Source organism: Glycine max, chromosome 19, assembly GCF_000004515.6.
Source record: "Glycine max cultivar Williams 82 chromosome 19, Glycine_max_v4.0, whole genome shotgun sequence".
Classification (NCBI taxonomy): Eukaryota; Viridiplantae; Streptophyta; class Magnoliopsida; order Fabales; family Fabaceae; genus Glycine; species Glycine max.
The window spans coordinates 36,848,124-36,907,946 of NC_038255.2; the positions used below are offsets into that span (position 1 = coordinate 36,848,124).

Below are 59,823 nucleotides of genomic sequence, written 5' to 3' on the forward strand. Positions count from 1 at the left end.
TTTAACTCTAGTGATCATGAGCACGAAAAATTAAAAAGGCAAATCAAGGAAAGCAAGAACAATGCCATACTGGCTGCACGTTTTGATATCGTGCCATGTTGATAACATGGTTAAAGTTAATGAAACTCATATCTATGGTTATCTGCCTAAATTTATCTCGATTTTAATAAAAAATATTTAAATTGATCGGATACGAGTTTAGATGTGGAGATTATTCGATTTTTTTAGTCGGGTCGGGTCTAGGATGGGGATGTCACTACCCGTCTCATACCTATTTTCGTACTCCGATGATGAAATTATTAAAATTTTATTAATTACTTGTTAATTTTTTTATAATTTTTACATTAAGATTTTTTTTTTTTGATGATTTTTGTAGACAAATACTCTGCAAATACAAGTAGTTAAAAATAAATGTGTAACAATCAATTTTTTTTTAAATCAAATTTTCAATATAATTTTTTTTACAAATCTAAATCGGGGATGGGACGAGAACGGGGATACCCGATACCTGATGGGTAGGGGGATGGGGTAACAAATTATAACCCATCGGGTATCGGAAACAGGTACGAGTATATGTTGAAAAGTCAGGATTGGGGATTGGGAAGACAATACCCATCTCCACCCCGTCCCGTTGTCATGTCTAGTTAAAGTGATTTAACCGAGCTTTCAATGATCCTATGGCTTATTAGATTTATTTCCGATAGGAGATAATGAGAATGGAGCTTGTTCATGATTAGATGAAGATATATGAGGTATGTATAAAAGCATGCTCAAGTTAGTGAAGGATCTAATAGAGCAATAGTATATTCAAAAGTGTATCTATATGATGGATTTTCAAGTATTAAATTTATAAGTTTCAAATATGGGTGAGTCATGGTTAGGCTATCTTAGTGTAACTACAAAGTAGGCATGACAATTGTACCCGTATCTACGTGGATGTACTTAGAACCACCTTGTCTTTAACGGAAAAAATTGAGTTGATCGGGATCAGATTTTCTCCAACTGAGAAAGTTCAGGGATGGAGTCGGGTATGCTAGTCCCCGACCTCGCCGTCTCCACCCCACTACTATTTTAATATAATAAATATTTTAAATTACTATTATAACCTCATAATTTTAATGGATTAATGTTTGTTCTATGCATGAAATTATTGTGTTCCTTATAATTGTATAACATTAAATTAATATTAAAAATACTAATATTATTAATATATTACATTCGTATATTATTAAATTAATATTTTAATAAATTTTACTTATATAAAATTATAATAATATACAATTTAATATCATACAACAATTTTTTAAAATGTGAAAAAACTAAATTAATATTATTATTTAATATTATGTTATATTAACCTTTGAATCATATTATATTAAATTATAATGTTATGTTAATAATAAATTAATACTAACTAATTATAATAATTATTATATTATATTAATATATTTTAGTAAAATAACTATTATTAATAATAAATTAGTTTTAAAAAATTTAAATAACTTAAAAATAATAATTTAATTTTTTTTACTTATATAATTTTATAAATGATTTATAATGTTTTTATCCAAAATTATAATGTTATTAATATTAATATTTTTAATTTAATAAAAATTTAATGACATCATTAGTTCGATCAATTTAGACAATAGACTAAATTGATTCGTTTTTAAAAATATTTAAATATATTTTTAATTCTTTTAATTTAGCATTTTTGTTTTTTCTCACAAAATTATTTTTTTAACTTTTAATCGTTACAAATTATGTTTGTATTATTTTTCATCCTTATAATGTTTTAGATAATATTTTTTTTTGTTCAAAACACTATCTAAAGTACTTTAAGGATGAAAAACAAATAAACATAATTTGTAATGACTAAAAATAAAACAATAATTTAGCAAGAACGAAAAGAAAAAAAATAAATTGCAAAAAACTAAAAAGATATTTAAACCTTTTAAAAATTAAAGGACTAAATTAAACCATTTAAAAATTTGAGGAATCAAATCAAACTTGTAAAACAAATTAGACGACAAAATAGTAATTTAGCCTAAAATTTTTGCCTCAAGTTTGCATCCATGAAAAAATGTATATGCAAAGTGTAAGATTAATTAGATGGATACATCTAGGTTAGAATACTTGGAACCAAACTTGAACTTTATGGCTTTCTTAATAGTTTGAGAGCAAATATTTTGAAGCTCACCAGATTTTGACGTGGTATCACTGCTTACATTTTTGTTTAACCATAAGATGTCCTATTACCAATTTTCAAGTCAATCAAAAGAGTATAGAATAAACTAGACCCTTTAGTGTCTTTTATAGGTTCAAAGACACTAAATGTAAGAAGTGAAGATCCCTTGTAGGTTTTAAAAGGAGTGTATTAAGTTTATCCAAACAAAACTTTAGAAGCAGAATCAAGAGACAAATACAGATGGAGTTTGAGAATACTATTTGAAAAACGTGCAGAGGTCGAGAATACTGAGTTAAAAATCTACAGAGGTGAGAATATTAACTTGGAGAGATGAAAATACTCAGTGTAAACCTAGAAGGACCTAATTAACAGAGTTAACGACAATCAATCACATAAACCTAATTAAAAAAGAAATAAAATTTAAGGACTCAATTGAAAAAAAAAATTGAAGAACCTATTTAAAATTTTCAAATAGTGCAGAGACATATAGATTAATTTAACCTTTACTATTTAGAAATGATTGATTTTAAAAAAAATCATCTCATCATATATTGATATATCCTCGCATATATTTAACTTCAAAGCATGTATCGTTACATTTTTCTAATAATTTGATTATGCACTATTGTATAATAAAATTTTCTCTAATTAAAAATGGAAAATTAACTAATTGTTTCATATAACTTATTTTATAATCAATTTTGTTGATATTGCTTAATCATTGCATAAATAAAAAATGTTAATAACATACTTTTCTTTATCATTAATTCACTTTTAAAATTCAATTTAGTTATTCCGTGAATCAAACTAAACATTTCTTTTGAGGAGTATGTTAACTTTTTAAACAAGAAAGTAATAACAAAGGATATGTAACATGTCTATTTCACAATACATAAATATATAACTCTTCAAGGTACTAGTTAACTCCTATAGAACCCATGTCCAATAAAGTATACATCACCCATTATTTTTAGAAAAATTCGTTGACACGTTTTTTAAATATATTGTTTATTCTCATTAATTGAAGATCATGTTAAACCTATTACTTTGATAGTAAAGCCCCAAAATAAGAAATAAAAAATACCTCATTTTATAAATCTCGTGTGAATTTTAATGATAACAATTGTATTTAATTAAAACTGAAATGTTTTACCTATATAATACAAATAAAATAAAGATTTATCCAAATAATACAAGTGAAAAAAAATTACATAAATGATAAAAACACTGGAAAAGGTGAGAAATTAGTTTTCCCAAACCAATTTATCATTTGCATAGTTTTATTTTTTAAAAACAAAACTTAAGGAGCCGATTTCTAATATACGTTTTTTTTAACTCAGTTTAGAAATCATTTTTTTAATTGAGTTTTTCTTCTATATTTTTTTGTTATTTCTTTTAAGTTTTTGTTTATCAAAATTTTTTTCTATTTTTTTTCCTTACATTTTTTTTTAAAAATAACTGTTTTTTGTTTTAATTTTTTTATTTTACTAATTTATATATATTAATTTATAAAAAATATAATTTATCTAGAATAGTATTTAAAAAAATAGTTAATCCTTAAATGAAACTCAACATAGCTAAAAAAAATTATATGGATTATCATATGATTTACATTTTATTTAAATTTAGTTAAATATTTTCCTTGTTATGATTAATAACTATCGATCATATGAAAAAATATTTTTGTTTAACTAATGTTTAAGAAAAAAACTCAATATAAATATCTAAATACTCATAAAATACAAAAAAAAAAATGTAGTTTAATATCTTACCTATTAAAAAAAATCCTTATAAAAAAGCAAACACAGTCAATGAAATAAAAAAGAATCATTTTAAATTTTCTTACATCATATTTTTATTAATTTTCTATACTAGTTCATGATTCATCCTTCTTCGGTGCAATTGCTTGCTACTATCTATTTTGGATAAATATTGTTGGATTGAATTTGATTTATTATCTGGTATAGATTTTATTTTTAGGTTTCATTTAATTTATTTAAAAATTTAATTTGGTCTATTAATTTATTTAAAGATCTATTTTATATTAAAGTTTTTATATAAGTCTATTTTTTTCTTTATATGGGACAATAAATTCATAAATCATTGAGAAAAATCTATGTAAAATAAACTATAATTTATAAAAATCAAAATTATTATTACCCAAAATATGATAAAGATGAAAATACAAAGGAATAAAAACATATCTTCATGGTGGTTTCCTAAATAAACAATAAAATAATATAGTAGTATCATAAAATTATTTTTTAACACTTTCTTTTAAATCAATTTTATTTCATTTTAAGATACAAATAAAATTAAAAGAAATAACAAAAATAATACAAAGTGTTCTCAAATTATAAATTATTTTGGTTTAAATAATTTAAACATAAATATAAATAATTAAAAATAAAATATCAAAAGAAATAAAAAGAATCATGTTATCAAATCGATTTCCTAACAACCGATTTTGCAACTCGTTAAAAAAACAGCACATTGATTCCCGAGGAACCGATTTCTAAACCACTGTAAATAAAATAAACAAGTGGGGAATTAGGGAGAATCCATTTCTCACTTGCTAAAGTGTTTTATATCATTATTTGAATAAATGTTTATTTTTTATTTTTTAGGTAAAAAATTCTTTAAAATTGTGTCAGCAAGTAATTTACTAACATTTTTATTATTTTCCATCATCATCTTAAATAAGTCCTACGAACTAATCCCATGGTTAAAGAATATAAAGGGTATTAAAATCATATTTAGTTTTTTTATTACAATATTTTTCCTTTCATTTTCACTTTGATATAGGAACTATATCTTATTGAAACAACTTCACTCTCTTGAGTCTACGTGCTTTCTGCGTATCATCTTTCAACATCTTTATTTTTCTAGCCTCGCTGGGACTACTTAAGTCTAGCTAAGTAAATAAAGCAAACATATGCCAGTCAAATACCATCAAACTCAATTATTTAATCATAGTCCAACACCCCACATATATAACTCGAGAACCTTTCTATCCACCAAGACTCAAAGGTGCAAAGCATGGAATCATAAACTGAGATTCGCCTTAGAGACATCTCCTATGCATTATCACAGAAGAGACAATATCTTGCATCAACAAGAGCTATATAAATAAGCCTTACAAGTCTCATCTCAGGTAAAGGATTCTCTAACTATACATACACTTACACTTTGTGCATGTTTGGTTTTTCTTCACGTCAAAGTTGATCCATATTCTAAGAAGAAAAATATCTTTACAACGCTTTTTGTGTCAGTAAGCAAGTTTTGACGTGGTTTTTTCCTATTAATGTATATCCTGAATGGGATATCAAACATATTATTTATCTCTCCTACAAACACTAACTTGAATATTAGAGTTCTCGCAAATATTACTGTAAGAGATCTTCTCAAACTATTTAGTCACATAACTGATATTTTTTCAAAAGCAACATAAGAGCTATACTTCTACTTTTGGTGCTTCCAAATGCATAGATGACCTCTCTAGTGTTAATCCAAACACACCCAAATCTACCTTGAATATTCTTCACCTTGATTGAACTGATGTTAATATTAATAAAAATAAAGAAAAAAGGTCCAAAGTTTGCATAAGTTCGCATTCTATTCAGGTAATTCATTGACTTAATTCATTCTTTTCTCTTAATCATGATGAAACCATTTTTTCCTAATAAAACTAATTATAGAAAAAGCATTCTTAACCTGTGAATCCCACATTTGAGCATTAATGAAATTCGGGTAGATCGAAATAAGAATTCTAACCTCAAATAGTTTGTTTTTTCAAATGGATTTAATAGGGGAATATCACATGAGATACGAGTATATATAAAGTTATGAAATATAAGTCTCATCTTACAAACTTGTTTTGTTTAATCAATAGATGCTGAAAATATGGTTACTTCAAATTAAAATTAATCAAGCAGCTAAGTCAGAGTAAATCATTTAATAAAGTATTAAAATTAATAGATTGAGTGATGTCAGATACATTAAATTTGACTTTATATTGGAAATTTAAATAAACGATGGCAACTCTTTACGATAACAAAATTTCAGAACTTAAGCGAAGAAAGATAGCATTAGTCTAAATTGCATGTAGCATATGCCACTTCCCTAATTAACCAAAAATACTGTAGCTAGCATCTCAAGAGTCAATTTATGATTTAACATTACTAACTAACATCTGGTGTAGTAAAGGAAAAAAGAAAGCAAGATTCTTATAAATTTTAATGGAACCAACTTGTATAATAATTAATCACGTCGCATACTTACTTTACAGGGCTGTAACCCGTGTATATGCACCGATCGTCTGATTATTTATTTAGTAAGTATCGAATTGTTTTTTTTAAGGTAGGAATAAAAAATATATTTTTTGTTCTGTTTTTTTTTTCTAAGTTTTCAAAATTCTCATTTTGCACTTATTTAAACAATGTGTCAACAATAAAAAATGCATTATGTGCATACCTGATATGAAACTGCAGAATGAGCGAGAGAGAGAGACTGAGAGAGCGGGAGAGGGTGAGAGAGAGAGTGAGAATGGATGGACCACAGTGGTTAGAGGGAAAGGAAAACAGAGGGAAGGGGAGAGATCGAGAGTGGATCCCAAAACGTACTACGGCAACAACAATCTTGGACATTTTCACAGGCATCACCATCACAATTGGAGGGATAAGGATGCTATCACAACGCTTTATTTTACGCGGTTCCAAGAACACATAACAGAAGCGGATCTCTGGGCACAGTTCAAGAGATGGGGGGATGTAAAGGAGGTTTTTATCCCCAAAAATAGAAACAAAGGAGGAAGAAGATATGGTTTCGTAAGGTTTAAAGGGGTAGCCGACGAACATAAACTTGAAAAGCAGCTCGATAACATCATCCTAGATGGACTCAAGTTGTACGTAAACGTCCCAAAATACGGGAGAGGAAAGACTAGGAAGGAGGAGCGTATCATCAAACCTAGCATTCTGAAGAAAGGGCAAAGCAAAGAAACCATACCTGCGCGACACGGAGCAACACAGTACAGGAACCCACAGAAATCATATGCCAAGGTGGTGTCCTCCACTCAAATGGATAATGGTCATGTGAAGCACCTTAGACCTCCACAACTGAACCACCTAGAGTCACATTCATCAGTCCATCTACAACCAGAAGCGGGGCGGATGAAATGGCTCACAGAAGCATGGGTGGGTAGGATCAAGAAACTGCAACATTTTGAAAGGCTCGAGGACGACTTACCCTGGGAGTTAGGTGTGGACGTCGTGCCGAAATACATAGGCGACGACATGATTCTTCTCCTCGGTCTGTCGGATGCCAAAGCTGAGGAAATTATCACCGCAGAAACCCAACATGGTACATCTCCGTTTCGCTCACTAGAAAGATGGAACCCCACGTTGAGGCCGGGATACAAACTTGTGTGGGCGCAATGCTGGGGTATTCCTCTTGAAGTATGGGACATGGAGAACATCCGCAAAATCGTGGCGGCCATTGGAGACCTCGTTGAGGTTGACGACGATGTTGAAGAAAATAGAAGGATGGATAGGGCTAGAATACTCATCAGAACTCCATGGAAACCGCTCTTTAACCACACCGTTTCAGTCACTATCAGCGATGCGACTCACCGAGTGTACATAGTCGAGGAGGGGGCGAGCGACATAGGGGTGCGAAATCTTCTGGGACGAAGAACCTTTGAATCATCGGAAGAGCTAGACTCCGATGATGCTGAAGGAGTGTCCGATGATGACTCGTACCCGCCACCGTACGAGCTCCTTCGGTGCAAACCAAAAAACCCAGAAGATGACCCGAAAGCTGTCGTCGACAGCAATGGTGGAGCCCGCCCAGTCAATGGTAGCTATGGAGGGAGATCGGCGGATCCAACGGCAGCCAACCACTCCGGTGACATCGCCGGTGACCCAATGACCTCAGCGCAGTCACAAGGGAACACGAGCCTATGGAAGACGAGCACCTCCGACGAAGAACAGCCTCCGGTCGTCGCCAGCAAGCCTCGGCCCCCTTTACCCAAAGGTCCTTCACCAACTCAAAACACAACGGTCATTGCTCAAGGCAGCTGGGTAAAATCCCCTAACTTCGAAAACGGGGAGCATTTAATGCCTGAAATGGCTACGGAGCAGGAGAATGACGGCAAGGGATCAGAGACAGGGATCACAAATGGGAAAATATGCGTAGGGGAGACTCAAACAAGGAAAGAACAGGGGGAAGGACTTCCACTAATAGCTACAGCAGCACCGCCAGGTGACATGCAAGAGGAAAGAGCTGTTATGGACCCCCAAATTCAAATGAAAGATGTCTCTGAAACTCTCAAGGGGCCACCTCACTCTCTTTTGACACATCAAACCCACAATATGGAAATTGAGTCAAATGATAAAGTGGGTCAATCCCAACATTTTATATCCAGCCCACCATACCAAGCCACGGACAAGGAGCCTCTAACACCACTAATAGGAACATGGGACTTTAAAACATATGCGGTTGGATCACTTAACGGACTGGATCTTTCTAAATGCACCACTACAAATAACCCTCAACAAAACACTGGTGGCCCATCGTACCAATCAGTTGAGGGCAAAACGGAATGGAAGGTGTTTGTTAGGAGAAAGGGGTGTAAACAGCAAGTGGCCAAAGATGAACCTAACAAAGGAAAGGTCTCAAAGCCTCTATTTTTAGGATATAATTCTCTCACAGATTCCACTGAAAGAGCCACATTAAAACAGTCCATACAAGCCATATCAAAACCGCATGCACCACTTATCGAACCTGTTGATGGGCAATATGAAGAGGCATCTTTCCAATGGGAGATAGCAAAATTGTTGGGGGTGACCACAGAATCAGAACAGGCAGCAATCATCCACAAACTCAAGGACATGGAAACCAGAGACAAAACTGAGGCAGAGGAATTGGGTGGCAACATACCTCCATCATGAACATCATCTCCTACAATGTCAGGGGGCTTGGCAGAGGGGTCAAATGGGGTGCAATAAGGAGGCTCGTAAGGAATCACAAAGTAGACATTTTGTGCATTTAAGAAACTAAGAAGGAACACATTGATAAATCTATGTGTCAGGCCCTGTGGGGAGACTCGAACGTGAGTTGGGAATTCCAGCTAGCAATAAACACAGCAGGAAGGCTACTGTGTATATGGAACGATCTGGCTTTCAAAGTGGAAAGAAGCATCAAGGGCAGAGGATTCATTCTACTGGAGGGTGTATGGACGCAGGAAAACAAGAAGACAGCTATAATTGACATATACTCCCCCTGTGATAGCCATAATAAGAGAGAATTATGGGAATCTCTCAAGCAATTGAGGTGTTAGGACCCTGAAGGATTGTGGTGCCTCCTGGGTGACCTAAACAGTATTAGACATCCCTCAGAAAGAGAAGGAGTGTCTCAAAGGGGAGCGGAAGCAAGTAGCATCAATGAGTTCAACGAATGGATTTCTGAGTTGGAGCTCGTTGAAATACCTAGTGTGGGGAGGAAATTCACTTGGTTCAAACCAAACGGGGCATCCAGAAGTAAATTAGATAGATTCCTTGTATCCCATGAGTGGCTTCTAAAATGGCCAGACTGTTCCACCCTCATATTGGACAGGAACTTCTCAGACCACTGTCCCATCCTCCTTAGAGCCACCAACATTGATTGGGGGCCAAAACCATTTAGGGTGTTTGACTGCTGGCTGAAGAATAAATCCTTTGATAGGACCATCAGAGATTGCTGGAGAAATACTCAACCTAGGGGGTGGGGCGGATATGCAATCAAAGAAAAATAAAAGGACTCAAGGAGACATTGAAGATTTGGAATAAGGTGCAATATGGAGATACTCTCAAGACTGTACGAAGGATAGAGGTTGAATTAAACAGCTTGGAAGATGCAAGCTCTACTAGACAACTGAGCTCTCAAGAGTTGGCAACCCGCAAGAAATTACAGGAGGATTTATGGTCTGCTGCACATGCACATGACTCCTTGATGAGGCAAAAGGCAAGAGTAAGATGGCTCAAAGAGGGGGACTGCAATTCACGCTATTTTCACTTGCTAATGAACTCTAGACGCATCACCAATGCAGTTAAAGGTGTTCTGATTAATGGCTCATGGGTAGATGACCCCACAACAGTGAAGGAGGAGATATGCAGATTCTTCAAGAACCGATTTGCTGAACCTGAACAGCTAAGACCTGTCCTAAACGGGACCAGATTTAATGGGTTGGGTCAGCAGCAGAATGAATTGTTGGTGACTCATTTCCATGAGGAAGAAATAAGATCGCTGTATGGGAGTGCGGGAGTGAAAAAAGCCCTGGACCAGATGGCTTAAATTTCAAGTTCATCAAACAGTTTTGGGAGGTGCTCAAGCCTGATATCAGCCGTTTCATTACTGAATTCCACGTCAATGGAGTCTTCCTGAGGGGTACTAACACATCTTTCATCGCCTTGATCCCAAAGGTGAAGGATCCACGTCACCTCAATGAGTATAGACCTATCTCACTAATAGGTTGCGTGTACAAGATTGTGGCTAAACTCCTAGCAAACAGACTGAAGAAGGTGATGCCATAATTAATTGATGAGAGGCAATCAACATTTATCAGTGGCAGACAATTGTTACACAGTGCGCTGATAGCCAACGAGGCGGTGGAGGAAGCAAAGAGGTGCAACAAATCATGCCTTGTGTTCAAGGTGGATTATGAGAGAGCTTACGACTTCGTTTCGTGGAATTTCTTATCATATATGATGAAGAGACTTGGTTTCTGCCCCAAATGGATCACATGGATAGAAGGTTGTCTCAAATCAGCCTCAGTGCCCGTTCTCGTGAATGGTAGCCCCACCAATGAATTCATTCCTCACAGAGTCGTCAGGCAAGGCGACCCTTTAACACCTTTACTCTTTAACATTGTTGCGGAAGGCTTAACTGGCCTAATGAGAGAAGCACTGGATAGGAACCTCTACACCAGTCTCCTAGTAGGAAAAAACAAAATTCCAGTCAATATACTACAATACGCAGACGACACCATATTTTTTGGTGAAGCTACAATGCAAAACGTGAAGACAATAAAGTCCATATTGAGAAGTTTTGAACTTGCGTCCGGCTTAAAGATCAACTTTGCAAAGAGTAGTTTCGGGGCAATAGGAAAATCTGATCAATGGAGGAAAGAAGCGGCTGAGTATCTCAATTGCAGGATTTTGCCATTGCCATTCATGTATCTGGGTATCCCCATTGGGGATAACCCAAGACGTAGTGAGTTTTGGGATCCTATTCTCAGAAAGTGTGAGAGAAAACTAGCCACTTGGAAGCACAGACACATATCTTTCGGGGGGAGAGTGACCTTGATCAATTCAATCCTAACAGCAATTCCCATTTATTTCTTTTCTTTTTTCAGGGTACCTTCAAAAATAATAGTCAAATTGGAAGCCATACAACGAAGATTTTTCTGGGGTGGAGGACAGGATCAGAGGAAGATTGCATAGGTAGATTGGAAGACCATTTGCCTACCAAAAGACAAAGGTGGATTGGGCATTAAAGACCTACGGACCTTCAATTCAACTTTGTTGGGGAAGTGGCGCTGGGAACTCTTTCATAATCAGGAGGAACTTTGGGCCAAGGTGATTTGCTCGAAATATGGTGGGTGGAGGGCAGTGGAGAACGGAATAGCAGGCAGTCATGATTCAATATGGTGGAAGGATCTAATTTCAGTTCACAAGCAGCAGCAGAACAGAGCAATATTAAGGGAAACTTCATGGAAGGTGGGAGGAGGGCAGAAGTTTAGGTTTTGGGAAGATCCTTGGACAGCTGATGAAGTGCCTTTAATGGTAAAATTCCCTAGGTTATATCAGATTTCACGCCAACAAAATCAATTGATAAACCAGGTAGGGAGTGTCACAAATCAGGGTTGGGAATGGAAGTTCAATTGGAGGAGATCCCTCTTTGATTCTGAAGTTGAAATGGCAGACACTTTTCTGGGGGAGATTCCACAGCAGCTGTTGGAATTTCACAAGGAGGATACATGGATTTGCAAATTTGACTCAAGTGGCTACTACTCAACAAGCAGTGGGTATAAACTGATATGGGGAGAAATAATGGGGGCTCATCAGAATTCAGAATTTTCGAAGCTATGGAAACTCAAAATCCCAGCCAAGGCGGCAGTGTTCGCATGGAGATTAATCAGAAATAGGTTGCCAACAAAGAAAAACCTCAGCAGGAGGCAGGTGCAGGTAAATGACATCCTCTGTCCTTTTTGCAGAAATAAAGAGGAAGATGCTGCTCATTTATTCTTCACCTGCAACAGCATTCTCCCTCTATGGTGGGAGTCAATGTCATGGGTTAATTTGTCATCAGCAATGCCACAGCATCCTAGGGATCATTACCTTCAACATGGTCACAATGCTGCTGAAGGGAAAAAGTCCACACGATGGAAATGTTGGTGGATTGCCTTGACATTCACAATATGGAAGCACAAAAACAAAATTGTCTTCCAAAGTGTAATTTTCGATGGAAGCAAGTTGTTGGATGATGCGGTTCTTCTCATCTGGTCATGGATCAAAACAATGGAGAAGGATTTCGTTATGCACTTTAATCATTGGTCATCTAATCTCAAGGAGGGGTTTAGTAGTTAGGAGGGAATGGGTGAAGATGTATTCTGTAACATTTTATTGTGCTCTCAGCTAGGTTCAGTTACAAACTGGAATCCTGCTAGACACATATTTACTAATGTGTAACTACAGTACCACTGGTACTCTTTCAAATCTATAATACATATATATTTTTGCTGAGCAAAAAAAAAATATAGAATAACTGAAGTCATATAATTGGACCGACAATTTATTAACTTAAAAAATAAATGAAAATAACTTATAAAATTTGATAATTTTATCTTATTCAACTATAATTTAATTAATGAATAAGATGTACAGAAATTATATTATTATTTAATCATAAAATTATCATAATAAATTTATTATTTTCTATAACAATTGTTTTATAAGTTATATGAGCAAAATTATGATTGATTAATGATATAAAAAAATTAACAAATAAAATAAAAAGTGAGATATGAAAAGAATAATAGTAATATCACATAATATTTATGAGTTATCTTTTCACAACATTTAAGAGAGGTCATGTACTTTTTTCAATACATGCCAATTGTGAGTTTCACTAGTAAATATTTCACTTTTACAAAGTTTCTTTTCTTGATCTGTGGAGATTGAAATATGTGTATCACTTGCCAGAGTAGCTGGAAGGAAGGTGCAACTGAAGGCAACCTTAACTTGTCATCATATGCTTCCATGATGTGGACCGTGGCATGCCAAATTACTCTTCTACCCTTCGAACAGGTAAACTTTCTCAATTTTTTTGTTTAGTTTTTAGCACATACTTTATTCTTTGTTTAGTTTTTGGATATTGAGTTTTTTTTTATCATTATGAAATAAAAATAGAATCATTGGAACCAAATATTCTTTTAACAACATTGGTATGGGATCATAACATTGTGCATTAAAGCATTTAATTTCAAGTACTACATGGTTAATTGCCTAAGAATAAAGTATACACACCAAAACAAAATAACAGCTTAGAAAGTCTTGACACACAAGATCCATGACCATGACAGCTAAACCACCATTGATATCTGATTAATTGTCTAAGAACAAAATATACACACCAAAATAAAATAATAAGTTAGAAAGTCTTGACACACATGATCTCAAACCATGACACCTGAAGCACAATTCAGACGTCCAACTATTGATTCATTCTTGATATGCTTCTTAGTAGTTGAGAGCTGAGCAGAAAGAAATTGTTTAGGAAAATTATCATCTAGAAAGACCTCAGCTAAACCGCGCTTGGCTGGAGTAACAGGCATTTCATCTTGTGAATCATGGTTAGGTACTTCATCCATAGCTTTCTTGGTTGGAGATGCAGCCATTGTAAGCCCTGGATTATGATTTGATGTCGCAGAGAGTGATTTGCTATGTAAAAAACCAACATAATAATTTAATTTGAGTTAAGCTATAATTATAAATAATTTATTAATACGTACAAAAAGTATAGATACATTGAATAAATGAATATAATTTAAAGTTACAATAAAAATAATATTTAAATACAATAGATACGTGCATCAAATTGTAAGACATAACTTACAGTTTCATATTGAAAGAAATCGTCTTCATTGTTGGACAAAGGAACCTGACGTCTAGTTGTATCCTATCATAATCAATGGACCAATAATTTATTACAATGGATAATGAAATTTATAGATGTTCCGCCTACCTCAACTTCAAAAGAAAAACAAACTTGAGCTTCAACTGAATCCTGTCATAAAATATGAAGGAAATAAAGTTATTTACGCATACTAAGCATTAATAAATTATTGAGATAATATTGATAGTACCTCCACATCTGACAGTAAATCCATAATTGCTTGCATTAGTGTAGGATCATCAGATATTTTTTCCACAGATGAACTTTGTATTTGGACTGGACCTTGATTTTAAATGCAAGAGTACAACCCAAAAGATTGTCGAGTGGATCTAGGAACACATTAACACTTTTATCACCACCCTTAGATAGACATAAACAAAACAGTTAACATATTAGGGAAACAGTCATAATAATATAAATAAAAAAAAGATAGGAGTAAGTGAAACATATAAGCACATACAACAAACATCATGTTGTTTAATTCTTGTGCAGATTTCCCTAAAAGTTCTATGCACTCATGGTCCCAGAGTACAAAATTGGAACTTTGTTCCTTGCGATACACCATCACTTCTAGCTTATACCTTTTACACACAAATACAATTGGCTCACAAAAGAATTTAACAATAAAATAAAATCTAATTTAATGTGTAATGGTAAACTAAAAGTACACAACCTTAATATACTCCCTTCATTGTATTTGCCACATGAACATTTGAATGGTCCATTTTCTAGTACAACACTCTTGTTGCACTTCACACATCATGCATAACACTATCCATGATTCTCCACGTAATTCTGATGGTAACAGTAACACAATATGTTGCCTATTCAGCCAAGTACTTATAATAGTCAATAGTTGGCTAGATCAATTAATCATGTCAAATTAAGCAATGAAGAATACATATAATAGAGTACCGTGGTAATGCCATTGATTTCAGAGAGACTCTTCACCTCTGCTTTGTAAAATAACTTTTCTTTCTCTGAATATTGTGATGATACAAAAGATTGTGACAAGCAACAACCCTTTTGTGAAGAGCTTTGCATTAGAACCCCAATAGGCAAGCTAACACCAACTCTGTTGTTAAAGCAAATAAAAAATGATGATTAAGTACGATAAACACATGTCCATCATAACTACATACAAAGAAAAGAGAGTCCACAAAGTAATTGACCTTTGTTTAAATTGTTGTATTTCAAGTAATGATTCATTAATCAACAGCTTTGAGCCCTGCCATGTGTTAGTTATTGTAATTGGGTAAAGTACTGTGAATTTAATAATAGGAAATAAGTTAAAAGATTAAGTAAAAGAAAAAATATGACCAAGCCACCATTCTAATATAAAAAAACAAATCAAAAGTGAAAAATCTTGTGCCTCTTTGATGCGAGCGTGTCTTAACATAATAACCATTGTCTCCATACCACTTGTCTCTTTCAAATAATTAACCATTGTAAATAGAGGTCATCCCAAAGAGTAAAAATAATATTTTGACCACTATGATCAAATAAAAATTTTAATTTTGTAAATCTTATACTAAGCACATCAAGGATAATAAATAGATAGAGATAGTTTTTGTACCTCAGATCTTTCATGGTAAAGAGGACCCTCTTGGGACTACTTAAAACATGTTGTGATGTCAACTCATGAACAACACCAGTGGCATCTAAAATATGAAAGAAAAGAGGGGAAAAGATAATGATCTGTATACATCCTTATTAAATAAACAAACTAATTGTAGACAAAAACATAAGATATTGAAACTTGTTAGACAAACCATACAATATCTATTAACAACATAAGAAAGTTAAATAAGATGACATTTTCATCCATGATAATCATTTAACCTTGTTCAGATTTATCTTTAGTTTCAACAAACCACAGGTCTATGATTCTAACGGCAAGCTTCAAGGTATCGTTTGAGTTATCGATATCCTTTACGAAATCCCTACGACGTGTCATGCCTGGAGAAAATAAATAAAAAATAATCAACAACTAATAACAATCATCTCTCTGGCCCAATCAGGCAAGATGATCAAACACAAAATCAACTCGTAAATTAGTCTTTTGTGCAATACCAAAACATATAGAGAAAATGCTCACCTTTTGTTATGTAACTATTTGTTTAAGGAATCTGTTAATAATCTAAAATAACTGAAGTTATATAATTGGATGTACATTGAATTCATGTTTAAAAGAATTGAAAATAGTTTTAAAAATGTGAAATTTAATCTCATCCAACTATAATTTAATTAATGAATAAGTTGTACATAAATTATATTATTATTGATCCACAAAATTATGATAATAAATTAATTATTATTGATGTTATCTTTTTATAAGTTATATTGGAAAAAAAATATAATCGATTTATCATGACAAAACTTTAACAAATAAAATAAGAAGATGTGTTACTGTGTCTGAGATTAAAATATATGATACCTATTATATAATTATGTATACTGTAAAATCTAATTTAACAATTGACTAAAACACCAATCATAGGTATGAAATGAGAACGTAGTTAACATCTCTTTAAAAAGGCATTTACTAATCGATGGTAATTCTTAGTAAATATCATCATGAGTGTAGATAGCTATATGAAAAAAAAATTCATAGCAGTTCCCTGTTATTTTGCATAGATTTAGATTTAAACCATGAAGCCCTAAAACAAACCCATAATACAACACTAACCAAGAAATGATGAAAAAAATCTTAGAGCCGAGGGAGAGAATGAAAACAAAAAATGAAAGCTTAGGGAAGAATGAGGATTCTTCTTACCTCAGAGAAAGAGAAAGTTTTCTGACCTTTCCTACCTTAGACAACCTCTAATGGGGATAACTACAGAGCCAATGTAATCTTCTTACTGAGATTAAAATATATAATACCTATTGTATAATTATGTATACTATAAAATTTAATTTAACAATTGACTAAAACACCAATCACAAGTATGAAATGAGAACGTAGTTAAAATCTCTTTAAAAAGGCATTTACTAATCGATGGTTATTCTTAGTAAATATCATCATGAGTGTAGATAGCTATATGAAAAAAAATTTATAGCAGTTCCCTGTTATTTTGCATAGATTTAGATTTAAACCATGAAGCCCTAACACAAAACCATAATACAACACTAACCAAGAGATGATGAAAAACATCTTAGAGCTGAGGTAGAGAATGAAAACAGAAAATGAAAGCTTAGGAAAGAATGAGGATTATTCTTACCGAGAAAGTTTTTTGACCTTTCCTACCTTAGACGGCCTCTAATAGGGATAATTGCAGAGCCACTGTAATCTTCTTTTTGAGATTAAAATATATAATACCTATTATATAATTATGTATACTATAAAATTTAATTTAACAATTGACTAAAACACCAATCATAGGTATGAAATGAGAACGTAGTTAACATCTCTTTAAAAAGGCATTTACTAATCGATGGTTATTCTTAGTAAATATCATCATGAGTGTAGAGAAAATGAAATCTTAGAGTTGAGGGAGAGAAGCAACAACATACCAAAACCCTGACAAAAACTACTTACAAAGCTTGCTTTAGATAGAGTTAAACCGTGAAACAAATTTAAACCATGTAACACAAATCAGAAAAAAATTAGTAAGGAAGCAAAAACATGAAACAAACAACTATAACTTACCAATAAAACATGAATAACAGGAAACAAAAGTAGTAAATATCATTATGAGTGTAGATACTATATGAAAAAAAAATCATAACAATTCCCTGTTATTTTGCATAGATTTAGATTTAAACCATGAAGCCCTAACACAAACCCATAACACAACACTAACCAAGAGATGATGAAAAAAATCTTAAAGCTGAGGTAGAGAATGAAAACAGAAAATAAAAGCTTAGGGAAGATTGAGGATTCTTCTTACCTGGGAGAAAGAGAAAGTTTTTTTACCTTTCCTACCTTAGACAACCTCTAATGGGGATAACTGCAGAGCCACTGTAATCTTCTTTCTGAGATTAAAATATATAATACCTATTATATAATTATGTATACTATAAAATTTAATTTAACAATTGACTAAAACACCAATCATAGGTATGAAATGAGAACGTAGTTAACATCTCTTTAAAAAGGCATTTACTAATCGATGGTTATTCTTAGTAAATATCATCATGAGTGTAGAGAAAATGAAATCTTAGAGTTGAGGGAGAGAAGCAACAACATACCAAAACCCTGACAAAAACTACTTACAAAGTCTGCTTTAGATAGAGTTAAACCGTGAAGCAGATTTAAACCATGTAACACAAATCAGAAAAAAAAAATCAATAAGGAAGCAAAAACATGAAACAAACAACTATAACTTACCAAGAAAACATGAATAATAGGAAACAAAAGTAGGACCTTGACTCTGTAACCAAAATGTACAACAGCAGGCAAAAAAATGAGTAAGCAACCAAACATGCATAAATATGAGCCAACATTCTAGGTCAACAAAGAAAATAAAAAAACTTGTCTGGTGGATGCTTCTTCGTGGATGACCTTGCAAGCGGGAAAATCAAAAAGGAAGCAAAAACAAAACGGGAAAAATCAGTAAGGAAGCAAAAACACGAAACAAACAACTATGACTTACCAAGAAAACATCAATATCAGGAAACAAAAGTAAAACCTTGTCCATCTAACCAAAATTGTACAACAGCAAAGGGACCAAAAACAGGATGAACAGAGGGTAACTGAAGAACGAAAAGTAAACATGCATGACAACAGTAGGGTAAGAAAAGCAAAACCTCGCCTGTGTTTGAAAAAATGCACAACAATAAACACAGAGTGGAGAACGATGGAAACTAGCCTGAAGGACGAACGAAAGTGAAGACCGAAGAAATAAATGATGACACAAAAGTGAAGAAGGAAGAGATAAATGGGAGGAAGCGTGTTGCAGGGACAAACGACATGACTCAAGAAGGCTGGAAAATAAGACACGTGGGAGAAGCAACGGAGGGGGAAAATGGAGGGGCAAAAAGACCAAAAAACCAAAAAAAATGCCATGTGTTAAAATATCAGGTATGGACATTATAGGGTTTTCATGGGACTTCTCTTTCATTAGAGTTACTAGTCTGCAAGTCGTGCGTACGCACGGGTCGCTTGGTTAGTAAAATTGCAATCAGAGTAGTATAATTGAATATTAGATAGATAGATATTTATAATGTTGGTAAAAGGGAGATTGTTCAAAGGAAATAAAGAAAATATAATTAAAATGTTGGAACTAATAAATGTCCCAATAAACATGATCAGAAAATGCATAACTTGTAACCAATAAATATCCTAATGAACATGATTAGAAAATGCATAATTGTGAGCACCAAAAATAATCCTGCAGACAATGGGAAGAGACATGTCAAAAGAGGATTTCATATATAAATTCATAGTGCTCGAATATCAGTGTTATTTAAAAAAAATATATACACATACAAATAAACAATTCTAAATACAAATCTATTAAAATGCTGGAATAAAAATATATCTCATATGAAAAATAAATAATATTTAAAGTGCCACAAATTTAAAATTACTCGCTATTAATTTTTAAAGTGCCAAATAGATAATTTTTTATATAATTACTCACTATTGTATATGTCTGATTTAAAAAATAAAACATCAAAAATGATATATAATAAGTTGAAAACACACTTGCTAAAGTTAAATCAACAACACATAATAATAATAATAATAATAATAACAAAATTAATTAATTACAAAAAGAGAAAGTAAGAAAAATTTCTAATTTTCATTGCACTACCGACGTGATTTGTCTCCCGTGTGAATCTCAGCATTAAAGTTGGTAGAATATTTTCAATTACAATAAATAAGAAATTCAGAGTATAATTTTTTTCACCGATAAATATTAAGAGAAATAATTAAAATACACAGAAAATCAGAAATATATTATGTAAATAAAAATGCAGGAAGCAATCAGTAAGATAAAAATAGAAACATTATTAATTAACTGAAAAAGAAAAAGGTGATTTAAAAAATAAAATATAAAAAAGGATATAAAATAAGTTGAAAAGTTAATAAGATAAAAAATAAACACACTTGTTAAAGTTAAATCAACAACACATAATAATAATAATAATAATAATAATAATAATAATAATAATAAATAATAATAATAATAACAAAATTAATTAATTAATTAATTAAATACAAAAAGAGAAAGTAAGAAAAATTTCTAATTTTCATTGCACTACCGACGTGATTTATCTCCCATGTGAATCTCAGCATTAAAGTTGGTAGACTATTTTCAAGTACAATAAATAAGAAATTTAGAGTATAATTTGTTTTCACCCATAGATATAAAGAGAAATAATTAAAATACACAGAAAATCAGAAATATATTATGTAAATAAAAATACAGAAAGCAATCAGCAAGATAAAAATAGAAACATTATTAATTAACTAAAAAAGAAAAAGGTGATTTAAAAAATAAAAAATCAAAAAGGATATATAATAAGTTGAAAAGTTAATAAGATAAAAAATAAACACACTTGCTAAAGTTAAATCAACAACACATAATAATAATAATAATAATAATAATAATAATAATAATAATAATAATAACAAAATAAATAAATTAATTAATTAATTAAATACGAAAAAGAAAGTAAGGAAAATTTCTAATTTTTATTGCATTACCGACGTGATTTGTCTCACGTGTGAATCTCAGCATTAAAGTTGGTAGAGTATTTTCAATTACAATAAATAAGAAATTCAGAGTATAATTTGTTTTCACCTATAAATATAAAGAGAAATAACTAAAATACACGAAAAATCAGAAATATATTATGTAAATAAAAATGCAAGAAGCAATCAGCAAGATAAAAATAGAAACATTATTAATTAACTGAAAAAGAAAAAAGCGATTTAAAAAATAAAACATCAAAAAGGATATATAATAAGTTGAAAAGTTAATAAGATAAAAAATAAACACATTTGCTAAAGTTAAATCAACAACACATAATAATAATAATAATAATAATAATAATTTTCAGAGAATGGAAAATATATATATATATATATATATATATATATATATATATATATATATATATATATATATATATATTGGCCCGCAGAAACACGTTTCTTTTTTTTCCCACTTTTTCCTTTTGTTTTTCTTTTCTCACTTTAAATTTTTTAAAAATCGTGCAAAGCACAGGTCCCACACCTAATTTTTTATTATAAAGTTAACAAAAATAGAAATAACGATATTTTCTTATACGTATATTTTTGGATTCTAATGATATTGTGTATTTGAGTATATAAATAAAATAAAGAAGACATGTACAATTCTTTTAATGTAATAGGAATTACTGATTTATCAAGTCTATTTTTGTTATGTTTAGTCTGTTAACAATTACCATAAGCAATTACTGATTTTACTCCTTATGATATTGTGAGTATATGTAAATTTGTTTGGGCCCCTTGGGTGGAGTATCCTCAGGTGTAGTTATGAATAACCTTATGACAGAAACTTGATGTAATGTGTAGGATCCAAGCGCCACAAATACAAAGAAATTTCTAGTCCTTTCCCGAAAGTTGATATCCAATTCCAAGCTCTGGATTTAATAGCAACTATAATAGAATCCAGATTACATCTCTCCTGTTTGAAAATAGTTGCATTTCTATCCATTTCAAATCAACTTGTTGGTTACTCATGTTTAAAGATAGAAATAAAGAGATTATATAGTTTTTTTATCAACACTATAGGATTATATATAATTTGTAGTATAATCAAATTTTAGTGTTAATTTCATTGCCATAACAGATTTGTATTTCCTTTTGGGCTATTGAATAACTATTCAAAGGTGTAGTATAAGATGCTAACAAAATGTGTTTCAACCATAAAGTTAAAATAACAATCACATTTCAGATCATGCTTCTATTGAGAAAATAATCAAGATATTTCAATTCTGATCATAAGGTTCAAATGACATGTTGATGTTCAATTATTCCCTAATAAGTCCCCTAGCTAGCAGCAAATAACTCCAAAAATTAAAATTATATAGCAGTTAATTAGTTAGAATCAACTAAGCAAATGCCTCTTTAACATGATCTCATTCTAATTCTTGCTGAATGGAATAGGTGTGGTAGTCCTCTGCGGGGTCAAACCAAAGCATGTGCCTCATATTACGCCCACGAGTTCCATTCTTGTATACATTAGTCTGAATCAAATAAGGCTCTCCTGTTTTGTTCCCCAAAAACTCAAAATCAAGCTCATCTCTTTCTGCCCCGCACCATTTTCTGAGCACATATGCAACAATTCCCCACTCATCACAATGGAATCATAGAAACATAGAGGGAAACTCATTAAAAAATAAACAATGTATAAGTGGACAAAACATAGAAGCATTCTCAAAAAAGAAAAAGGCCCTAAATAATAAATAAATTGAAGCAAGCAGTTTATCCTTGTACCATGTAAATATACTAATCATTCAAAATTAATATACATTCTCAAAGTTAATAGCAACACACAAAATAGTAAAAAGTTATTCATATTCACAAAACTTATCCATAAAACTCGAGCCCTAAAGACAAAAATGATTATTTTTTCAAGAACATTACACATATCACAACAAATATCAGTAATCCTGTTACTAAAAAATGTGTTCCACCACAAACGTTCGAGACAAAAATGATGCAGAAGAAAACCACAGTAAAGAAGCGGAATCACACAGAAGAAAGACAAATAATAATAATAATAATAATAATAATAATAATAATAATAGAGAAAAGGCATCATGAACCTGAAAGAGGGATTCTGCATAATCATTGATATTGTTCATTGCTCTATGTTTCGCTTGCACTCTTCTAAACCTTCTCGAGGTATGGTTGCTCCCTCTCTACAATTAAACCGTTCTCAACAACAAAACATGTAAACAACACTTTTCACGTAACCAAATTACATTGAACCCCCACACCTTCTCATTAATTCAATAAAAATAATATTGTTGGGTTACACAAAAATGATGCAGAAGAAAGCCATAGCAAAGAAGCAGAATCGCAGAGAAGAAAGACAAATAATAATAATAATAATAATAATAATAATAATAATAATAATAATAATTAATAAATAATAATTAATCAAAACAAAAAAATAACAAAAATTAAGAAAGAGTACAAAGAAGACATGTGTTTGTTCTAAACTTCATTTTTTTTGCCCCACTAAACAAAGATAAAAGAAAATACAACAGCAAAGCTACCATTAAAAAACAGAACAGCAAAAGTACCATGAACAGAGAAAAACGATAAGCTAACATGCATGTAAGAAAGGATGCATGAAAATAGCACCGAAAGAGAAGCCAAACCTCGTCCAACACAAACAAAATGAAAAACTAACATGCATGTAAGAACGCATACATGAAAACAGCACTACTCTTGCTTTAAAAAAATTGAGATTTAAGGGTAAAAATGTTGAATCTCAAGTGCCCGTGAATTTATTTGCAGTTTTTTTTTTGCTTGTCGCAAAAAATTGAAACTTTAGGGGTAAAAATGTTGAATCTCAAGTACCAAAAGAAAAAAGGTTTTCTAATATAAAATTATTTACTTTTACCTCTTAAATTAGGCATGACTCAATGTTAGGTTATTCTTTCTACAATAAATAGGAAAATTCTCATAAGAGAACGAATGAATTGTGGCTTTTAAACCTTAGAAGAGAACCAACGGAATGCACAAACTTGTTTACCCCAAAAAAAGTCATGTCCTTTGAAGTTGTAGAAAATCTGATATGCATATGTATGAGGCATCCTTACTGCATTCCTATTTTCCTTTGTTAACTAATTGTTCACTTTGTTTCTCAACTTTTGACTAAGAGAACAAAAAGAGCCTAATTATTAAATGCTGAAAAGAGACAAAATCAGATAGTGCATCAACAAAGGCAAAAAAAACAAAAATGCACATGGCAAAATGATTTATGAGTAGCTTGATATGGCATTTAAAGGAAAGGAATGTAACTTAAAATGCATGCCCCTTGCTGCACGCTTTAGGGGAGTACCCAAAATAAATATAAATTGCAAAAGATTGAAAGATGTCGCAAGCCAAGAAGGACCAAAAAGAGAAGGCGGATACAATTTGCAACTCACATGTCATCTCCAAGTATGCATCCATGATCGTTGTTGAGAAAACCATGTCAAAACCTCACTCTCTCTCTTTGATCATCAAGCAGTCTATAGTTTATAAATATAGGAACCTGAAACAGTGAATAATGATTCACAACAACATTCAATCTTGTTTCCAATGAAACTGGATCATCAATTATTATGGTTATTAATAAATATCCTATAAAAACCGCTTCATTGTGCACAAAACTTATGCCGTCAAGTAATTTTGATAGCCTATCCATCACATCCTGTACATCAGTAGCATTTTCAGTATGATTGGGAAAACCTTCAAGGCCTGGAAACATTTTCTTTGTCCTGTGTTTTAAAGACAATATATTAGAAGAGAGTGGTAACCAATGTCATTGATACCTAAAGTTTGATGTGGTAAATCTTAAAATACTCTTGCATTTTCGATTTCTAGGTAATGGAAGTTTCCAAAGCCAGGAAATTCCCTTCATGTATTGCCACTGCAGAAGAAACTCCACCTTAAACCAATATACCTGTGGTTCCCTCCTCTCCAAATGCCAAACCTATCAACATGTGGACACACTGCAATGGACTTAATTTTTAACAATTGAAAATAAAAGCCACCGGGAAATTTTTTTTGGAGAAATTTAACATTTTGAAACAATAATGCACGGTAACCTGAACTGTCTTCTCCACGATTTCTAAGTGCTTGATGAATTGCGCCACACAAAATTATTTTAAAAAAATAGTTGATTACACGAATGCTCATTGGTAAACCCGGAAAGAAAACAAACCAACGCAATACAAATAGAAAACACTCACCAATAGTTGTTTCTCTCGCTAAACCCCCAATGAATATATTTCTGCAATCAATGGGTCCAAGGTAATTAGATAGAACCAAATCTAAGAAATTTGGAGAAAGGGAGCGAAAACAAAGTTGAAAAATCAGTAAAAAAAAAAAAACTATTATTAAGATAAAAACATGCATAACAACAAACAAAATTAAAACCTTGCAAATAGAAACAAATAGTAATGAAACAAACATGCATAACAGTAAAAGGGAAAAAAGTTGTCTAGTGGATGCTTCTTCGCGATTGCCCGGGAAAATAAAAAGGAACAAAAAACAAAGTTGTAAAAATCAGTAAGAAAAATAATTATTATTAAGAAGGAAACATGCATAACAGCAAACAAAATTAAAACATTGCAAATAGAGACAAATAGTACCAAAACAAACATGCATAACAACAAAAGGGAAAAAAACTTGCCTGGATGATGCTTTTTCGTCGATAGCCCGGGAAAATAAAAAGAAACCAAAAACAGAGTTATAAAATCAGTAAGAAAAAATAACTATTATTAAGAAAAAAACATGCATAACAACAAACAAAATTAAAACCTTCCAAATAGAAACAACTTGCCTGCTGAATGCTTCTTCGTCGATAGCCCGGGAAAATAAAAAGAACCAAAAACACAGTTGAAAAATCAGTAACTATTATTAAGAAGGAAACATGCATAACAACAAACAAAATTAAAACATTGCAAATAAAGACAAATAGTACCAAAACAAACATGCATAACAACAAAAGGGAAAAAAACTTGTGTGCATGATGCTTTTTCGTCGATAGCCCGAGAAAATAAAAAGAAACCAAGAATAGAGTTATAAAATCAATAAGAAAAAATAACTATTATTAAGAAAAAACATGCATAACAACAAACAAAATTAAAACCTTCCAAATAGAAACAACTTGCCTGCTGAATGCTTCTTCGTCGATAGCCCGGGAAAATAAAAAGGAACCAAAAACACAGTTGAAAAATCAGTAACAAAAAATAAATAGAGACAAATAACAACCCCAAAAAAGGGGGAAAATAGTTCAAAATGGCACCTTTATTATTCAACATCGTCCTGACCTTCAGCACCGCCGTTGTTACTGTAGTTTGTCCCAAAAATCAAACCACAAAAAATCAGACCAAAGAATATAATGAAGATGAGAAGAGAATCATATTAAAAACAGAAAATGCAACATGCACAGCACAAAGAAAATGAAGATGAGAAGAAAGGAAGAAAATAGAAGACGAAAGAAAGGAAGGAAGGAAGAGAAAGAAAGGAGGGAAGAGACAACCAACTCTACGGGAGAAATAGAGAGAGAAATGCAATTGGGCTAAAAAAAATAGAATGAAGATGAGAAGAGAAGCAAAAACAGAAAATGCTCAGACTTTGTGTAAAGAAGAGAAGAGATGAAGAGAGAGGAAACATCTCAACGTGGCTGAAAAAAGGCAACACAGCAGGCAGGTGGCATAAAACAAAGCAACAGGTGGCACAAAACCAAAGCAAAGCTAAGCAACAGGTGGCACAAAACCAAAGCAAAGCTGGAGGGCTATAAAATGATCAAAAAAACAAAAAATTGGACAGGTGTCAAGCTCTCAGCTATGGGTATTTTGATCAAAAAACCAAAATTTTGGATAGCTGTCAACCTCTCAGCCATGGGTATTTCAGTACTTTCAATTTCCTTCTCTTTTATTATATAGATATTGATTATAGATTATAGATTTGCTATATGATCATTTTGAATTATTTTTTTCTAAAGCTCTATAAAAAACTTTCATTTTATAATAAAATAATCCAAAGAAATGTATAGTTCTCTCATTATCTGATGTTTCAGTTAGGTGTTTCCCCTTCAAAGAGCATCGAATATAATGGGTTGGAGAGGGACACCACGTCAAGAATTTCTTGAAAAAACTGCTTCCCGTATATGCCCCATTTTCAGAAATAGAATCAAAGCATACTAATTAAGAAGAATAAAATATTGAAATTTGAGGAAATTCTTCTTTCTTCCATTTTGTTTACCTTTGATAAGAGTCCTGAGAATTTGAAAGTCACGTGCATGTGCATATATCGTAATGGATGATGACCTTATCTTCTCTATGGTAGTGCATGCCAACTGCCAAGTATATATAAATAAATTTACGAGCACTCCCACATGCTTATACTGACAGAATACGATACCCAGTGGAACAAAATTCACGTCGTTGTTGTTTTAAAGAAATATTCAAAGGAAAAAATGGCCAGAGGAAGATGGGGAAGAAGGGCAAAGTCAAGGAAGTGCCATTACTCATAGGCAAAGCCTTCATCATTGACAATGACATACATACCCTTGGTGTTGGTGGTTCTATTAACTATCTGTATTCATTTACTTTTAGTTATATGGTTGCTTTCTAGTTCTACTTCTATCCTAATCTTATGGTAGAAAATAGAAATGGATAAATACCATTGACATTTTTTTCTAACATTTTTTTTCTTGATTAAAATTTATTAGATATCACAAACTTCTATAGGTCGCATTTTTTATTAAATGAGTTTCACTCTTATATACATAATTTTCAATAAATATTAACCCATAAAAAGTGCATGAGAAAGAATATACTCAAGAGTGTATTGGTAGTATTCTATATGAAAATAAACACTAAGAGCTTGTTTGAATATATGTCTTAAGTATTTTTAACAACTTCTCTATTAAAAATATATAATTTTTTACAGTAGGGAAAGCTTTAAAAAACTCTAAAAAAATATTTCTACCTTTGTATCCAAACAAACTTTTAGTATATGTAAAAGTGCAAAGCAAATAGCTCAAAGGAAGAGAAGGACCAAATGAAACTGGATAATAAGTCATATAAATAAATGTGCCTATAATCAATCATAGCATTAAGCACTCTCCCCTTAACAGTATCTCTCTGTTTGCCAAATAGTTTTTTGTTCCTAAAATTTGAAGTTTGATTTTTTTTTTTTACATAGAAATATACCTCTAATAAGTAACAACCACTACTACTGCTCACTAGAAATGGTGGAGAAAACAGCCATCCTCATCTCCATGACTTTCTTGTGGGAATTGGAGTGCAAGTAGCTAACAAAAGTAGGACTCTTGGCTGGCCTATACTCTGGTAGCAACCTACCAGACTTGTACCTCACTCCACATGCATTGCATAGTGTCTTTGGACCTAATGGTCCTGCCCTCCACTGCGGGGTCCTCTGAGCCAAGCAATGGCTGCACCTCCTTGTTGGCATTGGTTGTTGACCATTGCTACCCTCCTCAAGCTCAGAGTCCCCAAAGCTTTCCTTGCTCATCACATTAATCACTTTTTCATCCTCTTTGGTCACCACCTCTTCTTGCTCCTCATCCTTTGGCTTTGGCATGATGAGCTCACTGTCAGCTAACCAATAAGCCTGTTTGAGAAGAGGAGGGTCAGAACACAAGGACTCATTTTGAGGATTCAAATGGTGTGACCATATGTTTAGAGGGTCTTTGTTGGTTCTTGGGGCTGAAAGCCTCTTCCTTTTGCTCCTTGCCTTCCCTGGCACAGCAAAGTTTTGCAAAGGTGACTCATTTTGTTGTTGGGGTCTCTTCAATGTGCCTGAAGAAAGGTTGGTGCTTGTGCTTGTAGTCTTGACACCAATAGGTACCAAGACACAGCTTGGAGGGCTTGAAAAACAGTCTTCAACAAACTCTGAAAGCCACTCCAACTCAACATCCACTTCCTACACATGTTTTGGTGAAAGAATCCAAAATTTAGCATGAATAATATAACAACAAAGGACTATATAACATTTAAATACACCACGAAAGCATAGAATATGTGGTATAACACTAAAGCTACAAACTTGGTAAAGAAATAGTATTATAGTTAGCCTTAGCCAAAACAAAAACAACCACTTTCTCAAACCAAGAAAGAGAACACGATATAGTAGAACTTGCAAAAAAACTATGAGGAACAAGGGAATTAAGCTAGAAGTCTATAACAGTCACAAAAGCAGAAAGAGATAAGGTAAAAATGAACATTAAAGTGACACACTGACCGTGTTCTGAGCAGAGAAGAGGTCATCAAGGCTGCTTGAGCAAGAAGGGGCAAAAACCTGCACTTGTTGGCACTCACCGGAAACTGATACATTTTGGCACATATCCATATTCATAAGGTTAAAACTTAGAGAGAGTATAATTTTGAACCAACAAGAGAGGGGAAATGAAAGAGAAGGAAGAGAAATACAGAGAGAGCGCCAAAATTGGTATTCCAACTCAACCTTTGTCTCAGGGCACCCTTTATTAATATGGCCATTGGTATTTTGTCGGCAGATAAAAGGTTAAAAAAGCAAAAAAGAAAACAAACCAAATTAATCGGTGAGAAAGCTCACATCACTATCTCATGCAGACACAAACCAATCACCATGTCTCATCTTATTACATTAACCTTGTTTACCACAAAACATCATTTATTTATTTATTTATTTATTTATTTATTTATATATATATATATATATATATATATATATATATATATATATATATTTGTTACTTACTATACATATTTTCCCTCTCTTATGTTCATCCATTTCTTTTTTTCTGCTTTGGCATGTAAATAGAATAAACTATAAGTCTTTTTTTTCTCCATGAAGTAAAATAAAGTTATTAATTTCTTTATGGGAATTTCCCTTTGTTTTTTAGGGTAAAATATGAATAGTGCAGTTAGCTTTGCAGGCAGAAGTAACTATTAGATGCCCCGCTTTCACTTTTGCTTTGCTAAACAACATCTCAAAAGATGCATTGGAAAAGTCCAAGAGGGCAGGGCACACAGACTGGTTCTGCCAGTTTCATAGATTCATTTTAAATGTTTAACATTCAGATTCTTCCAAAATCTTTTAACTTTTGGCAAGTTTGAGTGACTTCAATATTGACATATTGTGGTCCTATAATGGGGAGGGGAGGGAAAGTTTATGAATACGCATAATGGTATACTTAACATAACATTAAGGGCAAATTACAATTTAACTAATCTGCTTTTAATTGTCATATATAGATTTTATTTTCTAACACATCCTTTTTTTTATAGGTACACGAGGTATATTTTCCAACCAATAAGCAAAGACAAGTTATATAATATACTGTCTTTCTTTATATATACGGTGGGAAATTAAATTTTGATTTATCTTATTACAAACCTAACAATTTATCAACTGTGTCGAATTCTGTTAATCTAACACAAGCATAACTTTCAAAATTCTGATGAAAGTGCAACATTTTATTTTGATCAAACTAATCGGTAATAATATGCATAAAAGAATCATGACATCAATGTTAGTTTTATAACCATTGAGTTTGAGTTGTTTTGTTGTTAAGGACGCTGATGAATTAAAAATATAGAAAGGAAGTTATTAATATAACTATTTATAGTCAACTTATCATACTCGACTTGGATTACTTTAGTGCTCAATGTGATATCTAAATATAGGTGGTTCTAGATTAAAAAGAAAAATTGGTTTTATGAGATACGTGTTCAATAAGTCTTACCGTTGTTGAGTTGTTCAGCAACTGCTATTATTAAATTTTGATTAAAAATGAGAAAATAGAATATACACCATCTAAGGAAATCTTAAGGTAACTAATTATTTCTGTCTCTGAATGTATAAATCATTAATAGATTTGTTCCTAAAAGATTAAAATTCAAAATTTAGTCATCGAAAGCGTAAAAAGTGCGATAAATTTATTCGACCGTTGACTTTCGTTCGTTACCGTTAATAAAGTACCATACGTGACACAGAGAGAGGAATTCGCCACAAAATTGATTACCAGCGTAATCATGCTGAATAAATTAGATGAAAATATCAAATTATCATTATTGGACCTAAATGTCAATAATTTTTAGTTAGAAGAAAATGTTAGTAACTTTTATTTTGGACCAAAGTCGGTACGTGTTCATTGGACCAAAATGTCTATAATTTTTTATTGTATCAAAATGTCAGTAATTTTTTATTGGACATAAATGTCAGTGATTTTTTATTGAACCTAAATATTAGTATGTTTCTATTAAACTAATTTGTTAGACTCCAAATTTCATTTCATTTAACGATAAAATATAATTTTAGGATAAACTTTCCCCAAATTTTGAATTTTAATCTTTTAAGGACAAATTTATCATCGATTTACACATTCGTGAACAAAAAATGATTATTTATCTTTTTTTTATTGGTAACTCAAAAGGTGTGACTCATTCAGCTTGAATTTATGAAACTGATATGATATACACTAAACAAACTTAGGAAGGAATAAAAAATCTTAATTATGACTATATTTTAAGCAGGATTGTAAGGGTTATTTTTTAAGAAAGAAGATATATGTGTGCATAAAAAAAATTGCCTAACAAAACAAAAAAAAACAAATAGTTTTAACAAATTTACGTTTATTATCCTTTAGATTGTAAACATGCTCATTTATTTTAGGTAAACTAAAATAATAGTTAAAAAATTATAAAATTTAATATACAATTACTTTATGAATTTATTTCATCTTAAGTTTATTATACTTTCATTTGGAATATTATATATATATATATATAGCTTTATTTAAAAAGAGTGGTTTTTTTAGATATTTAGTTTTAATATTTGTGCATATATTATTTAATTTGTTTCAAAATTTACAATAATATAAAATACCCAAAGAAAAGTGTTTGATGACATTAATTGAAATTTTATTAGAAGAAGTCTCTTATTTAATATTTAATATTGTATCATATTTCAGTTTTGTGTTAATTTTTTGAACGTTTTATATAATTATATTAGTATATTTGTTTTACTAATAAATATTTTGGGTTTAATAAATTAGTTTAATAGAAACATACCGATATTTAAATTCAACAAAAAAATTACTAACATTTTGATACAATAGAAAATTATTGACATTTTGGCCTAATAATGGTAACTTATTGACATTTTTTGTCCAATAAAAATATACTGACATTTTGGTCCAAAATAAAAATGATTGACATTTTCATCCAACAAAAAATTATTGACATTTAGGTCCAATAATAATAATTTATTGACATTTTCATCCAATCTATTCAGCATGACCACGTTAACCATCAATTTTGTGACAAATCCGTCCTTCTATGTCATATAAGCTATTTTATTAACAGTATCTGATGAAACAATCGAATAAATTTATCACACTTTTTATACTTTCAGGGACTAAATTTTGAATTTTAATCGAGATGAATTTATCAACAATTTATACATTTAAGGACAAAAATGACTATTTATCCACAATTTTATATCATCATTCAATCACAATTTATCGTATACGGTAGGTTCATTGACTTTTACAATAACTATCTTAAAAGTAATATTAATAATAATTTATGATTGATAATAAAGTAAAATTGGTTTACATTGTCAATACATGATCATTAAACTCTTTACATTGTATTTATACTTATGCAATATTTTACAAAAACAAAAAAATAAAAAAATTGTACAACAAAAAGAGAAATAAAACGAGAAGAAAGAGAAATATATAAAAATATTATTAATATAAAAAGAGAAAAAATTAATTATATATAAAATTAAATGTCATAAAAAATTATTGTATGAATTAATATAACTTTTAAAAATTACACCTTTTGACCTATGTTAACATAAAATTAAGGATTTGTACTGAAAATCATAAAATTAACGATAAATTACAATTTAACATGATATATTTAACCTAATTATGTTTTACTTTTCACACATAAATTTCATTTTCCAGCAATACAATAAATTATGGCTAAAGTGCAAAACTGTAATTTTATTTTTCAAATGTAACGGTAATAATATATGCTCGTAAGCATAAATATGATTGATTATAATCGCTTGTGGGTGGTTAGATAGTTTGCACAGAATTTTAAGTTCAAACATTATTATTATTCTTATAAAAAATGATAAAATATATTTTTGGCCTCTCTAAAATTACTAAAGTTTGATTTTATTGCTTCTAAATTTTTTGGTCTGTTTCTAGTTTCTCTAGTTTTGAAATGTAAATTATTCATTTTAAGCGCTGCATAAATCATTTTTATGCTTATATAAAACATTATCTAAAATACTTTTAGATTGAGTTTAGAAGCACTGAAGTGTTTCAGAAGAGAAAAGAAGAATGTGAAAGTTACAAACTTCAAAAAATTTCACTGGTTTGCAAGTGCCAAAATAACTATGAAATATTTGTAAATTTCAGTGGGTCTTGCGTATAGTAATTTCCCTCTCAGTTGGTGAGAAGAGAGTGGAAGTTGCACCGTTGAAACTAAGTTACTATGTTACCCTTTCACCCTCATGGGTCTCCCATGCCCACAGAAGAATATTCATGTATTTTCATTGTTTTTTTATTTTACATACCAAATCACTTTAATTTAAACATTTCTCTTTTATTTTCATTTTATTTTTCTTCTATTAAACAATCTTTATTTCTTTTCATTTCTTACATATTTCTCTTCTTTCTTTTTCTCAAATACCTACTCTCCCTCTATTTTTTCTCCCCCTACCAAACAAAACCTTATAAAAGGTGATACATTTCAGATTTAAGAGACACAAACCCAATTAACTGTATTTATACTTATACAATCTTTAACACAAAAAAAATCCACACTTTAATAATTTTAGAGAGACAAAAACATATTTTATCTTAAAAATATTACAAATATCAAATTTTTTTAAAAAAAATAGGATTTCTCAAGCCGTCCTTCTTACGTGTCATCATTAAAAAAAAGTTACCATCCAATATAACCTTTATATCATTATAGTGATATTGCATGTTTAAAAAAAAATATATGTTCGTCTCTGAATCTACCAACAACGTTTTTCTTTTTATGAATCCATCATATATATGATGTACAATCTAACTATCCTAATCATAAGAGGTTCCTTATATAAAAAAAAAAAAAGAATTACTATATTTCTATCTTTCTAAAATTAAAACTACACTCATTTATGATGATTAGGATTAATATGTCCACATTCCACCGAAAAGTAAGTGGTGTTTTATTCACCAAGACTTGCTGCGGCAAAATTTCTTCCAATCCAACCAACAAAGGATTGTGATTTGTGAATTGCTTTTATCCATTATTTTATGGAATTCCTTGATTTCCTTTTTATCCAATTTGGAAGAGTTTGTAGTAAATTAAACTTGAAATGTTTAAATAAAATTCAACCTAAACCTGCTGTCAGTGGTCAATGTGTAAACTATCCCAATATGCTATGTACCTAAAAAAGTTGTCCCAATTCTTTAAATTGACTTGACTTCCCAAGAAATGTATTTTAACATATACAGCTGCAATTTTAAAGCATTATGTAAAATTATAAAATAACCAAAAACTAACTTCAGAAGTAAATAAAAGGAAATGGCAAGGTTTCACATTTGATCTTACAAACTCATGAATGAATGCATATTTGAATTTGATCACTGAATCCAATACCGCGAAACCCCAATTACAACATGGTTTCCGATTGATTGCTTGACAACTAAAGAATTAAAACAAAACGAAAATCCACCACCAATATGTGCATGATGAATTATTATTTATGGTGGGTCCAAAGTTGGATGAGTAATTAATTGAAAATGAATGATCTTTGAAAGAAACAGCTTGAAACGGATCCTAGAGTGTTACATAACGAACTGAATGTGAATAATTTCACTAGCTCTTATTCCTCTCATCTCGTGGCCTTGCACATAACAACAAATGGGCCCCTGGTCTCTTCCAGTCCAAAATCTCCCCAGGCTATGCTGTCTAAATAAAAGGTTCAATCTTCCTATCAACCACAATAATATATACCCATTCTTGTATTATCACCTATTGATTGATGATTCATGCATCTTGGTCATGGTCACAACTCACAAGACTAGTAGTGGGCCCCATAAATGCTGAGCTTGAAACAAACATAGTTCGGTTTGAACAAGTAGCCACCACCCAACAAGGGATTGAAAATGAAGCATGAATTAGCCTTGTTTTCTGTGACTGTGACTGACCAGACATACACATGGCAGTACACACTACACAGCCATCAAACTGCATTTAAAAGTGTTCAGTAAGTGACCTCTTTCTTATTAAACTTTGACTTGGGTACATATTCTCTCTCTCATGGTCATGGCTGGGAGTTTTAAGTTTTAACTTGATGTAATGATGTCTATGACTACTGTCCTGGGTTGGAAGAAATTAAAACAATGAAGGGAGCACTATTCCCTAGTTTGATTGGAGATGTGGTCTCATGAATCATGACTCTTGACTGTACAAATGAGAGGCACCGCAAGCAATAATTTCATCAAATGAGGCGTGAGAGGTGAGAGGTGAGAGGTGAGAGGTGACAGGAATTCAACGAAAGCATTGGAATAAATAAATGAAAACTGTTAGGTAACACACTCTTTATTGGTAGAAGACCCTAACATAAAAAGTAAAGTTTTCAAATAATAAAATCTAATTCAATTAATTAAATAAAATATATAAATTAGTATAAATCTTTTGAAATTTATATTCGTTTCTTATGAATAAAAAATGTTTTCTTTTCATATATTTAACACAAGATAAATACTAACAAATATCTTAAGTACAATGATTAAAGAAATAAAACAATTAAATTTTTTATTAGAATGTGACAAAATGTGTTTCTTATTATTTCTAAATATGCTCTTATATGATTTCTAATAAAAAAAATTCTCTTAATTCTTTAATTGATAGTCTAAAAAGATAGATTAATAAGATCTTTATCACAATTAATTGATATTTACATACTCAAATTTGTAATCATTAATTAAATTAGAATAATTTTATGTTAATGAAGTCACATGCTCATTGATTAAGTAACATCCTATTGTAATTGGATCAAATTTATTCAAACTCATAAAATTACATGTGAAATTCATCAATAGTATTATTTTGTAAGCTTTAATGTAGGATTCTAGTTAATAATGAAAAGAAGAATATAAGTTATACATTAACAATTTAAAATATTCAATCACAAACCAAAATATATGTAAGTTAGTCAATTTTACAATAATTACTTAAAACTTATATTAATAATATTTTTATTAATTAATAATATAAAAAAAATTTACAGTGAGTATATAACCTTAACTTGACAGAAAGTTTGCTAAAATAATATACTATAAAATATCATATGAACATCATCCCTCTTAAACAATAATAATGTAGCATAGGAAACTGTCCCCACCCATTGGATAATTGGATATGTTGGAATTAGGATGGATTCTTTTCATATCCATCAATCTGCTCCAACGACCTGTGCAGCTGTGCCACATGCAACTTTCAAATTCACCCCTTTTTTCCTTGATATCTGCTATTTGCAATCCACGTCACTTTTACACCAACACAGTTTAATTATATCCACACCAAGCCCACCTTTTAGATTTTTTTACACCATTGTAGGATGCACAAAGTGGTGTGTGAAATTATTTTCCCTTGTCATTTTTCCCACGCAAGATACCAAATGATTAATAGTATGAATAACGTTACTTGCAGAATCCTTCATGTTTGCACGGAATGTGTAAATTAATTAGTGCGGAGTCGTTTTAGTTTCATCAATAATTTTGTATTTAAGTTGCTGATATATAATTATATTAAATATTTGAAAGAAAATTGTGTCACTCAAAGTAATTTTATAATTTTATGTAATTCGAATAAAATTATCTCTCAAAAAATATATATGTGATTTGTATCTAAAGAAAATATTGTCTCACTCCTATGCAATATTTTTAAAATTACATTGATAATTAAATTGATAAAGAAACTAATTTACAATTTATTATTTAAATAATTTGTGAATGCCATTAAATTGGCTTTAATTAAATATCTATTTTCAATATAATATAATATATCTATCCATATGTAATATTAATTTTGAATCTTTATATTAACTGAAACTGTCTTTAGGAGTTGTTATCACTATTGAGTCAAATATCTTATTCTAATATCATATATTGAACATTTAATTTACTTTTTAATTTTAATTTCAAATTCAATTTGGTACAACGAATTTTAAAAAAATTATATTCTACCGTCTCAAATATTTTTCTTTTACTTTATCTACATACTTGATTTTCTTGATTATGTATCTTTTTATCCTATAATTTTCGTATAATTTTTAAATTAGATTTCAATATTTTTTAAAAAATAAATTATCAATAGTTAAAACTTAAAAATAATCTTATATCAGAAATCCTAAATTCAAAATATAATTTTTATATTAAAAATATTTATTTAATACACATTTTAATTATAATTCAAAGTACAAAACATAAATACTTCTCTCATCGTAATTGAAGTTTTACCTTAATAATCAATGTTGACCATTAATGTTATTGAGTACCTTTATTATCGGGTTATCGAGCTGAAACTCCAATTTTAATTGAAGAACACTAAAAACACCTAACAAATTACATAAGTTTTGTCCAATGTTAAAACTTCTATGGCATAAATATGATAGTGGCATAACTACATGTCATGTGTTAGGTCCATTTCTGAACCATTGCATAATAATCGTGCTGTTTGCATATCAACACAAGTTGCTCCATTGAAACACACAACCATGTGTGTAATATCTATTTTTTATAAAATAAATTAAGGAAGATTTTATTTAAAACTAAATATAGTTTTAGAAAAATAATGAGGTTTTTGTAATTAAATAAATAAAGATAAATATTTTTATTAATTAAAATAATTTTTTAAGGTAAATAAAATAAATGTGTCTTTAAAAAATAAGATGTTTTATTTATTCATTTGATTGGGAGTAAAATAGAGTTTACTTGATGTGATATTACTTGTGTTGTGAGTTGTGAATTATACAATAACTCGACTGGTGTTTACTTTGAGAAAAGAGAAAAGTGTTTATGCGTGAGGTGCTAAAAGGAAAGTGTAGGGTTTAAAGTTAGGAACTTGAGGTGTTAAATTGTAGCGCAATGCGCAAGGTGTTAAAAGGAAAGTGTAGGATTTCAAGTTAGGAACCTCTGATGTTAAATTGTAGCACAATGTGATAAACATGTTTGAAAACAAGTGTGAGGTTGTGAGTATTGTATAATTTATCTGCACACAAAAGTTGTTTTAAGGGTTGAGCCTGAATCAGGAAGGTGAGATCCTAACGGATTCTTCGGAGTCTGGGCCTTGGGGGTAAATACACTCGGTTTGAGGACTCCTTTAAGCCTATGTTGATCCCATATGGTTAGAGCATTCTCGTAAAATAGAGTGACTCTTACTAATCACCTTATGATTTTACTTAGTGAGAGTGACCTAACATACCCATTATGTGGCATGCCTTGCTATATACTCATAAGCGCCTTGGTGTTATTTTTCATTTACATGGTACCACATTTCATATAGGTTTGAGTTTTAGTATAGTTGTTGCATAACACCTGTGAATTGCTTATTATGAAATTTGTGAGTGTTGTTACGTCTTGAGTCAGGTGTGTGATTCATGTATAATGCAATTGGTGATTGAAAAATGAATTTTAAATGATAAAATAATCAAGTGACGTGAATTGTATTAAGTTAAGTTATGTGATAAATATTTCTATAATGTATTTTACTTATGTTTTTGTTTATCTATATTTTATTTAGAAATGTGATAACTCACTCCCTATATATTGTTTGTATTTGGATCTTGTGATGATCTCGAACCTTATATTCGTGGGAGCAGATGACTTTAAAGAACCTTATGCTAAAGGACGCTAAGACACAATGCTCTGATAGGATGTGACATTAGAGCATAAATTTCTATTTCAATTGCATGATGTTCTGAACATGTTATCTTACTTTATTTTATTATGCTACTTAACTTAAGTTCTTTTGTAAACTTAAACGATCTTGTTTTAAACCAGAAATGTTTTTAATAAGTTTTATTTGATAATACTGAAACTAATGTGATCATTTTATCCACGTGGATTTGTTTACATGATTTAAATAAAATCGATTTAATTAAATTACATATTTTTATGTTTTTCTTAATTATATGTATGTCAAGGTAAAGAGTCTGAAGTGCAAAAAGAGAAAATTCCTACTAAGCAACCATAAAACATTTAGAGGACATTTATTATGTCTAAAAATACCATTCTCAAACTTTGAAAAGACTGAACATGGTACTATAGCATGAGAACGAAAGATGCATCAGAACTCTACATTTCCATGTTGTTAAACATATATATCATGGTTTTGATAATTCATTTGTCAGGCCTTCTACAAAACCTCCTGCATTAAGATAATTAAATAACTTGGATTCTCATACGAAGAATGCCTACATAGCAACATTTGCTTAACATGATTGGATATTAGTCGTTTTAGTTTTAGTATCAAATGGAAATATCTACTAATACCAAGATTGATTGCATTTGAATTTAAACTTCTGTAAGCAGCATTACTCTTACTAAAGTAGTATCAACCGTTTGCGTGTATGTTGTTTAGTTTTTGCTCAGGGCATGCATTACATGCTAGTACGGATCTTGCACCAACTCTGCATTCTCATCAAATGTGAAATTGAATGTGGGTGCACTAAAGACAATACAATGTGGCCCCATTACTATATTTTGGAAGCAAGATAATCCGTTCTAAATTTTTTGGGGTGAATAATTCAAATTTAGAATGAGATGGTTGCACTAGTCAAGGATAAATTTAGTGTGAATGACGTGACATACAGGACTATACAACTACCACTGAAGTTTAACTCAAGGAGACCTTAGATACTGACGCCATTCTTCAGGTGTTCCCTTTCTTATTGTCAGCATCCTTAGAGCTGCAGCAGTTAGAGGTATGGCAAGAATGTCATAGTCCTTTGGAACCTGAATTACAAGAGTAACATTCTACTACTTAATCATGAAAGAGGAAACATTAAAATGCATGAATATGTTGAAACAGGTAGTATGTTTCAATTAAACAACGTAATTGAAAGTTGGAATTTAACATTGGCAACCCCTTCTTAGTAGCAATCAAGCCATCGTAGGAAGAAAGCATATATGCTGTAGTTAGTTAAGTAGGTGGTACCTTTGGGGGCTTAATCAACTTCATTTTTGCTTCCTCTAAAGTTTTTCTACCCTTTTTGCAGTTGCATTTGGCACAAGCAGTCACCTGTCATCGGAAAATACTGTATATGAGTTCTAGAGCCATATGTCAAGGACGAAGCTGATAAGTAATGAGTGAGCAAGGAAAAAACTATTGTGGTTGGGAAGATTGATTCTTGAGGATTCAAAATATGAAGATTAACAATTGGGATAGTTCAAAAAAAGATGCATTTGATAGCACAAGCAAATAATATATTATACCGAGAGAAATATCATGCACAAAACAAGTACAACCAAATACCAAGAAGATGACATGCAGTTTATTAACAAGAGAGAATGAGGAACTTGGTTACATAAACCGAAGATGACATGCAGTTTATTAAATAACTTGCTATAAGAATAGAAACCTCCTTTCCCCAGGAATGCCAAGAAGGTGACAGTATTTTCTTTCTGCAATTCCATTTTGTTGTGGGAATTAGGACAACTAGACTGATGGATCATACCATAGGAAGATGTAAAAGAATTAAAGAGTGGAGAAAAATACTCTTCAATTGTCACTACGTAAAATACAGGTAGTTTGCCCAGATGTAGTACGAATATTAGAACACAAATTTAGAAAGAAAAAACAAACATTTTAGGATGATTTTTCATTAAAAATATCCAAGTGCATCTTGAGAAATCATCAATGAAAGAAACAAAATACCTATAACCTCGGATAACTAACAGGACTAGAACCCCAAACATTTGAATGAACAATATCAAAGAGAGAGGATCAAACTGACTATTATCCTTTATTTGGAAAGTAGCCCCAACATGTTTCCCAAGCTGGCAAAACTCGCATTCAAAAGATTGTAAATGAGAGAGATGAGGAATCATCTTTTTAAATTGTATACTTTAGGTGACCTAAACAACAGTGAAGGTTAGGGGATGCTAAAATAGCACCTATGGTAGATGATGAAGGATGAAAGATAGTAGAGTCCTTGTGATTCAAAGCCTATGCCGGTTACAATTTCTACTTCTCCAATTCTGCATATGAAAAAGACTCGGTAAAAAAGTTAGGGAACAATAAAGAGTGCTAACTTATGGAATTAAAGTTAAGGGCACCTAAATATAAAAGGAACTGAATCCAAAGTTAATGAAAGAAGAGGTACAGCTTGATCAATTCCAATGGCTTTAGCCTTTGAACCATCACCAAGGGTAATGAAATGAGGAGATTTGGTGGATGAAAAATTTGAGAAAACAGAAGGATTACTAGCAATGTGATCAAAAGCACTAGAATCCAACATCAAGGATCCAACATTTGAAGATGATCTTCATTGGGCTGCTTTATATTGAAAGTATTCCTTGTATTCATTATCTAACAGAATGTTGGAGGAATCAAAGGTTGGTCCAAAAGCCGTTAAGATGTATTTAACGAATGTAACGAAATAGGAGCAGCATAATAGGGGTAAACGATGACAAACATGAACAGCCAAGACTTCAACAATAATGAGTACAATAACCCACTGTCCAAATCGAAGCAAACATTGTCAGAGAACAGGCGGAGAAAAACAGTCTCTGGAAAGCACCCTTTGAACAGTATGAACAAACAGTACTGTGAACAGTGCTTCCACAAAACTTTTTGGAACAAAGAAAACAACAAAGATGAATTCTGGTGATGAGACTTCAAAGGTTGGCCATAAATTCCCAGGAGAAACAGCAAATAAGGCCAAGTCCGAGGAACAATGAACGTGGGACTGAGATTCAGCCTTGGCAAAGACTGGATCCGCAGGAGTGATGGGATTAACCCAGTCAGCCAGTCTGATACCAACTTAAAACTCTAAGGAAGGAGAAAATATTTGAGAAAATACTAGTCTGAAATTTGCTTGAGTGAAAAACACACTCAGCCTAGGGATATATTTACAGAATAATTACATGGAAAAAACAAATACAAGATACAATTTACAAGAAAGATTAATTAGGCTAACAATTGTAACTCTGTTCTTTAAGTTATAATGAATCTTGGCAACTTAGAAAAAAGAATATGTTTATTATTATGAAGTTTCCAACAGTATTTTCTACATGCATAAAAGATTATCTTACTAGATTTTCCCATGTCCATTCTCCACCTAGTGCAGCAGGCACAACATGATCAATGGTCAAATTCTCGTGCGAAGAGCAATACCTGTTGGTAAGGTAAATATCATTTCAGTGCAAGGACTTGTATCTCAACTAACCTAATTAGTTAAAAGTGCAAGATCACCACTGCATCCTTTTTCTCTTGGTAATTTCATAAAAAGCTTTTAGGGGTTGAGCTAGGCATAAATCCCTACTCTAAGATAGTATCAGAGCCTAACCCATATCCGCTATTGGGCCACCTACCATATTATCTATACATCAAGCCTAATAATGTATAGGTGTGAAGGGGTGTATTGGGAAAAACCAAGTCTCATATTGAATAGAGATAGCGCCAAAATAATATATATAAGTAGGGGGTAACCTTCAGCTATGTGAATGAATTTTGTTGTGTCAAACTAGAGATTGGGGGACATGGTTAGGGATTTCATATTTGAATTTGAAACCACCCCAACCAAAGGTAAAATTCAGCTGGATTAAGGTTATAGTTCTGTAAATTGATGCTCAGTTCAATAGTTTTATTTTTAAACCCAAAAGTTAAGGAGGAGGGAATTCTTTTCTAGGTCTCAAGTCTCCCACAACCCATAGATGGAGAATTATTCCTTTTAATAGGAAAAAAGAAAAACAACTTCTAGGATTTCCTTACTGCGATAGTGGGATGGGAGCATAAACTTAAATAGCACAACTTAAAGCATGGCCAGTTGGGCTTTTACCAGAAGTATGCACTAAATTGTTAATACTTAACACCATGGATATCATCCATCCACATAATATAATGTTCTATTTGCAATTCTGATGATCTATACATGATGTTAGGAACCCAAAATGGAAAAATAGAAAAGAAAAACATGATTTTATTGCTTGACTTAAAGCAAACAGAACAAGGAGAAAGATCTCTCCACCATTAGTTTCCCCTTTCACAATTGAGCAAGCCCTTGTTGGGTTCTGTCCAAATTCATTTCCCTGAATTCTCTCCCAACACTTGCTTCCCCCAATTCATCTATTTAACCAATACCCTCTAACTATCAGTCTTAACCAACTTGTTTACTTTTCTTTTACCTTTAATCTTCCAAGCAACTACCATTCTTTCCTAACTCCTAACACATGGTTGAATCTTTTAAGTACTGGTTCTGTATACAGAAATATATGAAAGACCCTAAATTTCCTTCAGCAGTGATAATCCTGATTGATTATTCAACCTGGTCTACTGTCATGTTCGGTATATTGGTGAGTTTTATGTTGGCTGCCCAGTGCCTAACACAACCCTCCTCTTTAACCCAGGATTGGGACTGACTATGAAAAAAGGAGTTTCTGTTTGTTGTGTTGAATAGAAACTAAACATATTTGCATTTATTAAAAATCAAACTTCAATATAGAACACTTACTGACAGGTGTAATTGTCCCGAAATAGTATATTTTTCCGACTAAGATTGTTCTTGATTATTCTTCTTTTAACAACCTGAAGTAAATGAGGAACCTGTACCAATAACCAAAAGAAGATTAAGTTGAGCTCATCTTTATTGGAGCAGACAATTAACAAGAAAATTTTCAGCAATAACCGTTTGCTTAATACTCATTTACATTATAATAAAATAAAAAAGTATACGTGCTGATAGTAAAGTACAGTCACTGGTTTTACTACAATAGTGGCCAAGCACCAGAAATATTAATAAACCAAAAGCATTACTGTGCACATACCCTTAAGACAGCTGGTATATAGAAAGATCCACTGGGGGAATTCACTGTCTTAGCATAATACTCCAGTACATCTGCCTGGAAATGCAAGATTTCAAAGCATAATAACCATATGTCAGTATTTGCTTAAAAAGAAAAAGAAATAGAAAGTCAAAATTTGTTGCTGGAATCAGTATTTGTGTCTGTGTCTAGGTATGTGCAAATTGACCATTAGGCCTGGGGAACAAAACAGGTTTAGATTACACCCTGAACCAAAAAGCGAATAAATGGAAGCTAACTTCTGAAAATACACTCTACTTCTGGAAATGACATATGCATTAAGAAATTGCACCAATACATTAAGCAAATGCTATGGCATGACTTAATCAAGTATCAAGTACCAAGGTTTTGTATATTCATGTCAATCACAAAACGATAAATTACTTGAAATAGTCTAATTGCAGACAATAATTACCATAACAAATGAAAAAGTTGAGCAAAGATATCTGACCTTCTCCATAAACTCCAAACATATAGCACGTTTCCAGCCTACGACATTTACTGGCCTGGAGTAGGATGACAGCAGTCAGAACCATAAGCAAACAACTGAGCAGGTGTCTTGATATTGGTGACTATACAAGAGAAAATAAATCGTCACAATTTCATACTATTGACACACATTAAACACTGAGGCTATAAAGTATATACACTATTTCATCTCTGAAAATTTGATAATAACTGGTAGGAAGCAATGACACCACATAGTTTTTTTAAAAGCATGCATAGCCAACAACCCGTTATCAATTTTGGTTCTTACATTTATCCTATCTCAATTGAAAAGACAATAAATAATAAAGTGAGAAGTATAAACATGCATGTGTGTAGAACCCACATCACAAATAATGCAAATTCACCTGGATGGTGATCTTGAATTTCCCAAAGCAAACAACAAATATGTCATAAAATAGTCACTCAGATAAAACACACACATTGATCCCACATCAACTATAGATATAACCAAAGTAGAGTACTCAAAGATAAAATACACATTGAGATCCACATTGACTATAGATATAACCAAAGTAGAGTCTATAAAGGCTTAGGTAATCCTCACCTCATGAGTTAACTTTTTGGTGTTAAATTAAGTCCCAGTCCAAACTCAATAAGGCATGAAAACCTATCATCGGCCTCACATTGGAGGTGAGTTTGTGGAGATCCCACATTGAATCCTCACCTCATGGACTAACTTATGCATCTACCATTGATAGCAAAAGTATGCAATTATACGACACCAGGCTTCAAGAACCATCTTTTGGTAATTATTAGTTAATCAAACCAACTGTTTCAGTGTTATCAATGGAAGATGGCGGTTCATGGTGGAAGGACGAAATTCAGCCTTATAAACATGCCATTGCACCTTACGGCGCCGCCATGGCGAGCCTCCCTTCACAAATTGCCTACGGGTTGGTAAAAAATCCGCCACGCCATTCCTCCATGGCCGCTATTTAACAAAACAGTGTTTCTCATAATTTTTCAATGAAATTCCCTAACAAAGGAATTATTACCATCACTCCAAATAGCACAATGCATCACAATCAATACCTTATCATGAAACTCCCAAAGCACCACACCAAGTCATTCAGTCTTCCTAGAGTGATACTACAACCTACCAAAAAACTTGCTATAAAACCAGCTGGAAAGGTTCAGAATCAACAAAGTAGCACAGAAAAAGTAATTATAAAAGCATAAGACCACCCTGAAGTGTAAAACCCTAAATGAACTTTCTCAATCCCTGTAAAATGTAAAGAGCACAAATTAAGGGGGAAAAAGTTACATCATATTATTGCTGTGCATGCATGGCAATAGTTAAAAAAGATACAATTTTTTAAAAGAATAAAGTGACCTGTAAGCTATGTCCAACACCAAACCCCGGAAACAAGACAAGCCATCTCGGTCAAACACATCCTCCTCCTCCTCCTCCTCATCATCCTCATCCTCATCATCATCAATGTCATCATATTCATCATGAACACTCCCATTGCCAGAAGTGTGACGTGCCTCCGCATTACAACGGTGGCTTTTGCTACTCAGAGATGATGTTGATGCATAGTAAATTCTGGCAGAAGAACCTGCGTACCTTGTTCTTCTCTTGTGGGTCTGAACTGATCTGCACTTGTAGAGAAAAGGGTCCTTGTGCTCCAAAACAGAAGACACACCCTCCCCATTCAAGAGCAGCTTCAGGCGACCCTGCGTGGTGAACTGTGCCATAATAATAATACCCTTCAAACTTGCAAAGCTTGCACTTTTCTTCTGAAACCTTCGAACACAGGGATGTTTTTATTGGTCGATCATTCAACAACAGGACTCCATTATTGGTGGGAGAGAAACTAGAAATGCTGAAGACATTGATCTTTGCAGGAAAAAAACAAAAAATGCTAAAAAATTTGTTTGTGCCACGGAAATATTCTTTACCACACGTTATCCTGTGTGTCCCTAATATCCTCTGTGCTTTGGTCGGAATTTACGAATATGCCATTTAAAATTAGATCATAGATTTGATTAATTGAAGTACTCCTTCTGACTCTGTCCCTATATATATAATGCCATTGTCAACAAACAAAAATCTGTGCAACATTTTATTTTATCTCTTGTGTATTAGTTATACTTTTATTAAAATATTTTTATTTATTTTGATTTATAATTAAATTTTACTTTGAATTATTATTATTTTTTTCTTATAAAAATTGAAAAAGATAAATAAGTTTGGTGAATTTGAAAAATATTACAATTAAAAAGAGAAATTTAATACTAAGACCTAAATTTTAATTTTTTAATAAATATAATTTAATCAATTATGCCTTATAAATAAGAAAGAAAGGAGTATTGAACAAAACAAAATTTCACACTATTTTAAAGTCAAAGCAAGCAGCAACATTAATAATAAGGTTACGGCTATGTTTAATATAATTTTATTGTCAATTGTTTGGGATTTTTTTAATCAAATAATCCAAATAAAATAAATATTTATGCAAATGATAGAAGTTTATAATTATTTATATTCATGATATAAATCATTATATATAGGTGATAAATCAAAATCGATTTCTCACTTTTTTTTTTCGTTTTCGCATTAAGAAATTAATTTCTGAAAAATCAACTTTTTAAAGTCTTTTTTTTTCTGAAATCACCTTACCATTTTTTTAAAAGGTAGGTCAGAATGTGTTTTTTTTTCCTTTTTTTAATTTATTTATTTGAGTTTTTTAAAATTGTTATTTATTTCAGTTTTGTTTTTTTAAAAAAAATAGTTTTCTAATTTTTTTTACCCCTTGTTTTTTAAAAAAAAAAATATGCGTTTGTTTTTTTTAATATTGTTTTGGGTTTTTTTATTTAAAAATGAACTGTTTTTTTCAAATTATTTAGTTGAGTTTTTTTGTTTTTTTTATTTAAAAATGAACTGTTTTTTTAATTATTTAGTTCAGTTTTTTTTGTTTATTTAATTTTTTTATTTTGTTTGGTTTTTTATTTAAAAATGAACTGTTTTTTTAAAATTATTTAGTTGAGATTTTTTATCTGAAATATTTTTTTATTTTGTTTGGTTTTTCATTTAAAAATGAACGGTTTATTTTTGGTTTTATTTGTTTTAATTTTCTAAGTTCACTAATTTATATATATTAAATTATTAAAAATAGAATTTATGTAGAATAGCATTTAAGAAAAATCCATATATTTAAGTGATGTAATTATTTTTCCAAAACAAATTAAATAAATGAAACTTGTTCAGTTTAGATAGTTTGCATTGGTGTAAAACTATGAGTACTTTAATATGAATTAATTTACAATAGTTATTTAAAAAAATAATTAATTCTTAAATGAAATCAGTCAATTTTACTAATGTGTCATCTTTATCAATATTTATTTTTCCAAATCCTTAGTACATAAACGATAATTTATAAAATGAAACAACATTACACCCACGAAATAAAACAAAATCACACATAAAAAGAAACATAAACGATAAGTCATTGATGAAACCCACTTGATAACATGTTATACGCACAAAACACAGATTGCTTGACAATAGGTTGATTCTTATTCAAAAACACCTACGTCAAATATCAACAACATAGGAGTATACAATGCAAATTTGTGAAAACAAAAATTATTATTAACCTAAAATGCAAGAACATTACCTTCACAATATTGTGCAGTGTAATATTCAAATAACATTTGGAGTGAGAAAAAAAGGGACAAAACACAATCACCTGTAGAGTAAACCATTTAGTTCAATAAAAAATAAAATCCATAGACACAGAAAGTAAGAAATTAACAAGAGTAACAAACTTACATCTCGTAGAACTAAGATAGAATCAACGTGAATGTTCATCATATATTGGCTACAATCTTGACCTTCTATGATTGTTCGTTTCATGGTGGCATCAATAGTCCCCATAGGATTTGGAAATAAAAACTCTCATGAATGAATATCTGAAAAATAGCAATGTAATCGTTAAAGAGAGAATTAAAGTCAACTACCTTGAGCATAACTCTCATGTTGCCAAAACCGTTGGGGGGTACAACTTTTGACAATGATGATTGTTAAAGGTACACAATCAAAAGTATAATCAATGAACCCTAACGGTGTCACGTGAGGTATGTCATCAGCATTTACCAATCCTACAATTATATGAATTCAACAATCAATTGAATGTTTAGGTGTATCAGATACAATAAATGTTTTACGGTAGCTGGTCTTGTAAGTGAAAAAAATCTAAAGCATATAACATGGATTTATGTTAAATTCACATTGGGTTACTTAGTGGGCGTGCATTATGAATTCTTGAGTTGGGATTGGCTCCTTAGATTATCAATTTATCATGGCAGCTTGTATGGCCCCAGCCAGACCATGAATAAGTCTTGTTGAATTGGAGGATGACTGATTAGTTGGGCAAACAAAGAATAGGAGGTCTGAGTCATCAATGTTGAGAAGCTCCTATGGATTGTGGTCCATTATGAATTATACTTTATGAGAAAAATAAATGGTTTGAGGATGATGAGATAGGGTGAGTACCAGACAAAGGTGTTGAGTTGCAGTTAACCCCTCTACTCTATATCTAATAGGTGATGTATTGTTTTCACGTGACTGATAGTAACAACTAAGATCGCATTGACAATATAAACGATTTAGATTGAGTCTTAATTAATTACGATTGGTTTGCGCTATTAAAAAAAATCAATGTTTAGCATAATCGTCTCGTAGAAAGTATTACCCAGTCGCACCATCTTGAAACAAGCAATGTGACGTAAAAATTGTATGGGAAAAAGCAATGTGTGGTCACATCATTTTTCTGGCACAAAACTGTGTAGGATTCCTAACGGGTGAATGCATTGTGGGCCGTTGATTATCGTTGGTGCAATCTCGGGCACTCCTTTTTTGGAATAGAGGACAAAGCTATGCATGATTCCTGACGGGTAAACAATAACCTCATTTACGTGAATGCAATATGGGTCGTTGATTGTCGTCAGTGCAATCTTGATCACTCATTTTCTGGCACATAGGACAAAGCTATGCAGGACTAGGTGAACATTGACATTATTTACTTGAATGCATTATGGGTTATTGATTGTTGTCGATGTTATTTTGACCACTACTTTTCTAGCCCAGAGGACAAAGCTCTATAGGACTCCTGACCAAAGAACAGTAACCCAATTTACGTGAAAACATTATGGGTCGTTGATTGTTGTCGGTGTAATCTCGGCCACTCATTTTCTGGCACAGAGAACAAAGCTATGTAGGATTCCTAACAAGTAAAATCTGCAAGTGTTACTAATTTTGTCTTGTTTTTGGACACTTTGTTTTAAATTTTTTATTTTTTTGGTTGATATATATTTATTTATAACAAAGTATAATTTATGTCAAATTTGTTTTTATAGAAAACTGCATATATTTGAATACTCGATATAAATATAATTTAGTTAAATATTTTTCAAAAATATATATTTAAGTAATCTAAGTATTTTACCTAAACAAATTAAATAAATAAAACATTTTCAATTTTAATAGTATGCATTAATTCATGTAAAACTATTATTACTTAAATAGTATTTCTTTTAAAATAATTAATCCTTAAACGAAACCAAATTTATCTAGTTTGAAGAAGACGCATGATGAATTCCAATGATGAAACTTAGGTAGGCATCATAATCCTCTATGACTAACACGATTAAAGTAGATAATGTTTAAAAAGAAAGCAACAATAGAATTCTAATTATGAATTGCAAGTTTATTCTAAAAAAGTGACAACAAGTACTTTGCGTAATGACTACACAAATTCATCATGCATCAAACAATGATCTCATCAGTTGTTCTTGGTTTGCGTAGCTAGGCAAGGATTTCCTCTCGAGAATGCCCAAAAGTTGCATTCAACTCAATTGGACCTTTGCTATTATATTCTAAATAAATGAAAAACATTTTTCTGACATCATCTTCGTGTTTGACCTTCATACAGTTGTATGCAACACAATCATCACTTACGTAGTTTGGTTGACAGTAAAAAACACTTATTAAAATTTTGCAACCTCCGTTTGGCATCAAAAATTGCTTTCCTTAAGGCAGCAAACAACATGTCCTCGGTTATTAGGATGACTTTTGGATCAGTAAGGCATTCAAACACGATCCCTTTATCTGTAGGAATCATGTCATCATTGTAATACACAAGAGCAGATACATTGTCCAGGTTTCAAGCAAATGTGTTGAGTTGCATCTAACCTCCAACGTCTATATATATATTAAGTGATCTATAGTTCTCTCGTGACTCATACCAACGACTGAGATCGAACTGACAATTAATTAATTATGTTTGGTTTGCAAAATTCGAAAAAAAAAATAGTGTTTAGTCAAATTGTCTCATAGAAAGTATTGTGTAGTTATATCGTCTCAAAAAAAGCAATGTGGGGTCAAATTGTCTCAAAGAAATAATTGTTCAAGCAATTCATATGAGAAAAATGCACTGCTCAGTGAATTAATGCATTGTTTACTGTTCATTAAAGCAACAAGGGTAAACTGAGAATGAACATAATAAGACATAATTAACAAGGACAAACAATTAATGTCATCTTTGTCCACCATTGCCACATCTAGGTGGCTACCTATTTCTTGTCGGCTGTTGATGTACTCAACCATGTTGTTGTGATTCAATTTTTTCATCGGGAACAACAATTGGTTCTTCTTGCACGAAGTCATTAGTGGAAGAATTGTCGACAATACTTTCATGGTAGGATGCAAACGAAAGTATAGGCATACTTTGCATGTATGCATAAGCAGACTCTGGTGAGCAAAGATCTATACCCATGAGATTGCTCATAAAGTTTTCTCCACTTGCATTGAAGAATTGTGACTTTTACCCATAATCATGTTAATGATTATGAAGTTGTGGCGTGAATTCATATAATTGAGCATGTGGTGGTAGTCCTTCATTATGTATGTTGGCAGGTACTGGTGGACTTTGTTGTAGAAGATGTTGTTCAGTTTTTATGTCTAAAGCTTAATGAGACGTCGCTCCAACGTTTGGATAAGTTTCAAATTGTGTAAGGCAAATTTTATAATTTTCTCGGTACCAATTCATGTAGTGACTCATATGTTCAATCTTTCCCAAAATAGGTTGGCCGATTAACACATATTTGCGTCTTTCCTTCCAAATTGCAATCCACCATTGATGTTCCTCTGCCCAATTTATGTCACTATGTCCTTTCATGTCAGTACAATGGACTTTGTCAAGATTATGTGGTGGATTTGGTATATCTTAACAAAGTCCAAATCAGAGCATCACCCTGTCAGTTTGATGTCATACTACCATTGGAAAACATATTAAAGGTACACAAGCACTTCATATTTTGGAATCCTTGTATGCATTTCCTCGCATAAATGAATTAAAACCTCTATAAGGCATCCAAAGGAAATGAAATATTAATTTGCGTAATTTTAAAAACAATGAAATTGATGTTTGAATAAATAAATCAAAAAACAAAGGGTTCAACCTCCGCGTGGGATTCCAGAAAACCATAGGTCTCTACTACTCTATTTGGGTTAATGTGATATGTTAGTGTCAAATACATCACTGAAAAATGACATTTGTTTGAGTTAGAATTTTTTGTTTACCTATTTGTAAGTGGATATGACGATTGTCGCTCAACCCTTGGATGAATGAATGACATGTGATACCATGCCCAAGACTGTAGCAACATTGTACATCCTCCCATTTTTATAGATGTGGGATAAATAGCTCTACATTTTTCTCTGCACAAATGTGCTAAACATGTTGAATCCCAAATGTACCAGCCAACCCGATCAAAATATGCTAACATGCATAGATACATCAAGTGAACTCTATTCTCTAACTTGTCTGGCATCAACACCCCACTAATGAGTCCTAAAATGTATGCTCTACAAAGGTATGCTAGTTGTTGTGATATGGGTTCTGTTGGGAGAGTCAACATGTATTCTTTTAACCACTTTAGTTTAAGTGTTGATCTCACCAGTGCATTTTGTAGGGGAACAACACCTATATATTTTGCGCACATTTGTTCCTAATCAAAATATGTTGGGCCATCAACGCATAAACCTAGTTGTAGAGCAACATCTTCCAAGGTAATTGTGCATTCACCAACAGGGATGAAACGTGTGTGACTCAGGTCTCCACCTTTCAACCAAAGCAGTCACTAAAACATCGTCGATTTTAACTTGTCCGATCTTGGCAACATCTTAAAACCTAGGTTGAACCAACAAATGTTCAATTTTGGGATCTAGAGAGGGCATTACCTGAGCATATAACTGGATTACATCGTTTGTTACCTGAAGAAATGAAAATAATAACAACATCATCATTTCTGCCTCATAACATGATTAACATTCAATTAAATAGAATGTATTACATACTTCTTTAGATCTATGAAGGAGTTGTTTCTAAAGAAGAGGACCAGTAGTAGATGCCATTGTTTAGGCTTTGGTGCTAACATCAAGAATAACTTAAAGAGGGATATATGAGAACAAGATAAATTGAGTTTATGAGCTAGTGTATATGATGACAATACATGCAATGTATTTATAGGGAAAATCTAACAATAACATAGCTCAATCGGTGATGTCTAGGTCGTTTATTTTGTCGGTGGCATCTTGACCGTTCATTTTGAAGTGTATGTGACAAGCCACTAAATATTATAAATACGGTTCGCAATAAGGCAGTGTGATCCATCACCTCAACCAAGAACCTTTCTACAACCCTATACCCTAAAATGTAACACCTAAACCCTAAACCATGGTTTTGTCATCAGTCAATGTGATGATTTATTATGATGGCACGATCAGAACAACTAAACATGATTCGATGTTTGTAAGTGATTCACCAAAGATCGTTCAACTTGACAACAAAATGTCATTTGATGCCTTAAAGCGGGTTATTGGAAATAACATTAGTCTACCAAATGGTGAAGTGGTGAAGGATATACATTTTTTTATTTCCTATATCATTTGTTGGTGAGTACACGACATGTATGTTGCTCGAGGATGAGGATGTAATGACTATGTTTTCCATGTTTGTAGGCATCTCCAAGCTCACATGCCTAGAGTTGTAAATTAAAACTGCGGACTCGCCCACACAAACATGTGCACATCCATCACCAATTTCTAGCAGCTCTTTCAATTTTGAGAGTTTGGATGAATGCCTTGCTCAAGCAATGAACCTATAATCGAGTTTTGAAGAAGCCCCCTCCCCAAATTTATTAGATTGCTATTTTATTATTTAATGATTTGTAGGACTTATATGAGTGTTTTTCATTGTGTGCTTTTGAGTTTTTGTCATTTGTGTGTTAATGCCAAAAGATTTGAGTATCGATCGGAATCTTCAAGTATTGGTATTTTTTTCTTCATATTGCTCTATTTGTTGAATGCATTCAAGAACCGAATCAATACTTGAAATTTGTGTTAATGGCTTTGTTGATGTCAAAACTAAGGGGATGAAACATTATTTTAACCAAAATAGCTTATACAAATTAAAATCTAAGTGCCCAAAGTTGCCCTCGTGGATTCAAATGTTCAATTGTTAGTAACTTTTCGTTGTTTTTTTTGCCACTCGGTTCTTGTGCGTGGGGGACGAATCAAGACCTAAAATTTGTCTTAATGGTTTTATTGACATGAAAAATATAAAAATGAATCATTATTTCAACCAAAACACCTGATACAAATAAGAATCTAAGTTCCCAAAGTTGCCCTCTGGGACTCATATCTTCAAGTCTTAGTAATTTTTTCTTATTTTTGCCACTTGGTTCATACGATTGAGGGTCGAATCAAGACCTGTAAATTGTCTTAGTGGTTTTATTAACATGAAAACTATGGGAATCAAAGATTTTTTTAACTAAAACACCTTATACAAATAAGAATATATGTGCCTAAAATGTCCCTCATGGATTCATATCAAGTCTTAGTAATTTTTTCTTATCTTTTATCACTTGGTTCATGCATTTGAAAGCCGAATCAAGACCCGAAAGTTGAATTAATGGATTTATTTACATGAAAACTATGGGAATGAAGTATTATTTTAACCAAAATAGCCAATACAAATAAGCATCTAAGTGCCCAAAATTGCCCTCATGGATTGAAATCTTCAAATTTTAATAATTTTGTCCTATGTTTTGCCACTTGTTCATGCGTTCGAAGGCTGAATCAAGACCTGAAATTTGAATTAATGACTTTATTGACTTGAAAAATACGAGAACGAAATATATAAATATTTCCTATACAATAATTTATTTTTTATGTTTTTTTATATTTAAACCCAAGGAACCGATTTCATAACGTGGTTTTTTTAATGTTTTTTTTATTTTTTTAATTTATTTTAAAAAATATATATTTTGAATATTTATTTGTTTCCTTTTTAATTATCTACATTTATGTTTAATTTATTTATACTGAAAATAATTTTATTTTTGTATCATTGAAATCTTTTTTTAAAAGTGTGAACACTTTATTGTTTGAAAACTCATTGAGTTTGTGATAACAATTTGGAAATAGAAATATCATATATACCGATAGATTTATACTCATGTATTTAGAAGATAAAGAAACACATGAATGAAATAAAATTAAATATTTAACATGACACAATGAGATGATAAACTATAACATTTTCTTATAAATATCACAAACACTTAAACATATCCTGTTGAACACATTCTTTCTTATATTTTATTTTCTAATTCATATTCCAATTACTAAATAGATTCATTTTAAAAAGATTTTACTAAAATGAAATAAAGTTAATTTAAAAATTGTTTAGTTAAAAAATAGTAATATTTAGTATTTCATTACTTTTACATTTTTAAAACAAAAAAGATTAGACAACAGCTCACCCTAACATACATTTCATGTACAATAATTATATATACAATTTTATTTTTTTTTAAATATTGTCTATTTCTATTTTTTAGTTTAAATACACTGATTTTATTCCTTTGTATTTTAATTTTATTTGACTATTAAAATACATATTTGAAATTAAACAAAAAAAATGTAACAATAGAATAAGTTGAATTCAACTAAAATATTTAGATTACAATATATATATATATATATATATATATATATATATATATATATATATATATATATATATATTACCAACAACAAAAAAAAATATATTTAAATTTGAAACAATACAAAAAAAATTTAAAAATACAAAGAATATGACAAACTTAATCTTGTTGGTTGAACTTCAATTCTCCAAATAGTTCTCTGTGTACATTGGAGACACTTTCAAGTGTATACACAAGATATATGTAATTCCTGTACTCATGGTGAGTATGCTTACAAGTAGCAACATCATAAGAACAAGACATGTGCAATTTTCGGAATTTGTCACAGTCACACCACCTTTTATCGAGCATGACCGTGAAATTTTCAGCAGGTTCAACCTCTCTCGGGTTTATTGTCTCATGGACCAAGAACCGTGTATCGCATCAATCAAACTCAAGAACAATGTGAGTGTTTGTCTTTCTCTATGCATCTTTGATGGTCTTGTTTACTACTTGCCTATAAATTTAGCCAGATGTCTGCATTGTTGCGACTTTTGTCCCTCTTTTGCTGAATAAGCATTACACTTTATATATGTTGGTTTTACTAGCGCACTTGTTGGCAAATTTCATGATTTCTTGAGTACCAAAAAAATCGACTCGGCAAGATTGGTGATCATGTGTCCCCATCGTCGACCATCATCTCATGCGAAAGTTCACTTTTCTCATAGAATCTTGCTGAGCCAATTAATTGCTCAATTACCATTTGCTTCCTCCCTCAGATTGTGGTAATAGTGATTGAACGTAGGCTCTATCCTTACATATGTTGAGTAGTTATAAACATGCAATATCAATATTGTGAAAAATACAAAATTAGTTTGACACTCACCCATATTGATATTTAGTTTTTTGATGTCATTATTCTTGAACCTCTTCATGTAATTTTGTACAATGTGTCAAATGTAGAACATGTGCACACAGTTGTGTGTTGTCCACCCACTATCACGTCTTGAGTAGAAAATTTTTATTTACTTGTGTCTGACTAAAATCAAACGTAGACCATGTTGTGGGGTGACATACCTTTTTAAATTTTGGAGGAAGAAGAGTCATGCTTCCGTTGTTTCACCCTCGACAACGGTAAATTCTATTGGAAGGATTTTATTGTTGTCATCTTGTGCAACTTCCACAAGGAGGGTCCCCTTGTACTTACCATACAACCATGTTTCATCGACCTGAACCAGAGGCCTGCAATATTGAAATTCATCGATACATGGTTTGAAACTCCAAAAAAGATGAAGGAATTTCACAAAACCCTCTACTGTTTGACCTCATTGTGGTGACATTGGCAGTGTCTCCTACTCCAAGATCATACTAAGAAGAAATTGTTGCATAGCTTGCAACAATTTCAGTAAATGGCCTTTTGCTTTGTCAATCACGCTTTCTAGTACGTGGTAGTGTATATTTTAGGGCTTTTGATGTGCGCTATCAAGGTTGGCACTAAAGTTGATGAATCATTTTCAATCAACGTGTGGATGCTTCTAGTAATGAGCAGATACGACAACATTGCATGATCTTGTGAGATTGATGGATCTGAACATGTTTAGGGCTCACAAGACTTTCTTATTTCCCATTGCTTTCTTGCAAGGATGTATGTTGTCATGCACCTCCAAGCACAACTATCACCATCACAAAGGTCAATTAGCTTTGTGGGGTTGATAGTTGTCTTATAGTTAGGTTTTTTGCTCATATGATACTGCTTCAAAGCATGTTGTACTTCTTTTTTTGTTAACTCCTTTGCTTTCATGTTGTACTTCTTTTCAAGGCTTCAAGTGTGAGGCTTCGCTTTGTTTGAAAGAACATCGGGTTGGGACATTAAAACATATCTCTTTCATCTGTTTTGATTATTTGCCCATTGTAGTGCACTAACCAATTGATAGATGAGGAAGATATGTTGTGTAACAGAGAAAGAATAGAGAAAGAAATATGACAGAGGTTTTGTGTTTGCATAGTTGCAGAAAGTAACAAAGAAAAAAAGTGTTATGTAGATGTGTTAAGCGAAAGTGAATATGAATTCTATATATAGGGGTCAGGGTTAAGGGTTTACAACCTAGGATTAGGGTTAGGGTTTGACGCATTAAATTCTCTGACGTAAATCAAAAGTATCTTTAACGCACCGACAAAAAACAAAAGTATCTCTAATACACTAGCGTCAAGCAAAAGTATCTCTGACCTGGGGTTAGAGTTAGTGTTAGTGTTAGGGTTAAGATTATTGTCCATGGATTAGTTGATATACTAGGATTAAGATTTGTTCGATAGACATATGGACCGAGGTCCATAATGAGTGACAGGGGTAGGTTTAATGGCCAAAAATAAGAAAAAATTACTAAAACTTCAAGATTTCAATCCATGAGGACAACTTTTGGCACTTATATTGTTATGTGTATAGTTATTTTGGTTAAAATAATATTTATTTTCCGTATTTTTCATGTCAATGAAACCATTAAAACAATTTATAGGTCTTGATTCGACCCTCAAACGCATTAACAAAGTGGTCAAATACAAGAAAAAATTACTAAAACTTTAAGATTTCAACCCGTAAGGGTAACTTTAGGCACTTAGATTTTTATTTGTATCAGTTATTTTATGTTATAATAATGTTTCATTCTCATAATTTTCATGTCAATGAAGCCATTATGATAACTTTTGAGTCTCAATTCGGCCCTCAAATGCATTAATGAAGTAGCCAAAAACAAGAAAAAATTACTAAAACTTCAAATAAATAATTCATACTTCAAACTTTTGGCATCAACACACATGACAACAACTCAATAATACAAGTAATAGAAAATGTATATCTTTTACCACTTTACCATTTGGTAGACTAATCTTGTCTCCAATAACTTATTTCAAGGCATCAAGTGACATTCTGTTTTAAGTTTAACGTCCCTTGGTGAACCGCTAACAAACATTGAATCATGTTTAGTTGTTATGATGATGTCATTGTAATACACAATCGCATTGACTAATGAGGAAGTCATGGTTTAGGGTTTAGAGTATCAATAAGGTTTTTGATTGGGGTGATGGATCAAACTGGCACAGTGCATACTATATTTATAATGTTTAATGGCTTATCACATACACTTCAAAAAGAATGGTCAAGATCTCACCAACAAAATGAACATCTTAGATATCACAGATTAGAGCAACGCATGTTGAACGATCAAGATCCTTGCCCTGCTACACAAACTAAGGAAATCAAGAACAGTTGATGAGATAATTGCTTTGATGCATGATGAATCTAGGTAAACATTACGCAAACTAGTTGTTATTACATTTTTAGAATAAACTTATAATTCATCATTGAAACCCTGTTGTTACTTTTTTTTAAAGATTTTTTACTCTAATCGTGTTAGTCCCAGAGAATTATGATGTTTACCTAAGTTGTTTTTCTTCTTCTTCAATCATGCAAAATAGTAATACATCCACAATTTTTTTTAAATGAAAATAAAATTGAAAAAAATTAAAACTATTAATACTATGTAAATCTTTTCCATTTTCTTTTCATTCCATTTTTCTAAAAAAATATTTTAATCTTTCTATAAAATATTAAAATTTATTTGTTCTTAATAAAATTTGTATTTAACCCACAATTTATATTTGAGGATTACACTAACATTCGGTCGATAAAACATCATACACATAAATAATTATTTATTTATCTTAGTGACCTATTCTAGATAAACTTTCTTTATTTATCTATGTATTTTTTTTGTTTACTTCAATCTAGATAAACTTCGTTTCATTTAAGGATTAATTATTTTTTACAAAAATGATATTCTAGATAAATTATATTTTCTACAAATTAATATATAAATTAGTAAAATAAAAAATATACAAAAATTAAAACAAATAAAAAAAACAGTTAAAATTTTTTTAAAAAGAAATTGTCTTTAAAAAAAACTTTCTCTTAAAAAACACATTATGAAATCGATTCATGTCATAACATGTTTTAAAAAAAATCAAGAATCAATTTCGTAACACATGTAAAAATAAAAATGTAATTTAGAAATTAATTCTCAAGGAACCAATTTCTAAACTAAATATAAAAAAAACAAGTGAGAAATCAGTTTAGGAAGTAAAATATATTAT

At 31.5% G+C, this 59,823-nt stretch overlaps 3 protein-coding genes and 1 long non-coding RNA gene across 6 annotated transcripts; 1 reads left to right on the forward strand and 3 right to left on the reverse strand.

Moving 5' to 3' along the window:
* The first annotated feature begins 9,266 nt into the window (after positions 1–9,266).
* On the forward strand, positions 9,267–12,810 carry LOC100816966 (uncharacterized). The gene is made up of 5 exons (XM_006605128.1): positions 9,267–9,517; positions 10,255–10,435; positions 10,537–10,670; positions 10,788–11,464; positions 11,696–12,810. The coding sequence occupies exons 1-5, from the start codon at positions 9,267–9,269 to the stop codon at positions 12,808–12,810; spliced, it is 2,358 nt and encodes a 785-aa protein (XP_006605191.1).
* Positions 12,811–22,400: 9,590 nt separating this feature from the next.
* Positions 22,401–27,056, reverse strand: LOC102659458 (uncharacterized). 3 transcript variants are annotated; one of them, XR_001386395.3, is made up of 4 exons: positions 26,365–27,056; positions 24,500–26,240; positions 23,165–23,260; positions 22,401–22,661 (listed from the first exon to the last, which is right to left on the reverse strand). It is a non-coding gene; the product is annotated as an uncharacterized lncRNA (long non-coding RNA). The 3 variants fall into 3 exon arrangements; XR_005889872.1 differs by having other exon boundaries at positions 24,500–25,192; positions 25,307–27,054; XR_005889871.1 differs by having other exon boundaries at positions 24,500–27,054.
* A 1,098-nt stretch (positions 27,057–28,154) lies between these two features.
* On the reverse strand, positions 28,155–29,549 carry LOC100786479 (GATA transcription factor 5-like). Its single transcript, NM_001317464.2, has 2 exons — positions 29,331–29,549; positions 28,155–29,012 (listed from the first exon to the last, which is right to left on the reverse strand). The coding sequence occupies exons 1-2, from the start codon at positions 29,442–29,444 to the stop codon at positions 28,302–28,304; spliced, it is 825 nt and encodes a 274-aa protein (NP_001304393.2). The 5' UTR covers positions 29,445–29,549; the 3' UTR covers positions 28,155–28,301.
* Positions 29,550–39,665: 10,116 nt separating this feature from the next.
* LOC100787021 (uncharacterized) lies at positions 39,666–46,589 on the reverse strand. The gene is made up of 7 exons (XM_003553958.5): positions 46,019–46,589; positions 44,627–44,681; positions 44,140–44,214; positions 43,827–43,918; positions 42,409–42,490; positions 40,310–40,393; positions 39,666–40,107 (listed from the first exon to the last, which is right to left on the reverse strand). Exons 1-7 carry the CDS (start codon positions 46,381–46,383, stop codon positions 39,994–39,996), a joined length of 867 nt encoding a protein of 288 aa, XP_003554006.1. The 5' UTR covers positions 46,384–46,589; the 3' UTR covers positions 39,666–39,993.
* Positions 46,590–59,823: the final 13,234 nt, after the last annotated feature.

Excerpts from the sequence above, each read along its gene's own strand:
- LOC100816966 (XM_006605128.1), top strand. The coding sequence starts at position 9,267 with ATGTGTCAGGCCCTGTGGGGAGACTCGAACGTGAGTTGGGAATTCCAG. Across the intron at positions 9,518-10,254 it reads GAATCTCTCAAGCAATTGAG|ACGCATCACCAATGCAGTTA; the intron begins GTGTTAGGACCC and ends AATGAACTCTAG. Across the intron at positions 11,465-11,695 it reads GGATCCTATTCTCAGAAAGT|ACAAAGGTGGATTGGGCATT; the intron begins GTGAGAGAAAAC and ends GCCTACCAAAAG.
- LOC100786479 (NM_001317464.2), bottom strand. The coding sequence starts at position 29,444 with ATGAATATGGATATGTGCCAAAATGTATCAGTTTCCGGTGAGTGCCAA. Across the intron at positions 29,013-29,330 it reads TCTTCTCTGCTCAGAACACG|GAAGTGGATGTTGAGTTGGA; the intron begins GTCAGTGTGTCA and ends AAACATGTGTAG.
- LOC100787021 (XM_003553958.5), bottom strand. The coding sequence starts at position 46,383 with ATGGCACAGTTCACCACGCAGGGTCGCCTGAAGCTGCTCTTGAATGGG. Across the intron at positions 44,215-44,626 it reads GTTTGGAGTTTATGGAGAAG|GCAGATGTACTGGAGTATTA; the intron begins GTCAGATATCTT and ends TTGCATTTCCAG. Across the intron at positions 43,919-44,139 it reads ATATACCAGCTGTCTTAAGG|GTTCCTCATTTACTTCAGGT; the intron begins GTATGTGCACAG and ends TTATTGGTACAG.